Source organism: Sander vitreus, chromosome 17, assembly GCF_031162955.1.
Source record: "Sander vitreus isolate 19-12246 chromosome 17, sanVit1, whole genome shotgun sequence".
Classification (NCBI taxonomy): domain Eukaryota; kingdom Metazoa; phylum Chordata; class Actinopteri; order Perciformes; family Percidae; genus Sander; species Sander vitreus.
Genome location: NC_135871.1, coordinates 5,938,712 through 6,010,800, shown reverse-complemented (window position 1 = coordinate 6,010,800; position 72,089 = coordinate 5,938,712). Strand labels below are relative to the sequence as shown.

Sequence of the window (72,089 nt, the reverse complement as noted above, 5' to 3'; positions counted from 1 at the left end):
TTTTTTTCAACAGAGCAGTTTACGACAAGAGAAAAAATAGATACATATTCTTGTGTCACCAGTATTATATTCACCAGTATTATATTACAGTAAACCGGCCAAAAATAAGATGCACATGGTTCAAAACAGACAGTAGGTGGAAGAAATAAGTCAAATACATTGCCCTAAAAGTTGTTTATCTCATACTAAATTATAGAATAGGAATAGTGGGAATAGAGGAGTAGAATAATATAGTCTATATATATATATATATATATATATATATATATATATATATATATATATATATATATATATATATTTGCATTTTTGGTGCAGTATGATCAGGTTGAAAACCAGGGGTGAAGGCAATATAAATCTAGTTATTTTCCATCTCAAACTCAATTTCCCTCCTGCCTTTCATCTTCCTGTATGCTTCCACTGCATTTCCAAATATTGTATAACTCTAAAAGGCAGCTGTATGGGGAGAACCGAGAGACAGAGGGAGAGAAAACGAAAGAGTAAAAGAAGAGGACAGAAATAGTTGAGGGTGTGTAGGCCGGGCTCTGACCACTGGCATGCATGAGGAAGCAGCCTCCATTCCACAGGCCAGCGGATGGTTGAGAGACACTACAGAGCGCACAGCTCAGCAGCCCACATGCAAGCCCGCTGGCCTTCCCCGCCCTCTGCTATTCTGGGCTTCTCTGCCACTGTGGTGGCTTTCACTCAGCAACCACACAAATAAAGCCTAAGAGAGAAAAACATGAGAAACTGAAGCTTCAGGCGAGGAGAGGAGGAGATGCATTGTTTACTGTTTGTCTTGTTTTTGTATTATCTATTGCCATCAAATGGTGTCTGAGCTGATTTATGGGATTGCGGTATCGCCAAAAGAAAGACATCCCACAGCAGTTTACATTAAGTTTGCCATAGCATCACCAGCACCCATGTTTAAAGGATCCATCCATCTTCATCCGCTTATCCGGGGTCGGGTCGCGGGGGTAGCAGCTCCAGCAGGGGACCCCAAACTTCCCTTTCCCGGGCCACATTAACCAGCTCCGACTGGGGGATCCCGAGGCGTTCCCAGGCCAGGTTAGAGATATAATCCCTCCACCTAGTCCTGGGTCTCCCCCGAGGCCTCCTCCCAGCTGGACGTGCCTGGAACACCTCCCTAGGGAGGTGCCCAGGGGGCATCCTTACCAGATGCCCGAACCACCTCAACTGGCTCCTTTCGACGCAAAGGAGCAGCGGCTCTACTCCGAGCTCCTCACGGATAACTGAGCTTCTCACCCTATCTCTAAGGGAGATGCCAGCTACCCTCCTGAGGAAACCCATTTCAGCCGCTTGTACCCTGAATCTTGTTCTTTCGGTCATGACCCAGCCTTCATGACCATAGGTGAGGGTAGGAACAAAAAACTGACCGGTAGATTGAGAGCTTTGCCTTCTGGCTCAGCTCTCTTTTACGTCTAACGGTGCGATAAATTGAATGTAATACCGCACCTGCTGTGCCGATTCTCCGACCAATCTTCCCGCTCCATTGTCCCCTCACTCGCGAACAAGACCCCAAGGTACTTGAACTCCTTCACTTGGGGTAAGGACTCATTCCCTACCTGGAGAAGGCACTCCATCGGTTTCCTGCTGAGAACCATGGCCTCCGATTTAGAGGTGCTGATCCTCATCCCAGCCGCTTCACACTCGGCTGCGAACCGATCCAGTGAGTGCTGAAGGTCACAGGCCGATGATGCCATCAGGACCACATCATCTGCAAAAAGCAGCGATGAGATCCCCAGCCCACCGAACTGCAACCCCTCTCCACCCCGACTACGCCTCGATATCCTGTCCATAAATACTACAAACAGGATTGGTGACAAGCGCAGCCCTGGCGGAGGCCAACTCTCACCTGAAACGAGTCCGACTTACTGCCGAGAACCCGGACACAGCTCTCGCTTTGGTCGTACAGAGGTGGATGGCCCTGAGAAGGGACCCCCTCACCCCGTACTCCGCAGCACCTCCCACAGTATCTCCCGGGGCACCCGGTCATACGCCTTCTCCAGATCCACAAAACACATGTAGACTGGTTGGGCATACTCCCAGGCTCCCTCCAGGATCCTTGCAGAGTAAAGATCTGGTCCGTTGTTCCACGACCAGGGACGGAATCCGCATTGTTCCTCTTCAACCTGAGATTCGACTATCGACCGAACCCTCCTTTCCAGCACCTTGGAGTAGACTTTACCGGGAGGCTGAGAAGTGTGATACCCCTGTAATTGGCACACACCCTCTGGTCCCCCCTTTTTTAAAGGGGAACCACCACCCCGGTCTGCCACTCCTTAGGCACCGTCCCAGACTTCCACGCAATGTTGAAGGCGTGTCAACCAAGACAACCCCTCCACACCCAGAGCTTTAAGCATTTCTGGGACGGATCTCATCAATTCCTGGGGCTTTGCCACTGTGGAGTTGTTTAACTACCTCAGCAACCTCCACCAGGGAAATTGATGCCAATCCCCCCCTCATCCTCCAGCTCTGCCTCTACCATAGAGGGCGTGTTAGTCGGATTTAGGAGTTCCTCAAAGTGCTCCTTCCACCGCCCTATTACCTCCTCAGTTGAGGTCAACAGCGTCCCATCCTTACTGTACACAGCTTGGATGGTTCCCCGCTTCCCCCCTCCTGAGGTGGCGAACGGTTTTCAGAAGTACCTTGGTGCCGACCGAAAGTCCTTCTCCATGTCTTCTCCGAACTTCTCCCACACACGCTGCTTTGCCTCTTTCACGGCAGAGGCTGCAGCCCTTCGGGCCCTTCGGTACCTTGCAACTGCCTCCGGAGTCGTCTGGGATAACATATCCCGGAAAGACTCCTTCTTCAATCGGACGGCTTCCCTGACCACCGGTGTCCACCACGGTGTTCGTGGGTTACCGCCCCTTGAGGCACCCTAAGACCCTAAGACCACAGCTCCTCACCGCAGCTTCAGCAATGGAAACTTTGAACATTGTCCACTCGGGTTCAATGCCCCCAGCCTCCACAGGGATGCACGAAAAGCTCCGCCGGAGGTGTGAGTTGAAAGTCTGTCGGACAGGGGCCTCCTCCAGACGTTCCCAATTTACCCGCACTACCCGTTTGGGCTTACCAGGTCTGTCCAGAGTCTTCCCCCACCCCCTGACCCAACTCACCACCAGATGGTGATCGGTTGACAGCTCCGCCCCTCTCTTCACCCGAGTGTCCAAAACATATGGCCTCAGATCAGATGAAACGATTATAAAATCGATCATTGACCTTTGGCCTAGGGTGCTCTGGTACCAAGTACACTTATGAGCATCCCTATGTTCGAACATGGTGTTCGTTATAGACAATCCATGACTAGCACAGAAGTCCAACAACAAACAACCACTCTGGTTTAGATCAGGGAGGCCGTTCCTCCCAATCACGCCTCTCCATGTATCTCCATCATTACCCACGTGCGCGTTGAAGTCCCCCAGCAGAACTATGGAGTCCCCGACTGGAGCCCCATGCAGGACTCCACTCAAGGCCTCCAAGAAGGCCGAATACTCTGAACTCTTGTTTGGTGCATATGCACAAACAACAGTCAGAGTTTTCCCCCCCACAACCCGCAGGCGTAGGGAGGCGACCCTCTCGTCCACCGGGTTAAACTCCAACGTAGCGGCGCTCAGCCGGGGGCTTGTGAGTATCCCCACACCCGCCCGGCGCCTCACACCCTGGGCAACTCCGGAGAAGAAAAGAGTCCAACCCCTATCCAGGAGTATGGTTCCAGAACCAAGACTGTGCGTAGAGGTAAGCCCCACCAGACCCACAAGTTCCGGCTCCTTCCCCCACAGAGAGGTGACATTCCACGTCCCCAGAGCCAGCCTCTGCTGCCCGGGTCTGGTCCGTCGAGGCCCCTGACCTTCACTGCCACCCATGTGGCAGCGCACCCGACCCCAGCGGTTCCTCCCACAGGTGGTGGGCCCATGGGATGGAGGGATGTCCGCCACGTAGCTTTTTCGGGCTGTGCCCGACCGGGCTCCGTGGCAAACCCGGCCACCAGACGCTCGCTGACGAGCCCTCCATCTGGGCCTGGCTCCAGACGGGGGCCCCGGGCTTCCTCGATTTTTCATAGGATTTTTGAACCATTCTTTGTCTGGCCCCTCACCTGAGACCACTTTGCCTTGGGAGACCCTACCAGGAGCACAAAGCTCCAGACAACACAGCCCTCAGGTTCATAGGGACACACAAACCTCTCCACCACGATAAGGTGATGGTTCCCGGAGAAGATGTTTAAAGGATGAATCTGGTTAATTATAGTTTGGGTCTTATTTTTGCAGCTTTCGCTATCAGTTACGATAACGTATACTCACCAAAATAAGTGCTGAGATATGAGAAGAGTGAACAAAGTCCACTGGGGCATCCAACATGAGCAGTCAGACGATCAGACAGGTTGTACTCAAATTAATAGTTTAGCCAGATTTTGAGCTGCAAAGATTAATCGATTAGTTGTCAACTATTGAATTAATCAGCAACTATTTTGATAATTGATTAATCGCTTTGGGTCTTTTTTATAAAAAAAAATACTCCTTGGTTCCAGCTTAAAAAATATGAATATTTTGTAGTTTCTTCTCTACGCTGTGACAGTAAACTGAATATCTTTGAGTTGTGGCCAAAACAAGACATTTGAGGACATCATCTTGGGCTTTGGGAAACACTGATCAACATTTTTCACCATTTTCTGACATTTTATAGACCAAACAACTAATCAATTAGTCAAGAAAATAATCGCCAGATTAATCTATAATGAAAATAATCATTAGTTGCAGCCCTAGTCAAATTATCTAACCCACTTCAGCTAGAGATAAAATCAAAACTGATCATACTTGGAATTTTGATACTAACCCGTCATTGCGGAAGGAAATCTGTGTGCACACCCAAGTATGGTTGATCAAAGTTGGTTTAAAACTTGCATGATCATCTCACTACTCGGGTTTTTTGAACTCCTGGATTTCTTTTGAGTAATGTCACCACACTGTTATTATAACTGAAAGTAATGATGGCCAAACCTACCCAAATAGGACCCAAATTGTAATAATCCAGAATGATCCTTACATTATGTAAGATTTGTTTTAATATTCCCCCACTATGAAAATGTTAAACATAGGAGGTTGTGGTAATTTTTACGTACATCTGTAGGATCAGGTTGGAAAAATAATGTGGGCTACTGATTTTAGCCTACAAAATAATATATAATATATACATGACTTTTACATAGTCAAACACTCGTAGCTGTTCTAAATCTCTCTGCCTGCCTCCACTTTCTCTTTTTAACTAGTTTTTGGTACCTCTTTGGTCATTTGATAGTGTAATGACACATTTTATACATTTGCCGTGATAAGCAACACAAACATTTCCTAGCCTATAATTCCAGTGGAAATAATCAACTGGAGAATGGTAGACAAGACAGCCAAATAAAAGAAACCAGACACGATTTTGTACGTCAAATATCTGGTAATCTATGGGTGGGGCTTGTAATTCTTTGTGGCCCTCTCATCCCATTTGTATCCTTTGGTATTAATACACGATGACTGGACATCAGGGTATACTGCAGTATATGGTTGAAGTTTAAATGCAGTCATTTCTGAGATGTTTCACAATGAATGGACGTTTGTATATTGGTGTTTTTTTCCACCAGAATGTAACCCTTATTAAACCCCCCCCCACCCATGTGTTCTTCTAGCAACTTTTACTATCTCATGTTTTAGAAATAACACAAAGATTTTATCACTTTCCCTGTAAGGCCTCACTGGCCTCAGACAATACAAGCCTGTGCTGGATGCTGTTCATCGTGTCATGGATAATAAACCATCTTCTCAACCTCCCACTGAACTGTCTGTAACTTGGTGACACAGCCCCTCTGCAGCTTGCCTCGTGATAATAACGTCACCTTTGTCTGCTCTGATGGGGCTAATCAGCTCTGCTTACAGCCAATTCTGCAATAAATCCCCTTCTGAACATCACCTGCATTTCCCATCAGTGTGGAAAAGATATCTAACAGCTGACTGATGACAGACAGCATTAATAGCAATGAATTCTGTGACATCTCACGGCACTTGTGAAAAGGGATGGCCATACACACTCGTATTGGTACTTCTCCCTTTACTTGTGAATTCATTGTTATTTTCCGTACACTCACCGTTCCCCCTTTGCGAAAGCATTAAACATTGATCAAAAGAAAATGAAGAAAGAACCAGCACATTCAGTTGCTCTTTGAAGCCGATGGATGTTCCATAACGGCGTCTCCTGGGACTACTACAGACACTGAGTTACTTACTCTCTCACTGTTTTTTATTTCATCATGGTTATTAGGTGTAACAGCAACTTAGAGCACCTAGACCAAGTCTTTTAGCAGCCAAACGTTGCTCTATGGATGGCAATGTGTGTCTGTTGGTCCACCAGACTGAAATATCTTAACAAATATTGGATGGATTGCCATGAAACCTTATACAGATATTCATAGTTCACAGAAAATGAATCCTAATGGCTTTGGTAATCCTCTGACGTAACTTATTTCGCTATTTTGTCAACTATTTCAAAATTCAACACTTCCAGAACTAATGACATTCCCGTCAGCCTCAGCTGTAGCCTACTTTGTGTTTAGTGCTAATTAACAAATGTTAGCACGCTACCACGCTTAACTAAGACGGTGAACAGGGTAAACATTATACCTGCTACACATCTATGGAGTTATATTCCTATCTTTATTAAAGAGCACATTCTTTCAATTTGAGAGTATTTCTCACTGATATTACGTTCAGATTTTGTAATAATTTCCCTCAAAACCTTGCTCTCACACTCAAATAGTCACTGCTTGCGCTTGGATTTGCTCTGCTTGTGCTCAAACTTTCTGCTTGGACTCAGATATGTTGTTCTGTGGACAGATTTCATGCTCTCAGCTTTGGCCCTTCTCCTCGCACTCAGCCTGATTCTGCGCACTTACAAATCGCCTCCTCTCGGATCTCTCCTGCGCGCTCGGATTTTTTAGTGTTACAATCCTATCAAAATTCCCCAACCAATAGAATGCCAGGTGTAGTGTTGACCAATGAAATGATCCCTACCCCGTTGAGGGTGTGTTTGTTTTACGTTAGAACGTCTGTTGCGGACAACTGTAACCAAGTTTATTTACCCCTGTCGTCCATCGCTTTATTATTAGTATATGTCAATAATGTGCACAGAATGGTCGACGCTCTTTCACCTGCACCCATCAGGAAATGGGAGAAAGCTTTGAAGTGAGACATATCAAGTTAGGTCCACAACTATGAGGGTGAGTAACATAAATTAAGCACGTAGCATATGTTGCTAGCATATAGCCTAGCTTGATGTCCGTAAACAAATAGATTTTCTTTATAGTTTAGCTAGATTGAACGACATATGACTGACAGTATGTGTGTATTTACAACTGGTATTTAATGACCCCACTTTGTATTTTGTCCTCGTTTGGTTAACCGTGTTCCTGGGGATTTGGCTAATTTCATGTTAGAGCCAATTGTAAAATCTAAACTGTAATATAACTGAAAAACAAAAGAAACCTCCTATAATAAAACACTATTTAAAATAGCAGTTATTTATTTTTACCCTAATGAAATCCATACAAAGCAAACTGAACAGAAAGAACAAGTATTGTGTTTCAGTTTCTCTTCTTCCAGGTGGGGCTGAAGTACCCCCGGTGAGCTGCATCACAGCTGCACCGTGTGCATGGACCAGTGTTGTACAACCAGACCACTGTGTTGTTCCAGTCAGTACATTACTCCGAACGCAAAATCCCATTGGTTCCCCTTGTACTCACCTGTGTGCAGAGGGCAGGCAGCAGTGGCACTAACCAAGAACGTTGGCAAGTCTGATAATAATGTAATTGTAATTAAAATACTACAACTACACACACATCATGGGACATACACTTCAGAATCAGGCTGAGTGCAAGGAGAAGGGCCAAAGCTGAGAGCAGAAAATCTGTCCACAGAACAACATATCTGAGTCCAAGCAGAAAGTTTGAGCACAAGCAGAGCAAATCCAAGCGGGAGCAGTGACTATTTGAGTGTGAGAGCAAGGTTTTGAGGGAAATTATTACAAAATCTGAACGTAATATCAGTGAGAGATACTCTCAAATTGAAAGAATGCGCTCTCGAATAAAGATAGGAATATAACTCCATACACATCAGCATGTTAACATTGTCACTGTGAGCATTTTAACATGAGGACTTAGCATTTAGCTCAATACACCGCTGTGCTTAAAGGTGCTCTAAGTTGTTGTTGTATGTTGGGTGACGTCACTTCTTGTTGACGTTCGAACTATTGTCAAAGAAAACGGAGGCTAGCTTGCCCCTCCCTCCTCCTCATCCAGTCTCCTCCCCCTCCCTTCCGCGCACTAACCCCCCAACCCCCACCCCCAAATCCTTCTTGTCGGTTATTGGCTGGAACACTGTTATGTTTCGTGGTGCAGGTTGGCGCAGTTTGTTTTTGTTGCCGTTTGTGGAGCCTGTGCTGTCTACAGAGACTGCATTTTTTTTCAGTGTGTTCAGGGGACAGGCAGCTAGTGGACAATGAGGGGATGTTTGCTGTATGTGACAAAAAATGTTGTAGCCTAAAAAAACGCGTGAAATTGCTTAGAGCACCTTTAATTACAGCCTCATGGAGCTGCTAGCATGGCTGTCGACTCTTGTTTTATTGACACCTGAGACCGTTTTACTTAAAATGCTGAAGATCTATATAGGCCGAATCACTGTGACGTCATGCTAACACTAAAAACCCTTACGGGTAGACATATGGCAGTTGATTTGAATTGCGGAGAAATGTGAAATCGGCAAATTTGTTAATGTCTGTTGTCATTTTCAGCTGTAACTGTAACATTTAAAGATATATAGTTAAACAGGGAGGTCCAAACTTTCTGACGTTTCTGCTGTGCTTATTTTCTGTACTGTGTTGCTATACTAGCATCTTTGATAAACCAAATCTATTGTTATGAACAGCAACATCTCACCGCCGGTTGGTACTTTAGTCTCTGGCCCAACAGGTAAACTAGCTCTCCAACCTAATTTTAGTGAAAGTGTTGACATATAAAAGCAGCAAACATGCATTTTTACATGAATAGGATTAGATTATATCCAGTTGTACCCTGTCAAAATCAATGAAGAGATTTTTTACATAAGCACTGAACGTGGAATCTTGTTTTGACATTTGGTAATATCTAATTATCATGTTCTGGTCTACCTGAGGAGAGCAGACATAATGTAACTAGCCAGATAGACATGACTCAGGCTTTCCTCACCTTCACATAAACAGATGCAGGCTGGGTAATGTGTCGGGAGCTGTGGACATTAAGCACAGACTGTGTTTAAGAGCAGATTATCCTGATTTTGGGCTTATTCCACCCTGGACCACAATGAGCTGTTGTGTCTCAGTCCATGCAGACTAGGGATGAAAGTCGCGCAATACAGAATACACTGAGGATGACGATGAGCAACTCTCTCTCTCAATCTCTGCTTGTTATGCATCCTGCATCCTGTAAGAAGCCCTACTTGTGCTCCTCACCTACACTTCATCCCTTTAGGAGGATCTCAATACTAATTCTTTAGGCGCCACCTGCTGGCCACTATCAGTATGCAACTAAAAACTGCTCATTTCCTTTTATACTCCATCAGACTTATACCACATTAATGCTGAACATTTCTAATGGTCATTAGAGTTACATTTACCCAGTTTAATTAGGATTACCTTCATAAGAAAATGTCAAATACTGACAGTTTATTGTTCAAACTAAATGTTGTGGATAAAGTTAGCGGCCAGATTATTTCTCTGTTTTATAATTTAGTGATTCAGAGTGGCATGCTGTACTGCAGCACAGCCTGGCTAAGCAGCCTATCTGCTAAACACAAAACTAAATTATACAATCAACTCAAAGTTTGCGCTAAGCTCATTGGTCAACCTGTTGCACACTCCTTTCAAACAATCCACAAGAAGAGCATGCTCAGGCATGCTAACAGCATCTCTACGGACTCCATGCATGTTTTACTGTAAATTATGCATACTAACTTTTTGCCTTCCAGGTGATTTAGAGTCCCGTCGTTAAGATACAACAGGCTCAAGAACTCTTTTATACATCAGTCTATCCGATTGTTAAACCAAAATCAGTGTGCTGCCAATTAAGATCTGGATCCGAGGATATCATGAAACATGTTTCTTTGTCATGGCCGTTGATGTGTCTTTATCTTTGTACTATATGTGTAATTGCTGTCTAACTCTGAGTGTGTTTTTCTTTTTTATTTCTATTTCTTTTCAAGTAGAGCTGCTCTGGATTGCTAAAGGAATTTCAGTGTAAACTGACAATAAAGTTGTAACGTATCATATAGTAATACATCCCCTAGAAGAGATAAGTGGAATAAGCTTGTGTGTTTACTTAGTAAAGGGAAAGGACAGGGAGGGCTGATCATAGTTCAAGGCCAGGAATGTGTTGGTGTTATTTTTCAGTGTGTTCTAAGGGAACCATGTGTTCACACCAACTATTCCAACTTTAGAAAAAAGAAAGCAAAAAAAACCCCCACATTCATTATATTGTGAGAGACAGGCATCTCTCAAAAAAAATCGGGCACATTTGTTGTTTAGGTGATGTGGATCTGCTTTCGGAAGAAGGCACAATGTCTGATGCCATGGCTGATTGTGTCCCTGAGTCACTGCAGAGGAGGACAGAAAGGAAGAAAGGAAGGAATCATTAGACCACAAAGTGAAAAGTCACAGAGAGGTCTCTGATGCAATCTGCCTGACTTACATTTTCCCAGCATTCATCAGTTGTTAGGGAGTAATAACATTTTGTCATAACCTTAATCACTCTGTAGGTTACAGTTCACATAAAAACCTACTGTACCAAAATGCCCATCAAATCATTAGGCCTGTCCTCGACTAAATAAATTCTTAGTCGACTAACACTTGGTGCTATGTATCACCTATTTTAAAAGGCCTGCCACACACCACTTTTCTAGCTTTTTTTATTCTGTTTGCTCAAATTGTGTGCTTGTTTTTTTTACCCTTTTATCACCACATTTTATATGTACAGCGTACAGCATGTCCATTTCATTATGTAAAAACTGCACAAATATGCATCATTTATCAAGGTATTGTGTAAAATGTTTATAATTGTTTTATAATTTACTTTAATATTAAGTGTAAAAAGTCAGTGTCAGGAAATGTACAGCAAAATGAATCCCATCAATTTAAACTTGACAGAAAAGAACATAAGGACGTGCACACATATCTGTACAGTGTGGATCGTGAAATGTTGCGTAATGCTGTCAAATCATCATCAATAGAGGCCTTAAAACAAACATAATGAGTTGGACACATGGGTGTGGCAGAAGTGCCCAAGTGACTGCTACTGTAAGTGATGTAACAAGCTAGGGACTTTATTTAGGTAATTTATGGTACTGATCCAGCAAATATTTTACTGTAATATTGCTTTGGCAAAGAAAAACACTGCAATATTGTTCTAACTCAGTGCCACACCACTGGCTAACCTGAGCTTTACACAAACTTGATTGACCCTGGCAATGGAACAACAAACACAAACACAAACACGGTACAGCGCAGGACCTTGTCCCTAGTGGCTCTGAACATCTCATCATCTATGCTATAAATACTTTTTTATGTCTGAGCTGCAAACACAGCATGTTTTAATATGACTAAGTGTTGAAATGATCCAGATATTCTTATTTCAGGATATTCAGTGTCTTTCTTTTTGTCTGCCACACCAGTGTGCAGTGACTGTCAGACAGGGGAAACAGGATTTTAATAGGGTAGGTGAAGTGTGTGTGTTTGTATATGTGTGTGTGTGTGTGTGTGTGTGTGTGTGTGTGTGTGTGTGTGTGTGTGTGTGTGTGTGTGGGTGGGTGGGTGGGTGGGTGTGTGTTTTACAGTGAGAGAGAGCACATTGTCTACTTGCAAATGGGATGTATTCTCCCCATCCAGTTCTTGTTTAGCCTCTTCAGCTGCGAAGACAGTATTTTGAAGTTGAAAACCAACAGTAAACAGTGGAAACTTCAAGATAACTTGAATTAGCAAATTAATCAACAACTTGTCAACTCTGTTGATACCTGAGCTGCTGCAGAGGTGCATTGAGAGAGCAAATGTGAATGTGGAGGTTCTCTATGCTATGAGGCTATTACGACCATTCATAAAGCCACCTTGGAGCTGACATAATCAGGACCATTCAAACCTGGTTTAAAAATAATATAGTATGTACTTGAACTACATTTGGGGGTTAAAGAACACAACAGGACTGTGAAAAATAAAGATGTGATTTCATGTCTTTTATGTATATTTAAACGTTGGAGCTTTCTCTAACAGATTTGTTGTTGAGATGATAATGATTCCTAAAAAAAACACCCCGAAACATGATGTTTTACAGGTTTTACATTACAGAAGATTAATTATTACTTTTAAAGAGGAAATTTGCACCATAACTTGATGCAGAAAAGACACCACTTATTGCATAAAAAATCACCAGAATGCAGGAAATTTTATGAGGGAAGACCCTTAGACCCCACGGTTATACGGTCAGACCCCGTACCCCCCCAATGTTGAAACAAAACCTACGCCCTGGGGTATAACACACATCAATAATAATTTATACTTTATTAATCCCGCAAGGGACATTACAATGTTTTCATTCTGTTGTTAAAACAATACACACAGGTCTGAAATACACACGTGTAGAAATTGCAGTAAATTATAAGAGACAATTTCTCACTTTGAGCACACGAATGCGTGTGTCGTTTATGTTTGCAGGAAAACAACAGGAAAAAGGCGCTGACCAGCAACAAACCCCGTAGGATCCAACGTCATCACGCATGCAGAACATTTAAAGGGACCGCGATCCCTGAGCAGTCATAATTACATGTATATGTATTACATTTATCACTGCATGAAGAACCATACTAAGAACAAAGGGCTGCTTTTATATCAAGTACCTATACTGATGGAGAGATGTCAGAGTGAGGGGGCTGCAGCTGTCGACGGACAGACAAATTTCGTAACGCCACTTATATTACAGCTACCCTAAGGTCTTACAAAGCTAACACTTGTGTCCAATTTCAATTTAATGCATTTGTGTGAATGTGAGGGGTTTCGTTAGCTGCTAGCGTCCCTTCAATCCTATGGGTAAAGATCGCGGCTAACTAGCTACACTTTCGGCATAACTATAGTATATTTACACTTTGAATTTTGTCACACCATGTATATCACAGCTACCCAAAAGGCCATTTTACAGTTGTGCCTCAACTCCACGACATAGCTAGAGCGTCGCTCCTATGGCGTCGTGACCCTTTCGGAGTTCTGCGTCGGGGTTGAACGTGTTTCTTTGCAACGCGGTGCATTTCACCGCCAGGACGCTAGAGGGTGCGTGGTTTCCCGAGGGTCAATCGCGAAACTCTTTGATAGTTTGTTTTGTTTCCGCTTTTTTCATTTCCGGGAAATGGCGAGCAAAAGATGAACAATGGCGTTATAGAGGGACGGGAAAACCGGAAAAGCTACATGCCGGAAATTATGTATTAACTGACCAATCACAGTACTTACGGTCTGCGTCGCCTTGACATGTAGTTAAATTTTTCGAGAGGTGCGCATCAGGCTATGGCGTAGGGTCCGGCGTAGGTTTGTGTCTTCACGTGCGTAGCAACGGCGTAGATTTTACGCAGAAGTATAAAAAGGTCTAGGAGGAGGCTAGCTAGGTCTCATTGATAGAGCTCAATCCAGCTCACTGCAGGCTCTATCAATAAGACTCGCGGATAAGAGGCGTTTATTTCTCGGATCGTTTGTTTAAATAACTCAACACACATATCCATTATAAGATTAACTGGAACCTGTGGTAAGAGATTGCGGGCGTAACAAGCTCGCTGACCGCGCTCTCACTCACACACACCGGCCATTTAGCAGGAAGAGGGGAGGGAGAACAGTGAGCTGCAGGCCCTGGAGCTCTGTCAGGGCAGCAGCGTTTGGTAGTCCACTAACCCAGAAACGGTGACTTTGCGCGGGTATGGAGCACCGCGGGCTGCCGGCCGTGACGGAGCTCCATCTAGCTCACAGCAGGCCGGGGTCTGTAAAGGAGGACAGGCCAGACGGCGAGGCAAAACCCAGGCAGCACCGGCCGCTGAACTCCGACACACAGTTGGACAAAATTTGCAATTAGCCATCAATTTTCGTAAAACGAAATGAGCATTACTCTACCTCTACATAGTTGATTTCTCGCATAAAAAAGTCTCAGAAGTGAATTTAGTGATAAAATAGCAGCAATGTATACAATTTCTGAGATCTGTGCGACCTATTCAGAAGACTGTCTCAGATCAGTGGTGTAGCCTATGTAAATGTTGGGGCGTGACAAAGATAGAGACTAGAGCCAAATAAGGAGGAGCCACCGGTTCGTTGAGATTTGCCCGTTTTCAGAAGCAGTTTCAAATTGTGAGATTTGCAGAGGAAAGAGGTGTCAATGGGATTTTGAGGTTCTGTGTATGTCCTATTTACCCACCACACTGTCGTTATTCAACTATGACAAGGTAAAATCGGTTTTGCATTCTATCACCCCTTTAACCCTCCTCAAAATAGTCTCGCGTTGCCAGACCTTCCTTCACAGCGCTGCGAGTCCAAACAGCATTCTGGGATGCTCCCGTTTATTGGCATTTCTTTAAACCAATCACAATCGTCTTGGGCGGTGCTAAGTGTCGCACACAGCCGCGGTGCTGCTGGAAAATAGCCTCGGGAAGGAACTTGTTTTGGTGGAACGTGTACGTTCAAAAGCTGTTTACGTCATGCAACAGAAAACTCAGATTGGACAGATAGTCTAGCTAGCTCTCGCTGACATCCAGCCTAAAAAGAGGGACATCTGGTGGAATTTACGGTAGCACCTGAACAGTCCTGGAAGTGGAACGCTGTCGATATAGACTAGCCTCAAATAGTACTAACATCCTTATCCTTGGGGTCAATTTGACAACTTAAACATCCAGAAAATCATAGTGATTAAAAGGATCACCCAGTTTTATGTGTCAGGTACTTTATGTCTCTTTGTTGACTACCTAAACACCCCTTCAGATAAAACATAACCCCCCTCCACCCCACTAATAGATCCAGAATACCCTTCACACGACTAGGAAAAAATATGCAAATTGCCATGAAATCACTGAGTGACCTACAATTTTGAAGAAAGCTCTTTTTTGGTGCTTAAAAAGCAGAGCCGAAATGCAACAGTCTTACCGGTTGATACCTTTAATAATATCTGTTGCTGTCAAGGGCTTTTCACAGTTTTGTGTCGATTTTTGTTATTGTTTTCGTCTCCTTGGTGACACACCTAAATGCAGTAGGCAGCTGAGTGTCTTTGTAGCCCTAAGGACACAGTGTGCTTACAGCTGAGATAGACATCAGTAGAGCTAGTGTAGGCCCATGAGTTGGACTTCCCCAACTCCTCACGAACGCTATAGCTGAGTGCTATTGTGCCTTCTGTTACACAACACTAGCAACATCTTTACGGCTGAATGAGTCTTTAAAGTAGCTGTAAACATGGCACGGAACTGTTACAGAAGTTGGTTTTCCTCCCACTGAGGTAGGTAGTGGTGGAATGTTACGAAGTAGATTTACTCAAGTACTGTACTTAAGTACAAATGTTGAGGTACTTTCTCCTTCTACTCCGCTACATTTCAGAGAGAAATATTGTACTTTTTACTCCACTACATTCATCTGACAGCTTTAGTTACTAGTTACTTTACACATTAAGATTTTTTTCACACATGTAGTTTATAAAATACGTTTTATTATAAATTAAACTACCCAACACTACATAACGGACTACAAGTCCAACTGAAATGATTCGCTGATTAAACACTTAGTTGATTGACAGAACTGTTTGGATCGTTTCCAGTTTCTAAAATGTGAGGAGTTTCCTACAGTGAGTACTTTTACTTGTAATACTTTAAATGCAGTTAATGATGATGCTTACATACTTTTACTTAGGTAACATTTTCATTGCAGGACTTTTACTTGTAAAAGAGTATTTTAACAGTGTGGTATCAGTACTTTTACTGAAGTAAAGGATCTGAATACTTCCTCCACCACTGTGGACATCTATAATCTGGTCTCCTGTTATTCATGCAAAATGTCATTTGGAGTAATACACCCTATTTGTTTAGTAAAAAACTAACATATAGCCTACTGGACAGTTTTTGTCATAGGTATAAGCATAGAAATAAAATGGCCTTTATATCAATTTTTTTTTCAATGCAGGACTTTTACTTATAACAGAGTTATTTTACAGTGTGGTATTAGCACTTTTACTGAAGTAAAGGATCTGAACTACTACTTCCACCACTGGCAGATGGCTCGTGTACACGAGTAGAATACTGACAGGGAACAATTAGGCTTCACACTCTGTGGTCTGTCAGGAGAGTCCTGATAGAGATTCCTTATTTCCACCTGATTATTTCTCCCGTATGTTGTTTGACAGCTGTAATGGGCTTCTTTCTGTGCTCAAAGGCAAATCTGAGGCTGCTTTGATTTCTCCCCCCTGTTGTACTGTATGAGACCTTGAGCAGATGTGTGGTGGGTGGATAAAACCACAGTGTTGACAGTATCTGCTTATCTTCTGGCCTAGACCCGATGGGAGCAAGGTTATGGCTGAATGCTCCTGCCTTATCGACATATCTACGTCTGCTAGGCCAACCTAGAACGGCTGAGCAAGGTTTTTTTCTTTTTCTCAGCGCCGTGCATCTGGGTTTCAGGTGGGCTTTTTGTTCCCTGCAAGCAGAATGCAGGCTGTGGGCTAAGGAACAATACTGTGTTCAGAGAGCAGGGAAGAAACTGCACGTAGCAATCCCTACATCACATTATGCAAGGGAACTCCCTGTTCCCTCTGTTTCCAAGCGAGCATGGCTTTCTACCTCTCTATGGGCTGAAAGAAATATCCATTTAGAGAGTTCACATACCTCTGCCAAGTCAAATAAACACGGTGATCCCTTTTATAACTTAATGGACTAACTCCTAAGGTTATCAACGGTCATTGTTAGTTTTCGGATGGAAGCTTTCCCAAACCATTAATCATGAACTTGTCGCTGTGCAGATAGACAAGAGAAAATGAGAAAAAGAAAAAAACATGACACAAGAATGTTAAAAAAAAAAAGGGTAACGCTTTACTTGAAGGTATCTACATAAGAGTGACATGACACTGTCATGAACACATGACACTGTCATGACACAGTCATTAACCCAAACCTAACCCTAACCATACCTTGTCATGACAAAAACCAAATTACACTTACTAAAAGAAGCGTTATGTCATAAACCTTTATGACTTGTTCATAATGTTTATGACACGTTCATGACAGTGTCATGTCACTCTTATGTAGATACCTTCAAGTAAAGTGTAACCAAAAAAAGTACAAAATACCCGTTACCAAAAAAAAAAAAATCACAAAAAATAGACAAAGAATTGAGGTGTCGCATCTTAAGCTGCAGACACACTGATCAGACGGCCGACCCTTGGCAGAAAAGGCAGTTGGACTGATCAGTCTCCCCGAGTCGGTCAAAAAAGTGCCTCGGAACACACCAAAGCGACGAGACGTAATATGTCTCCATAGCAGCAGGCGGCGCTAATCTGTATTGTCGCCCAAAAATGAAAACCGGCAGCTGATTGGACGAACGCGTCACGTGGGTCTGGTTTCTCCGGAAATTCAAAGACAGACTGTCATGGCGGCTTGTTCAGAATACGATCTCATATTGTACTAAAATAGTTCACCGAAACGTGTTTCTGAAAACATTTTAAGTGAGAAATAGGCCGTGCAGTTGCTGAATCTGTCTTCATTTCAGATCGACAAAGAGAGACTCTAGTCACGCTCATTCCACTCCCTGTTTCCGGGTTAGCACTCCACCAATCAGATGGGTCATTTGAGTCCGACCGCCGGCAGTGCCCGCCCCGCCGATTATCCATTATATCGGCCAAAATGAAGGCCGACGGCCCCTCGGACGGACGACGGCACGGAACACACCGAACAGACTCGAGTCACTGACCTCGCCAGACTGTCCAACAACCGATTATCGGCTTGGTGTGTCAGCGCCTTTCAGTGTTTTTATGAGTTTATGTGTGATACGGTTTATACATGAATTCTTAAAGGTTTACAAATCATTTGGTAATCATTAACAAATACTTAATATAATTTATAACACTAAACCTTTAAAACAACATACATTTTAGCATTACTAATAATTAGTAAACAATCAATTTAATTAACTATCAATATACCAGGGCTGGGACGATATGCTTTTGTCCTGATTCGATTCTTTCACGATACATGGGTTCCGATTCGCTCTTTATTGAGTATTGCGATATTTCTTTTCCTTTGTTTACACTTCTAGAGACAATATATCATGAGACATTTTTAAAAACTAATTGTTTTCTAAGAAGAATGCACGTCACATGTCAGTCAGCCAGTCTGCCATCTATTTCATCTGTAAAGAAGTACATAACATGGATTTTCTTCATTTTCTGCTTTCGTTCTGTTTTGCTGGAAACGGAAATTATGTAGTCGCCGTCGGCTGTACCGTATTAACAGAAAATATTTAGGTGAATCATTGGTAAAAAAAATTTGTGAAAAATATTGATTCTGGGGAAAAGAATCCATTTTTAAAATCGGCGCCCAAAAAATCCTGATAAATACCATTTTTGAATTTTTCCCACCCTTACAATTCACCATTTATTAGTAATTGGTTAATTTAAACCCAGTTAAGACAGCTCCATGTTCAGGGACTACAGTCCACACACAGCTGATGTGATAACACGTGTGCTTAGTAACTTTTTAAATGCTGGAGCACATTCTGTCCACGCTCACAGCAGGGACACACTGAGAGAGGAGGGAATCATAGAGGTAGGTCTTTGTTTTTTTACTTCTTATTACAGAATCACGTTCAATCATTTAAAGCAGCATAACATTGGATTACAGTTCAAAACATTTAAGATCGTGCTATATTGATATTCATTATAGACAGAAGTAATAGGTGCAAAACGTACAAAAGTGACTGGAACCATTCTACTTGAAATGAAACGTGTAAAGTACCTTATAACGATTGATGAGTCCTTTTTAAATGCAGTTATCATCACCTGTTCAAGTGCAATGTTTTTTTCTTTTTTTATGTTTATTTGTATTGGGATAGCATAGCATAGACCTACAGTATGTCACACACCGCAGCATGTATAGCCTAAGTTAATTTGCAATTCATGTCCCTAGATGGACCCTTTTTTAAATACCATAATTCAACACTTACTGTATGTAACACACTCCTACACTGTTGCAGCTCTTGTATCTTAAACTTTGCTCACTGATTATTTATTCAAGATCATGTTGTGATAATAAGGTTGATGAAAGAGAACTCTTCTCAAGAAATCCATTTTCTGAAGCAAAAAATCCAAATAGGGTAAAGTCTCTCGCTAGCCACATCTCCATTATTAAAACGTAAAAATAGCAATATAAAGCCAATAAATGTTGGATAATAAGACGATTGACCAATGCAATACAAACCTTGCTGTGTGTGCAATAATCAAAGGCTTTGTTACTGCTTATTATATTGCACGTTAGGATGGACAAAATCAGAATGAGGGCAAATGATTTTGTTGGTGCACTTACGTACATTTCATAACAAAGTGTGCTACTTTAACAATCTGAGGAACAATTATCAGTTCAGTATAGAGCCAATGATTTTTTGATTCTGAGATCTGATGGACTGTAATCAAGAAACACAAGAGATATTATAGTTTTATCAAGGTAATAAGACTCAGAATACATGTATATGTGAGGGGAAACACCCTGTGGAACATTTTCCAAACAATATTTGTACTGTGAATGCAGAATCAGTGAACATAACTAAAAAGGTCAACCATACAGGACGCACAAGCTCAAATATTGGCTTTCATGTTTCAAGATGGATATGATCAAGGGCGTAGCCGACACGGGGTACACGGGGGACATGTCTCCCGCACTTTCCATGTCGTGCCCTCCGTCCCCCACACTTACAACACATCTGAGTTGATTTGAACGATAGACTAAGCAATATATAATAAAAATATATACAAATAATATAGGGAGGAAAACTCATTAAATGCAATAATTAAGATCAGTGTATATGATGAAAAAGTGGCAACAATGTGCCAGAGGCCAACAAATTTGGGCTATTACGGCCAAAAAATTTCAGGAGGGCATGCCACCACATCTCCCTACACTACCCCCAAATGTCAGTGTTTCAATCACAAATGAAATGTAGGCGACTTAGAATCCGTGATTTGGTGAGACAAGATATTTTCAATAAAAAGCCTCCTCCTGAACAATCAGTCCCCCTCACTTCTGAAATCATGACTACGCCCTTGGAAATGATTATAATGAGGATTCTCTAGCCTACAGCAGAAGGCCAATTGGGTCAACAACAAAAAAAGGATACACTGCAATGTCAGGAAAGCCATTACAGTCAGTAAGTAGGCTACATGAGGAAGAAGCTATGTACCTCCCAATCCCCCCATGGTAGACAAAAGAGAACAAGTTGGCATTAATAAGAATATACTGTATGTTTCTTGTGTAATATCATCTATAAAATGTTTTAAAACATAGTATTACAGAGTTGGGTCTTCAAAATATAATGATAGGTTCCAAATTTCAAGATCATGTTGAATGTTCATTCATTTCTTTTCTAGACATTTTCAGGGTCCTGAAGCCTTAATCCAGAGAGGTAATGGATAGGTCTGAAATCTATCAAAGATCTGCAGTAACACGCTCAGGCAGACCACACCTAATGGAAATGCAATTTCCTTTTCATTTGACATGCATCAGTTTCGATTGAGGGAGGGGGCACCCAGTGGAAACCCAGTGAAAACACCACACAGATAACGCCTGTGAGCAGCAGTGATGACATACGTTTCCAGTGTTGGAGGTCATAACACGATCAAGCACGATTCATTGATTTTTGCTGGTGATTTTTTTTTTTTCGCCAAACTTATACATAAAACGTAAGTAGGCCTACTTCTTATTGTGAGGTTGGCAGCGATGGAACCCGGAACGTTTCCTTGTTGCGCTTGAACCTACACGGAAGGTTTTGACTGTTACACCAGCTAGCTGTCCCTCCTCCTTCTTACCTGTGCAGTACAGTAAGGGCTTTAATATTGCCAATTTTGTTGTTATTTAGGAATAACATGTTCAGGTATCGAGTTGTTGTGATACTGTATCGCTAAAAGTGAACATTTGAACGCTTTCTAGCCGTTTAACCTTGGTTAGTAACTTTGTTTTGAGTGTTGGTGAACAGTTAACGATAATTAACGTTAACATAATTAGCGAGCTAACTAGCTAACGTTAACGTTACGGCTTAACAATGACAATATGAGGTTAGTAAGTAGGAAGACGCATGCTTGAGACCCCGTCATACATTGAATTTCTCAACGAGTTCCGGCTTTATATAGCTGCTTACTCTCTGACTTTTGGCTTACTCGCTGTGAGATTAGTATGTTGATCCAATTATCTAAGCTAGTTCTTCTTTAACGTAAGTTTGGTTGTTGTCTTTTCGTTAGTCGCTCTTTTATCAGTCGTGTATTACATTAGCCTTCCCTCACCATAGCATTACAGGGACTCTGCACCCGAAGCAGGTCAGAGGTGTTGAGTTCAAGGGTATGGCCACTATACACACATTTAGTCAAAACGTTAAAAACATTCATTCACCTGCTGTTTTTCCTGCTGTATATGTTTTAGTTTTGACGCAGGATGCTCAAATGACAAGAGAGACATATTTTAGCACTTGTGTTGTCCTTGGGTCAAATTTGACCCGTTTAAAAAATAATAATATTACACCAGAACTATGGGTTTCTTTCAACCAAATTGCCCAAATCTAAATAAATAACATGGATGCACGTTGTATTGTATGGAACCCATACAACATTTATCGCAGGTAAAATGAATGATTACTTCCATTGCATTTTGGGTGTTTTATTCAATTTTATAGCATTTTAATTTTTTTTTTTTTAATGGTTTCAAAACAGTTTCCTGACTAAACCTTGACATATACCAGTCTGTCATTCACTCGACATCCTCTGATCTTAACTATTAGTCAAAATAATTCATAATTTCTGCTTTTTTAAACTAAAAAATGAGGTATAATTCCATATAAATTAGCTTTATTGACCATGTAACTTGTTGCTATTAATAGTTATGGCTACTTAGTAACCACAATTACAGCACTTTAGTATAATACTTAACAAAATGTTAAACTGAACACACACACTCGCACACTGGCTAACTTGTAAACCCAATGTTAATTTCACAGAACTACATTTTTACGTTCAAACAAAGTTGAAATGCATTTATTTTAACTAACAATATTAGTTGCTTAGTTGGTGGATAGGATAATAAACAACAGTTGTGTTAATAAATTAATTGTTTCAGTCATTTCTCAAGCAAAAAGGCCAAATATTGGCCTGTGAGGATTTTTTCATTGTTTTGTCGTTGTCAATTGATATATCTTCGGGTTTTGTATCTTTGTTAAGAAAGAACCAGCAATTTGAAGACATCATCTTAGGCTCTGGGAAATTGTAATTGGCATTGTTCTACTATTTTCTGACATGTTACGGCCCCTGGCCATTCACACCAAGAAAAGTGATCCGTTGATTTTCTGCAGGGTGGTGGTAGACTGGGTAAACCCAGCCTGATCTGCCAGCAATTTGATTTCGCCCTGCAGCTCAGGCTGGAAACCTGTACGTTTATCTATCCTGCTTCCGTTACACATTTGCGAGAACCAATCACAAACTGGCTTATCCACCTGGCGCACTATTGGCGGGTTTAACACGATGAGGATAGAGAAGCGACGGCAAGCAGCTTTTTGTTTACATTCAACATGACGGCCACTGAAGCGCAGCAACCCGTGATGCCGCTGTCGCTGCTGTTTTAAAAGATTTCACAGGCACGTTTTCTCTGAAAACGGAACAGAAACTTGCCCTGAAACAATTCCTACAAATGAAGGATGTGTTTGCCTTACTACCAACCAGCTTCTTTTACTACCGACCGACTGCAAAGTACGTCACCCGGATCGTTGGTCTGATTGGTTGAAGGACTATCCAATTGCGTAACTATGCCCGTTGATCACGCCTCTTGTGCAGTAGAAAATACAGAGCAGACTCCCCAGACTAATGTTCAGTCTTCAAAGATTGAGCTTGGTCTGGTGATAGTCAGACTAGCGGCGGGGGGGGGGAGGTGGGTGTCTCAATGAAACGGCCCATTTTATGTGACTTCCTGTTGTGTTCTTAAACCCCCCAACAAAGCACAAGTAGACTTTATATTTCACAATAACCGTTTTCCGTCAGATCGTTTATAGATTTCAACGTTTCCGACCGCACTTGAAGGTAACGTTTTTTCACGGAGAAAGAGAGAAAGAAAAGAGACGAGCGAGACAATAGCCTTGTTGTTGCAGGAAACATTCAGCTATCACACGAACTCCCGGGCAGTTCAGTGCCTGTGTTTAGTTTTTTTTTTTTATTTAGTTTTTTTTTACCCTCAGTGTTTTAAAACTTTTTTTTGTGGCTGCAATAAAGTTAGTGATGTTTACTGTACGGGACTCTCAAACCAGAGCTGAAAACACACTGACAAGTCTAATTGCCGGTTACATGATTGGCCACTGCAGCGTGACGTCGGATTGCGTTACTCCAAAAGTTAAGTCGGTCCACTGCGTTTTTTTGAGTGACGCCCCTGCTGCAACCCCGCCACAGCCGGACCGTCTGTCGGCCGACACAGTCAGTCTGAACACAGCCTTATAGACTAAAAGATTATTTGATCAGTTGCCAAAATAATCGACCAACTAATCGATTATATATGCCCCACATATTTCACATTTCCGTTGTATAATTTCATAAATGTGTATGAAACCAGTAGCTGAAACCTTGTTCTTTCTAGGGCTGAAACGATTCCTCGAATAATTGGATTACAAAAAAATCCTCGATGCAAAATGATTTGCCTCGAAGCTTCGTTAAATCAATGTTACCAACGTTGTATTGCTGACGGAGAGTGTTTCCACACGGATCATTATTATTGTCGCACACCAGACGCTGCCAAGTCTGCGGGCGGCACATGCCAGAGCGTAAATAGTGCGGGGCTAAGAGAAGTGACAGGGCTGGAGAAAACGACAGAAAGTGTCCAAAGTTTGGAATCAGTTAAAACGAGAACTCTGCACAGTGCGTCCACTGAAAAACCGAACTAGCTTACCACAATAATAGCACGACGTCAGTGCTTCAACAGAAAACATTTCTCATCCATTCCACGAAGAGGACCCGACAAAAGTAAATCACGGAGTTGTATGGACGATGAAACTACACCAAACACACCAACTACCGAAAACAAAGACAAGAAAATACGTAGCGGTGATCCCAATTTGATCTAAAGAGCCGACGTGTTGACTATCCCGTCGGAGAAACAGCTGATTGTTGCGCGCCATTTTCTCTCACTCTCTCTCTTCACGGAGAAACAGCTGATCAACGATCTACTAGCATAAGTGTAACAGCGCTCAATCTATTTTAATTTATATATTATATATAAATTAAAACAGATTGAGTATAATTATTTACATATACATATATTTACATATAGGCCTATGTACAGATCAGTCTCAGGATGAAACTTGTAGTTCTGAACGTTAAGTTGCACAGCTTCAGGTAATGTTATATGTTTAATTAATGTATGCCTTAGTGTGAGGTTGATGTCATTTCAGAAAATGTTTTCTTTATGTAATATGGCACTTAAATGCACTTCATATGTTTAGTTTTTTGAGAGATGATGTTGTAAGCAATGTAGGCAACAAAAATTTAGCTTTTTCCGAAAATGTAACCAAACTATTGTTTATTATTGCTCTTCAATAAAGCAAAAGTATTTCTTATCCGATTAATCAATGGAATAATCAGTAGAATACTTGATTACTAAAATAATCGATAGCTGCAGCCCTATTTCTTTCTGTCCGTTCTGTGCAGGCCTGCAGGATGGCCCAGGCAGACAGCAAGGTGCTGGTTCTGGGAACGTTGGCTGGAGTGGCTGGCATTGGCTTGGCTGTGGTGTGTTACCAGGGTTTTAGGTCGAGGCAAAGAGGCTCGTGCCCGGGGTCCTACCTCAACCACACTAATGAACCGAGGACCGGCGTCATGTCGACGGACGGTCCGGGTCTGCCCAGGGGTCAGGCAGAGGTGCTGGAGCGTCTCGAGGCCCTGATCCAGTGCGTGTCCGAGCTAAAGGATGAGATGAAGTCGTTGAAGAATGCCCTGCCGACACTGCCGGACCAAGTCAGAGAGGAGCTGAGGGCCCGCGATGTGGCGCGTCGAGCCAGCCCTCTCCACAGGACCACGCCGACGCGGAGGAAAAGGACTGCCGGCGCCATCGCTGGGGCCACGGCCGGGGGGCGGAGCTCAGAGGAAGCAGAGAGTGAGGGAGGGTGAGTACTTCAAAAGCTGTGAGATTTAATATTCCAGTTCTGTCATCATCTGATGTGAGCATAGTGAGGTAAGACATATGTGAGGATACATTTTTGAGAAATGCATTATGATTGGTATTTTACTCAAAAGTGTATCCTCACTATGCTCACATCAGATTCTTTCAAGTGATCCAATTGTCCAAACTACTTCCTGATTCGATTACATTTCCAATTTGATATAAAGTAGGTTAGGGACATTTCAGTTACAATAGCAATTTTGCTTGGATATAAAAGAGTTTCTTAGACAACTTGTGCTGTAAATTTTACAAGCAAGAAGCAACCCTCAAATGTTTGTTATAATGCACCATGGTTAATGTTTACATTAAGAATCAACCCCCCCATTAACATAACAGGACTAACATGACAGATACATCCACGGTGAAAAGGCATCAGTCATATCATTCAAACAAAGATCGATTTTTAATTAGAGAATCGATTATTTTAACCCAGCCCTAGTCCAAACTCACTTTTGCTGCAACACATTCTGCGGCAATAATGTGTTTTCCACTGAGTTAGCCACAAAAATCATTTTGCGACTCCTTTTCCCTCACCACACACACACACACACACACACACACACACACACACACACACACACACTCTTCACACTTCACCTACCTAAATCCTGTTTTCCCTGTCTGACCATCACTGCACCCTGGTGTGGCAGGCAAAGAGAAAGACACTGAATATCCTGAAACAAGAATATCTGTATCATTCCAACACTTAGTCTTCTGTGTGGCACTGAGTTAGAACAATATTGCAGTGTTTTTCTTTGCCAAAGCAGTATTACAGTAAAATATTTGCTGGATCAGTACCATAAATTGCCTTGAATACAATCAGTGTCCCTAGCTTGTTACATCACTTACAGTAGCAGTCACTTGGGCACTTCTGCCACACCCATGTGTCCAACTCATTATGTTTGTCTGTTATGTTTTGCATTATAAACCAAATATTAATTCAACATGGCAGACCTTGACCTGTTGAAGTGCTAATATTATGCTTTTTGGCTATTGTGTTTTATATATATATATATATATATATATAATCTCCTTTTTGTGCACGTTATAGGTTTACAAAGTGAAAAAGTCCAAAGTCCACCCCAAAGGGACTTACCATCTCCAACAGAAAACACTGTTCACAAACTGCTCCAAACAGCGCTGTTGTAGTCCAAATAGGAACCGCAGCAATGTGTAGTACAACAAAAATATGTTGTTGTTTTTTTTTTAATTAAACCATGTAAACCTATTCTGGTACAACCTCTAAATACAATTATGAACCTGAAGATGAGCATAATATGATCACTTTAAATGCAGCCAGTACTTTGGTTGATCCCATGATCATTCACTTGCCAGAACACCCTGTGCTCAAAATATGGTACCTTCATAACACTTGCCATCTTATTGTACACTGATCACACACTGTTGCATAAATGAATGTATATTTTTGTCCCGATACATGCCACCCTCTACTGCTGTTAGGGAATCCGTAATGCATGTGCATCATGTAAGGGTCTTTCTGTGTCTGAGCTGGCCCCCTGCCCATACACATGCATGAATGCCACAAAAATGATATTATGTTAAGACCTTTGTTGGTTTTTAAATGTATATTAGACCTAACCGAGCGCTAAAGGGCAAGGCTTTTGCTCGCATATGCAAGTAAAAATTGTGTAGAGCACCTTTATTTCAAACACTACTTCAAACAATGTATTCTTAGTTTTACTGCTTTTTAAAATAATAATAAGTACAAATTTTTGGCAAAAAGTCTTTTTGGATCCCGGAGGGTTCACGTGACTTAATCAGAATCTTTAATCTACGAACTACCAATATCAGCGTCAGCCACCAAATGTCACCAGGCTCTTGTCGTTTCTCAATGTAAATAACTCCAGTAGGTAAACACAATACATAAGCAACAGATAAATAAGTCAACAGGTGGCACACTGTAATTTGATGTCAGGTTCATTTCCACTTTAACAGTCTCATCCGATGATCAGTACGTGAATCCAAAATCTCAGGGCCCTCCCTAGTTTACCAGTTAAACTCTGCTGCTCATTTTATGTGCAAAATAATATTCCTGAGTGACAGTATGTACATTTGCCTCAGGTGCTGCAGTGAACAGCAGAGTAATCAAGCACCACATGCCCAGTCATCCACCTCCACCCTCAGCCAGAATGCCTTGAACCCGTGCCAACCTGAGATAACATAAACAACAGATGTTTCTTTTTGAATGGTCTATCATTTTCAATCTCATCTCATGAAAAACAAATGTCAACAGTTAAATGATGAGAATTAATCCAAGGTTTTAAACACGTGATTGTGATTCAGGAACTGTATCAAGTTTGTTTATTGCAGCACAACGACTCGGATGGACGTTTTGTCTGTCACTCGATTACTTAACCTGGATTAACTTTGCTTACTTTGTGTAGGATGTAGAGTGTGTGAAGTGCCAAGAAGACATTATAACACTAAGTGCAGCTGCTTTTACATCCTAACCACACAGTTTTTAGGTGTGCAGTGAGCCTGAGATCAGAGCTGTGCCGCTCCTCCCCATCTCTGTTTCTTTCTTCGCAATGATTAATCAATTGCCTCGGAGCACATTTTTTACAACTATGACAACATAAAGTAGGCAAACTGAATGCATGCTAGACAATGAATCGTCGTTGTGTTTTACCGTCTGTGTCACAAACCACGCAAAGGTTGGGTGGAGTATTTCTGTGTTTGTTTTTTACCAGGAAGAAGCTAACATCAGCTGTTATATAATGTTTAAGATTCTTGAGATTTAGATGCAACCAGGTTGCGAAATTAACTTTTTTGTCCACCAGCCAAATGACTAGTGAATGTACCAGCTGCTTATTAGATTACCATTGTGGTTTTGTTTGGCTGATGACTGAATCCAATCTATCAGCCACATGCATATTTTACCAGCATTTCGCTGGTGGATGGTGCTAATTATGTACCCTGCAACCAGATGCATGTGTCCATAAACGTATATCTTTTGAAAGAGATGAATTACAAACTGCTGTTTATTTGGCAAAATGTGTGACATAGAACCACCATGTAAAGTACAGATATCCTGAGAGTATTGCAGGCCATGTGCCTTTGTTGGCTTTGGAAGTAAGACTGCTCATAGACAGGTAATAACCCCATATTATATGAGCCTTCTTTTATCGTGGATAAACATTTCAGGCCAACCTACTTCTACTTATGTCTCCATCGCCCTCCTCAGTGGCTAAAGGAGCAGATGGAAGTGTAAGAGTGCCCTCTAGCAGATGCGGTTCACAGGGTTTGAGTGGCAGTCGTCGGCCGCATCAAATGCTCTTAATTACAGCGAGGGTTATTATGCTTTAAAAGAAATCGCATCACGCACACACCTCCCATAATTAAAGAGCCTTTCCTGCCGCATTGTTATTTGTATGGGCAGAGGGTTACTGGGAATGGTGCAGTGAAGAAATTCCATCCCCTAAGGAAATGTGTAGAGTTCCCCCCCAGAGGAGCCAGTTACACCCCTAATCATCCTGTTTGTTGAAATCTAAAGCCTTACGAATACATTTAAGATTAGCTAGATTAGTGCGTTTGTTGCTTGGTGCAAAATGTGAGTTTGTAAACATCTCAATTCAACATTTTGCTCCCTCAAAAACTAAAACTGTATACTGTCAGTTATAACAATCAGGAACTGATTTTAATAAATCAGAGAAAAACACCTCGAATGCTATAATTTACTAAACTTACTAAACTGTAAATCATGGCTTTAGTGGCGCTGCAGATTTCCAACAGGGGGCATTGTGCAAGTATGAAGAGGGCTTTCAACAAATCCTACAGCAAGCTCTGCTGCAGACCATGATAGATGCACATCATGAACAGGCAAGGCCTTGTGTTTATACCCTCCTGGAGCGGATTCGTTTTGCAATCTTAATGGTTTTCTAACATTCGTGTTGAAATAAATTTTTTGTAGTTGTATAATTGAAGTTGATTGATTTAAAGAAACCAAAAAGCATTTTTATAAATCAACTTTGTCCTGTATGTTATACAGAGATATTTCAAGTGTGACCAGTGTTGCTAAATTGTCTGATAAGACCGTGTAGCTCCAACCTTAGTCTGTGTAATGATGCATAAAACTTCTGCAGAAATGAATAGAACAATTAGTGTGACATAACTTCAAAATTATAGAGCAGGGTAGAATCGATCAAAACAGTAGGCCCAGCCACTGCAAGGTTGACAGTTCGAGCTGTTTATTCCATTCACTCATGTGTCACAACAGCTTCCTCCAAGCTACCTCTCTGCAGGTAAGGATCAATCACATCAATCACCCCGTCTGCGTGCCAAGCTGTCAGAGGCCTCATTTCAAAGTGTCTTGTAGGAACTTGTAATTCCTTGAGCAGTTCCCACTGAGTTTATTCACATCATGTTGCTGTAGCTCAAAGACATTGCCAATTCTTCTTTTTTCCTCTACCAATGAAACAGCATTTCTGACATTGGATAGTTGTTGATTTAAGCAGGAGTTGTGTTTAGTGACGGGCAAGCCTGATCAACACACACAGAAGTGTTTAGAAAGAGAAAAGGGAGCTCATTGTCTGCGTTGTGATTAGAAGCGTTAGTCTAACTTCCCTGTGATGTCATGGTACATGTTGCTCCGCGGCTGTGTGTATCCATTTATTGAATTGCATACAATGTATACTGTGCACACAGAACAGGCACATTGTCTGATGTGTCCCCATTCACCCTGGCTGGTCTCTGACCCATATCTGTCGAATTTGACTCGGACCACCCACATCTCCCATTCATGTTTGCTTTAATGGCCAACGCTGACTTTTATATGATCCTACAACCTTGAGTGCAAAAGGCTCCTTCATGTACTTCCATCCATCTTCATCTGCTTATCCGGCTTCGGGTCGCGGGGGGAAGCAGCTCCAGCAGGGGCAACCCAAACTTCCCTTTCCCGAGCCACATTAACCAGCCTTGACTGGGGGATCCCAAGGAGTTCACAGGCCAGGGTGGAGATATAGTCTCTCTACCTAGTCCTGGGTCTTCGCCAAGGCCTCCTTTCACCTGAATGTGCCTGGAACACCTCCTCAGGGAGGCACCCAGGAGGCAACCAGATGCCCGAACCACCTCAGCTGGCTCATTTCGACACAAAGGAGCAGCGGCTCTACTCTTGAGCTCCTCACAGATGACTGAGCTTCTCACCCTATCTCTAAGGGAGACGTCAGCCACCCTCCTGAAAAGAAACATTTTGGCCGCTTGTACCCGGGATCTTGTTCTTTTGGTCATCGCCCGAAAGAACAAGATCATGGTAACCATAGGTGAGGGTAGGAACTACTCTCTTTTTCGACGGTGCAATAAAGAGAATGTAATACCGCCCCCGCTGCTCCGATTCTCTGGCAAATCTCCCACTGCATTGTCCCCTCAATCGTGAACAAGCCCCCAAGCTACATGAACTCCTTCACTTGGGGTAAGGACTTATTCCCTTATTCCCGGAGTAGGCACTCCATCGGTTTCCTGCTGAGAACCATGGCCTCAGATTTAGAGGTGCAGATCCTTATCCCAGCCGCTTTCACACTCGACTGCGAACCGATCCTTTATGAACATTTTAGGGGGGAATCAAATGTTGATCTTGCTCCCTAAATAGCTTTCTCCTATTTTCTGTGATACATTAAAGTGGCTATAATCATTGATCTCATAGCATTGTTTTCACCTGCAGAAGGCAGCGGCATGAATGATATGAAAGATTGAATTTTGGATTGGATTGTGTCCTTGGATGCGTGGCTTGACACATCTATTATTGCCATTATTAAAGTAGGCTAAATATTTATTTAGCTCACTTTCATAACCATTACTCTTTTTCTTTCATATTTCTTTTCCAACATGTCCTCTAAACCATACAACAATATAGCTGGTTTAATTTCAGTTTGGTTACGTTTAGACACCAAAACTACTAAGTTAAATTTAGAGAAATATTGTGGTTTGGGCTAAAATCATCTATTATGTTACTTACCTCCTGGTTGTGCACGTGACATAGAACTTAGCGTAGTTCTGTTCCATATTTCCTGAGTTTCATTCTCTGGAAGTCATCTCACCTCCTGTTCAGATGTATTTCTTGCCTGTTTGCCTTTTGGCAAAACTACCAGCCATATGTCATTTTTATACAGCTATTTACGAACCCTTTGTTTCCTCCTCTTGCTATTTTAGATGCAATGTGTTACAACATCCTAAGAATAGAGCTATTTATGGTCGCTCAGTAGAACTAGTGTGATGGCATGAACATGAAAGAGGAATTACTGCATTCATTATTGACGTACAGTGTCGTCATCATCATGTGTTTGTGACAAATGAATTCCCTCGCAGTTTATTCCGCGTTTGTTACTTACCACAACAGAGGAGGGCATAGTGAGAAACCCAGTGATGTTGTCAGCTAGTTGGCCCAGAAGCTGATCAGTTGGGAAATTAGGAGTTAACATCAAAAGAGTTTGTCCCTGCCCAGCCTTTGGGGGGGATAGAGAATAAAAACCTGGACTCTCTCCAGTCAGTCAGCCATTGTTGTAGAGCAGGCTTTCATTGGTCCTGTCGCCACAGCTGCACAGGCTGAATAAGCTGGGCTGCATGTTCCAAGGCCCGGTGATGTTAGGATGGTAACTTGGGTTTGTTTTGAACGGTGTATAGAGAATACCATGGCTAAGCTCTATTGAGAGATCCCTTCGTTGCCTCTTGGGTTCTGTACACTGAATGGCTGATCTCCTCTAGTGAACACACAGCCTGTTGTCTTTCACTTTACCAATTTCTTCGAGGTGTTACAAGGTTGGACACAGCATGGGTAGCATGGCTGGGCAATATATCATATTATGTCGATATCGATATATGAGGCTAGATATAGTCTTAAATTTTGGATATTGTAACATCGTAATGGCATAAGTGTTGTCTTTTCCTGGGTTTAAAGGCTAAAATAATCATAATAATGTGTCCCTTCCATCACGTCTGCACTGTTTCAGCTGACAGTCATTGTCCTGTCTCTCTCTGTTTTATGCGCTTCAGCTGTTTGTCATTGTCTGCATTTCTATTCCATGTGCATCACAAACCAAAGGTTGTTAAACTGTAAATGTTTTTTTTTCTGTTTTTGCGTTTGTGTTTTTTGTTTTTTTGCACGTAAGAACACATCCATTGCACATTTTTCTGCCCTTACAAAGTGAATGTGCCTACAGAAAATAATATAATTTCTTCTCATGTGTGAGTCATAGAAGGGCCTGCTGGTATATTGTACTTAATCAGTGTTGAAATGCTAACGACAATATTTAGACTTGTTCTTTCAGAGCTATGCACTGCTAGTAGCATTGCAAGAACAATAATGGTCCCAATATATATATATATACATTATGTAAACACACACAGTAATTCAAATAGATCCTTAGCTTCTTTTTCTTTCAACTCAAGTGATTCATGAGCGGTGGAATGGCGTGACAGGAACACGCTGATCACTCAGTACTCTGCTGCCTGTCTCTCCAGCTCCACTGAGTAAATAACTGCAGGGAGGGAGGGAAGACGGACTGCTGAATGAATAAAAGGACAAAAGGATGAATGAACTAGGGAATGAATGAATGACACAAGTCCAATAATGTCACTCTCTTGCTGCAGTTAAAAATCAGGCCTGTTGTAAGATTGTGCTCTATAATATGGTGCGGGCAGACAAAAAAAAAAACAGCCAGGGTAAACACACATTCAGATTTCTTTAAGCTGGGGTGTGTTGCCAATTAATGGTTTGAGCCTTGCCTGCACTTTTTAGGATTTACTCAGGGGTTAGTGGAAAGGAGCCAGTTGAGGTGGTTCGGGCATCTGGTAAGGATGCCCCCTGGGCGCCTCCCTAGGGAGGTGTTCCAGGCACGTCCAGCTGGGAGGAGGCCTCGGGGGAGACCCAGGACTAGGTGGAGGGATTATATCTCTAACCTGGCCTGGGAACGCCTCGGGATCCCCCAGTCGGAGCTGGTTAATGTGGCCCGGGAAAGGGAAGTTTGGGGTCCCCTGCTGGAGCTGCTACCCCCGCGACCCGACCCCGGATAAGCGGATGAAGATGGATGGATGGTTAGTGCAAAGAGGGGGATTGTAGAACGACTTTGGCAAACCATCTCAAAATGACGGTATAAATACAGAAAGACATTAAATAAAGATACTGTAAAGTCTGGCTTCTCTTACAGTAATATTGATATTCCCCATGTACTACTAAGATACTGGATGTAAACGAAGTACAATCATGGGTCACAGAGTTCTCACTTTATATCGCTAAATGTCTCAAAATATTGAAACTACGGGCTAATTCCTCCATCAAACTCAGATTAATTGGTTTTTAAAAAGGCAATCTTGAACAATCTTGTTTTTTCATGTTTTATAAAAGGGAGAATACGCAACTTTATAAAGAGGATAAAACGTTGTTTCTTTTACAAATGAAAAGTTAAACAAAGCAGTATAAAGCAATAAAACGCACCTCAGTTTAATAGTCCGGGGTTTTGGCGCCAGAGCCTTTCTCAGGCTGGTATGACTAGTAGCTTATGGTGGCTACTGTTAGCTAATGTTTGCATACTTCAGACATATATTGGTATGCCACCGACATTACTGAGTCAGCTCCCTAATAGTAAGACTCGTATCTACTTTTGCTGCTTTCATACGACGTTGCCATCATCTTGTAATGACCACTTGCGACCACAGTGGCTGCTGTTCAGCAAAAGTTACATAGATTCACTTTAAAACTGCAATAACTAATGTTTTGGCCACTTGTGGGCAGAGAAGACAAGTCATTTGATCCATTGTGTACATGCAAATATTTAATATATCAGCTTTAAACTGATTTATTGTCATATAAACAATGCAACCCTGAATTATCACATCACATTTAAATCACTGAACTTGTTAGCAAACAGTTGCTAATTGATATAAAAAAGTGTTGACTGTAATAGCTGCTTTAAAGCACATTTATTTTCATTTAGATTAGAATACATTTGGTGGTCACAGACAAGATAACATTGTATCCTGTTAAATAGGACAGAATTGCTTCATCTCAGCGCACCATTGCGGCTTCATTTTGTGTTGTTGGCTTTGTCAGACACGGTTTGTTGACAGTTCCTTTTCTCGACTCAAGCAGATCTCTTCAGCTCAAATTCCCACATAATATTCCTGTAATCACAGCACTCTGGGTTGAAGGTGTGTGTTCTGGGGTGGAGTGAGGAAGCAGCCTCCGGCGCGAGGCACCTTTTTGGGTCCACAGTGTTTCTGTCTGTGGCCCGCTCTGACACATCCCTCCAGAACCATGGCTCGCAGCCCAAAATATTCCCTTAACCACCAATGACGCACATGCAGCTGCTGCCAACACTTAATAGAGGCTTTTCATATTTTCACCCTTGTCTTGGTCTTTCATTTTTACCTGTACCATTCATTTATATTTCTTTTCTTTTTTTTTCTCTTTACTGCTGCTTTTTAAGTGTTAAGTGCTTAGGGTGTTTGCACATAACTTACAGTAGTTGAAAGGACACCATAAAACATCTAATGCGAGTGTTGCGTGCTTCACCCTGACAAACTCTGCCTGTTTTCGTGTAAAAGCCTCTAGGGATCCACGTTAAGACGTCGAGTTTTTTTTAACAGCTAGTGGTTATAAACAATTAAGTGACCGGCTTATGTAAACAAAGCCGGTGCCATTTGTGTGTAAACAGGCCGTGAAGATTGATCCTTTTTAATCAGCACCTGGCAAAAAAAAAAACGGCTCGTAAAAATGCTCGTTAAGACGGGAATTTAAATTGATCTGAAAAAACTTCTCAGCTGAGGTGTTTTCGTTCCACCTCACAAGTTAAATATGGTTTAAGATTGAGTTACTGGCACACACGCCATCGTCTTGTGATCCCGGGAAACTGGCAACATGTAGACTGTTTAATGACACCTACTTTGACACATCTTGCTGCTGGCAGGATGGAGACAGTCTGGTCTGGTGTTTGGAGCCACTTAGGTATTCAGTTCACCTTTCTCATCCACATCGGTAAAGTTTAATTGCACACGCTGACAGCAAACTGAAGATACCTTTTTTATTCTACCAACACTTTGTGCCCTGTTTGTTTGTGCTTTTCAGGTATATGACTGCACTGACAGACTCGGAGGAAGAAGAGCTAAGTGATGCAGAACAGAGGGATGAAGAGAAACCGGCAGACAAGCTAAGTGTCCTCCTGGCGAGAATCGACAGTTTACATCAGGGCTCTGAGTCTGACAAAAGGGGAAGTCTCGACCTCCTGTTAGAGCACAGAGAGGAGGTGTGTTAAATTTGTCGTTGACTCTTGAATACATTCAAAAAAGATGATGATAGATGAGTAATCCTGTAGCTCAATACAGAACAGTGTGTTTTAACACGTTGATGTACTTCTGCAGTTTGGACAGAACTCAACGTTTCTGTGGCGGCTCATCCGAGCTTACTGTGATGTTCATGACGTCAGCTCCACTCTGGAGGAGAAGAAGACCCATGCAGCAACTGGTAATCTACTAAGCTTTGTGTTGTACCTCATTCGCCACACATTCCCACTCTGGATGTGAGGTGCTGTAACGTCATAACCACAGCTGCTATACTGGCCAAAACCCAAATGCCAGTGTCTCATCTGGAAATCCTAAATCCATGCAAGTCTGTTTTCCTGCCAAGACTTTAGTGACTTAGTTTGAGTTGTCCACTCCCACTAAATGATCAGAAATAGGGATGTTAATGATTAACTGTTTAACAGTTGACCGACAATTAGAATTTTGACCGATTAATGCATTCCATTGACTTCCATTCATTTTGACGTCACTTTGACAGCGAATAACTGTACATCTGAAGCGTTTAAAGACTCTATTTGTCCATTGTTTATTTCTAAAGAAACACGACAATGTATAAAAGGCTCCATTACCTTGTATCTCACGTTATGGCTCCGTGGCAGACGTTTTTATAAAAATAGGCTAACGATTGTGTCATAACCACGCAACTTACTGTCGCATAGTAGAGGAATTACCGTGTAGTTACCGTGCGTTTCGCCTCACCGAGAAGCAGTTTCGCCTCACATTAGCTGTTTTTAAGTTTAATTACTAATGTTAACTAGCATTTTAGTTAGCAATAATTAGCCTGTGTCTATGTTATGTCATTACATATACCTACGCTCTCCGTCTCTGCAATATTCGGAATGATTGACTTATCATTTTTTGTGCTGGTGATTTTTCCTTTGGGGCTGGCTAAAACCTCTTTGGGGGGGCACCAAAAGTTCCTCTAAGCAGGAAAAACCCTGCAGTACAGTACTCGTCCTGCCACAGCATCCACATCATGGTTATTAATCCAATGTTTGTCCTTGTTATTACATTGAAATGTCTGGCTGTTGTGTTGGAAAGAGCATTGTACATCAATCAATTGGGCTGTCCCAGATGAGCTTCATTTGAGAAACATTGTGAAATATATTATTTGGTTGTCAATCAAAAACAATGCTCCTCGATTGCACTTAGAGACAAGTCCACTGACGGCAGATTCAGCAGCAGCATCAAAAGGCTGTAAGTGTAAGAAAGGGCCAAAATCTCACAGTGTGACTTCAAACCAACCGATCGGAATACAATGAGAAGTGACACACAATTCTCTGCAAGCTAACATGATGTTACTGCTAAGAACATACTGTGTTCATCTCAAACTCACTTTGCAAAATTGGCATTTCATGTTGCCCACTTTGCCGTAGCAGCAACCAGGTCCACAATCGCTTCCTATTCTTCCAGCCCCCGTTTGCGTTTCACCGCTGAGGATGTCCCCCCCCGTGATCGTCCGCTCCGGCCGCTGCCTGCTCCGGCCGGTCTGATTGCCTGCTACGGCAGCTACCCGCTCCGGCCCCCGTTGCTGCCCGCTGCTGCCCGCTGGTCAAACTAACCTGTACGGCGGGCTGCAGCAACCTCTTATTTTCGAACATTCATCTCTTCACCGCCCCCCGAGGGCAGGTGGTCTACGAAATGTCCCGGTAGATTTTATTTATTTTTTTGTCCCACTTCGCCGCAGAGTCCATCTGTAATAATACATGCAAAAACAAACATCCCCGCCCCCACACTCACATCTTCTTCTTCTTCTTCTTCTTCTTTTTCTTCTTCTTCTACTGCAGGAATGATTCACATCGGCCCTATTTTGACATCGGAACAATACCGATGTGTAAAAACAATGACCATATCGGCCGATACTATATCAGCGGCCGATATATCATGCAGACCATAATGCTTTTCATTTTTTAAATCTCAAACAGAGGCTGTTTTGTGATTGTACTGAAGTTCAGACTGGATTGACCTGTTTTCTAATCAATGTGCCTCTAATCAAAGCCAGGTGCTTCCTGCAAAGGCACCTGTGTCAAAGCATTTGACATTGTTAAAGATGGGGATATTTAAAGCAACAGGGCATCATACTTGACATTCATTGAGATATTAATAGAGCAGCTGGAGTGTTGAAGGATTAAAACTGAACTCTCTCCTTGGATTGCATTTCATGTCACTTGTGTTTTTATCGCTTTAATCCGGTGCCCGGTAATGTTTTCTTGATTTATGTTTATCCTGTTGTGTTTTCTCACACCCATTGACTCTACTAATCCACGCTCTCTTATTTATTGTCGTGTGAGAACGTCATGGGGTGAATTGCGCGTGTTGAATTTGTGTTCCAAGGGAGCGTCACTATCTATTGTCTGTCTTTTCTTTCCTCTTAGGGAAGAAAGTCGGTGAGGAGGCAGTGAGCCTGAACCCCACATGTGCTGAAAGTCATCAGTGGTAGGTTTGAGTTGTTTCCTTCCTTCCGCATTCAAAAGCTACTGATCAGCTTGGACCGATCAGTCTCCCCGAGTTGGTCTAAAAAGTGCCTCGGAACACACCGAAGCGACGAGACATAATGCGTCTACATAACAGCAGGCTAATCTGTATTGTCGCCCAAAAATGAAAACCGGCAGCTGATTGGACGAACGTGTCACATGGGTCTGGTTTCTCTGCAAATTCAAAGACAGACTGTCATGGCGGTTTGTTCAGAATACGATCTCATATTGTACTAAAATAGTTCACCGAAACGTGTTTCTGAAAACATTTTAAATGAGAAATAGGCCGTGCAGTTGCTGAATCTGTCTTAATTTCAGATCGACAAAGGTCACTTTAAAAGATTTTCTACTCTGGTCATGCTCATCCTGCTCCTCGTTTCCGGGTTAGCACTCTACCAATCAGATTGGTCATTTGAGTCCGACTGCCGGCAGTGCCCGCCTTCCGATTCAACGTGTCAAATCGGCCAAAATGAAGGCTGACGGCCCCTCAGACGGACGACGGCACAGAACAGACTCGAGTCACTGATCTCGCCAGACTGTCCGACGGCCGATTATCGGCTTGGTGTGTCTCGGGCTTTAAGGTACTTCCCCCCCTGATGAGAGGTGTTGGGAAGGGGGGGGGTCTGTGCTTTTGAGTGACGTCTCGGCCTGGAGCAGGCATCGCATTTTTTTTGGGCAATTTTAGCAAATGTAACTTGAATAATTCCACAGGAACATCGCAGAAAACCCACAGGGGTAAAAGACAGTGAATTAAATTCTGTCGGTTTACTGTTTGGACCAAACCCACACAGAATGGAATATGCAAAGAAAAAGTGCATCTTTTGTCAAATGAAGGAATGCAGTAGTGTTTTTTAAGCAGAGCATTGCTGCATGCTTGTGAGATAATAGTAGCTTACCCCCAAATATCTCCTTCCTGCAGATCAGGCCCTCATCCACCTGATAGCATCACATGCAGTTTGAGGAATGTAAACACGCCCTAGGGTTAACTTTGCTCAGATAGACTGGCAGTTACACTGGAATACTCTGTTGCTGTTCCTTTAGGTTGATGGTTGCTTCACAGGACGAGCTGTACATATTTAGTGCTTGGCGTTATGCTGGTGATACATTTGGCGCCAAGGCATTGTGGGTTTGTGTCCAGCTCATAACATTTGTCTGCATTTCATGCCCTACACGTATTCTCGTGGCTGTGATGTATTGTCTGACTTGTCCCACAGAAACTTCATTTTTGTTGCATCTGTCTGATGCTAGTGGACATTTCAAAATGGCTGATAATTCTCTCTCTGAGTGGCCCTTAGTATGACATGAAGTTAAGGGGAATTTTGCCGCCGTAGGTGATTCTCAGACAAAGGAAACCGGGAGAACCTCTTCTCTGCTTGTATACCTCCCCGGTTGCTCTGTGACTCAGGGAAAAATCCCCTTTGCTTTTAATTAGTTGTGCAGAGTGGGCCTGATGGCATGAATCCCGTTTGTATTTGTGCAGGCCCCAGTGGTGCATTCCTCATCTGCTCATGTAAAAACTTGACTGCTGATCATACACGGAATTCATGGCTGGAATAGAGAGAAGATTGCACCAGATGCAGCTCTCAGATCAGTCTGCAACGGCAAAGTCTTTTTGGAATGCAGCTACAACAAAATGATACAAAGCCCTTTTTATTTGGCTTTGCCCAACTCCTTTCAACATTGAGCTCTGCGCAAATATAATGTCCATACAGTAAACAGTGTCCTGTGTTTGCTTATTTTTAAAATACTAATAGTTCCCCCAATGTGCACATTTGTTACCATGAATTCCCTGAATCAGTGTACTGTGTAATTGAGATCTTGCGGTTACTTTCTGTACACGCGTGTGTCGTTTTCTCATGAAAAACAGACCCAAACTGCCTGCTCAAGCCAGCAGCACTGTTTGCTCTGTTCGTTAGGGAATAATTAGCATTAGCTCATGCACATACCGCTGCACTCACGGCATCAAGTGAAATAGAAGGCTGTGTTTGTTTGGTTAATTAAGAGCAACAGTTTTAAAAAAGCTTAATTCTTAATCCTATATCCACTAATGGAATTTGAGAGGTCCTTAAACTGAGCAGAAACGCCATCTAAATTGAATGGACAGGGCAAAGTTGCACTTTGAGAAGGGAGGAGGCAGGGACTGGGGACGGTGCCAGGCTGTGTTGCAAGTAAGTTTATGTCTGAGGTAACTGTTTACTTAGTGTGCCGATGCCGTGAGAAAACTTGTCACCTGTTTTCCTGAATGCCGCCCAGCTTGTTGTAATTTGGCAGATGTTGTTGAGGCGCGCTGTCAGTCAGTTCCTGCTCTGCCACTGAAACTACTTTATATAGACTTCTTGGCATAGCCCAAGTGAATGGATGGCTTTTTTTTTTTTTACCTTTCCATTGCCTACCCTCGTTTAACTCTATTGAAGTGTTGTTTGAATGAGTTCACATAAATGCAAAATAATCTTTTCAATGTGAAAGATCTAAAAATTATTTTTTACCTTTTTTTTTTTTTTTTTTTTGTGGAAAAATACTCTGGTGCAATTGGTGCAACACAATATATGTCATAATTGAAATGTTAGATTTGATCACCGACACATAAACAGTATAGTAATAGAACTACAGTAGGCTGTGTACTGTAAGTTTCAGAATCAGCTTTATTGGCCAAGTGTGTACACATACAAGGAATTTGACGTTTCCGTTGCTCCCAATGTACATACACAGAAATAGACATACAGCAAAAAACTACAACAGCAACAGCTGTCGATCTTCTCGACCCACCAGCTTGATGAGAAAATGAAAGACGGGGCCACAGTGTCCTCATTTGTCCCTGCACGAAGGGAACTGTTGTTGGATGCACTGTAACTAACACAACTGTTGTTGTAATATGTTCATTGTACACAGTTAACCATAATTGTTTACAACCTCTGCTCATTATGTGTTATGATAACTAAAACAAGGCCTGCTGGCTCATTTGTAGTCGGCCAAAATCCTAGCAACGCAGGTATAATTGGATGGCTGCTCACCAAAACCTTTATTCTGAAACTTGGAAGTGTTTTAAGTTTGATGACAGACAAACTCTGTCATGTTAAATCAGTTTTACACATCTCCAATTAGCGTCTGTTTATGACCTACCTGAATATTAAAGTTTAGAACAAATTATACAGTAACAAATCCCACCAAATGAGTTTTACAATATTTTATTTGTATTTGTTAAAGGCAAAATATGTATCAAACCATTAAGGTGCTGCAGAGACGTCCCGACCTACAAATCCTATACATATTCATTTTTTTTTGGTACAGATCCTCGCAAAAGTCACACTAATCATTTTAAAGTTTTTAATTTAAATATTTTTTAATGAAAATGAGAATAATGATACAAAAATGATCATTCCCTCCAATATCGTACATTATATCGCAATATCAGTCAAAAATAATCGCAATTAGAGATTTTCCTCATATCGTGCAGCCCTACTAACAAAGCTAATTCCTCCCTTCAATGGCTCCCCCTAAAGCGTGATTTATGGTTCTGCAGAAGCTTCACGCAGAGCTTTCGCTGTAGCCTACGTAAGTGGCATGAAGTTTATACTTGTGCGTCAAACTCTTAAAGAAAATAGCAGGGCCGGCATGTGTGTGTGCGTGGGGAGTGTGTGGTAGAGCGAGTGAGAGAGTGACGGCGATTAGCTTCGGAGCGAGTAGCGACTCTAGAGGCGTAGTGAGAGAAACAAAGTGTCTCCCCTGTTCTTTCTGACCACGGTGGGAAATCTGGAGCAGGAAAGTTTACCCTCTACTTGATTTCATTTTGTTTATGGAGAAGGAGAACCAAGAAATGAGTTGGGGGAAATGCAACGTTACCAAGCCACGTGCTTCGGCGCGACATGTAGTTACATTTTTCGGGAGGTGCACGTCCAGATCCGGCGTAGGGTACGTGTCTCCACATACCTATGTTTGTAGCCACGTTGCCGATTTAACGCAGAAGCATAAATCGGCCTTTATGCAGCAGAGAAAGGACTACATTTTCAGGGACACAATCAGTGTATACTCCGTACTCATCAGTATCCCATAATTCATTTTGCAACAGCCAAAATTAGCTTTGGACTAGACAGTCCTTTTTGGGGAGGAGGAGCAGGTTCAGCCTGGCCTGCAGGTCCTCTGAAGGAACCCTCCTTCATGGGCTGTGCTCCTGTAAAGACCCAGCCTGTGAACTGGGACTCAGCTCATTTCATCATTACACACAGCTATTCCATATTGGGAACCGTAACAGCCAATAATCCATCACACATTGTAACTTGTAGTTTACATCACACCAGGGCTATTATAGTAAACTAAAATGAAAATAAGTAGTGAAAAATAATTTTAGTAAACTGAAAGTAAATAAAAAGAAAAATCATTCAAGGTAAACTAAAACTAAACTAAAACTATATTGTAAAAATGAACGCAAATTGTTTTAGGTTTTTTTTTTTTTTTTATATATAGAAATTGAACGTACTTGACATTGACATTCCAGGAGATGGCACTGTTTCACATCGGACACTAAAGTAGAGCCGAGATTAAACATTAAACATCATGGCTATTTACTACAGTTCTCCAACCATGTATTTTGTGTGTATGTAGCTACATAATTCTGGTTCATAATTACACTTGGCCCTGACAAAAACAAACTGAGACTACTGTAGAACTAAAACCAAATATATAAAAACGAAATCTTTCTAAAAAAAACTGAAACTAAACTCAAACTAGCAAACGCGCTAAAAACTAACCTAAACTAAAATGAAATTCGAAAGTCAAAACTAAAATAAAATAAAAAAAAGAATTGAACATTCTAAACTATAGTAACCCTGCATCACACACGGTGTACATTACACGTCGCATGCTAGTTAGAACTAAACACAAATTACAGCTCAGGCTGAGGCTGAGGGGAATGCAATTCATTTTGCAGGTAGTTGGTTATAAACCGCAGTATTGACAAAGTGATCATCTTCACACCACATTGCAGCATGCTGCAGAATGATTCTGTAAATATGTCTGCCTCTCATTTCATGTTGTCCAAATTAGCATACAACAAGAGTAGGAAAGATCGAAAACAATAACGAGGCTAATATTATTAAGGGGTCTACTGTATCTGAAACATCTGGGATGACGGCCTCATTTTATTTTTGCCCGAAAGCAGCATTTAATAGATATATCTGTATCAACACATACAGGTTTAAGTAACAAATGACCAGATTTAAGGGCTCCTAATTAAAGGTGCTGCAATATGAAAACAGCAAAAACTGATATATCATCAGAATTTTGAATATTGGTTTTGGCATCTGCCTCAAAATTCCAGTGTTGTGTCCATATTCACAAAAGTTTATATTAAAATACAGGTTAAATGGCAGTGAAGCTCATTCTGTGAGTTTGTATTTATTTGTATAGCACCTATTCAATGCCCATAGCGAAAGATCTCAGACTAGAACCAGGGATTACACCAAATAACCCAAAGCTTTTACATATAAATCACTGTTGATGTGCAGCGACAAGTTGCAATACATTTGCAAACCTCAAAACCTTTCTGAGCCTTTACATTAGCCGTTTGAGGATCTGAAGTGATGAATGGATGTGATGTCCGTATAACAGTCATCACTTCGCAAGAGATTAGGCATACTTTCCCACTTTGTCATGCACGAAATCTCTGTACTTTTTCCCAGGAGAGGCAGATGAGGCCTCTTTTGAAGTTGGATGTGTATTGAGGCACTCAAAGAGCACCATTGAGATGCATACTGTCAGCATCTCCACTGCTCTCCACACTGTGACTATTCTTTTTATTTATTTATTTTTTTGCAGTGCATCTCAGAGGACACACCTCCAACTCTCTCGTCTCAGGTTTCGTTCTTCAAAAACACTCCAGTAATGTGTAGCCGTCATGTCTGCCATAGAGCTTTCTAGTAAACCCGTTTATAAAACAGAGCTGATGTGTGGAACACAAGTGCGATCTTGTGAAATATGTTTTTTTTTTTTTTTGTCTATGGGTGTATGAATGTGTGTGGGTATGCATACAGTATGCTTGCGTTGGATTACATAAAGGGCTGGGTATCGTTCAAAAATGTTCAATACCAATACTGCGACTTCGATACCAGTTCCTAAACAATACTTTTTTCTTACTTACCTAAGTGCTACTTTTTATAAAACAAAAAGAAAATGCAAAATCAGATCTTTTTATGTATTTTTTTAGCTCCTACGTGAGCCCAGTCTCTGTGTAACGTAGAGTGTTTTCCTGCGTGTCTCTGCGACTTGTAACTTTAGACAGCCAATCACAAACCTTATTAGATCTTGGTAGAAGCATGCTGCATGCCTTTTGGCTCACTGGCGCTGATGAGATTTACTCCTTATCTTTTGAAATTCAGTATTGAATGACGAGGCATTTTTCGATACTCGATACTTCAGTGGTAATTTGGTCGGTGCCTAAATGTATTGAATTCGGTACCCAGCCCTAGTTACATAGGGGTCATTCGTGACAGCGAGTGTGAAGTCCTATTTGTATAGTCTCTTTAGGCTGACGGCAACAAGTTGTGATTGCATTCTTGTATCGCCGGCTTTGTTTATAGGTGCGTTTTCAACGATCCCACCGTGTGAATGCAGCCCGTGTAAATCCCTGGCTGTAGGGCCTCTCTGATTGTACAAAGGCCTGTGGATTAAGCAGGGAGCCTGTGACAGTGCCAGTCAGAGGAGGGGGGGAGAGGATGGCGTCCTCTAGAAAGACAACTTTAATTTCAAACACGTGCCTCTGTTTGTCGCAGCCATCGTGCGTGTCACCGTGGCAGCATTGTGCTCTGTTCCCAGTAGCCGTGGAAACCCTGTGTGTGTGCATAAACTCCAGACCTCACTGTTTCTCTGGTTCATCGCTATTGGAACACTTGACACGTGGCTGCAAATCCCACCAACCCCCCATGGAAAGAAAACCCCATCAGCTCATTTTGTCACGGAAATGTATATCAGCGCACTTCACACATTGTCTCGCACAGGTTGTCCTTGAATTCCTGCTCCTGTTTCTGTGCAAGTTTTAGCCTGGCGCCCTGCCTGGCCCTCTCTGTCTTGAATGAGCTCTCTATGTTTGGATTTGAAGGCTGAAATCAATCTGCTGTTTCCACCAAGCTGACACTTAGGCCTTTTGTTTTTGGCCAGTAGTGTGGGGGAATTTCACTGAGCCGTGCTAAAAAGGCGCACTAACTTTGCACAATTAAGTGTTCTGTCCTCCTCTCATCTTCCCCCTGTCATGTCTTGCTGCCGCCCACCTTTCCTGCTCTTCTTGATATTTCCCTTTTCTGGCCTTAGACAGTCGGGGAGAGATAGTATTTCAACTCAGTGAGGAAAGGGTAAACAGCAGCAGGTTGGCCCTGAGGCGAGGCACACCTCTCTACCCCTTCACACATCCCATCTCCTTATATACTTCTCTCCGCCTCTGCATTGAAGGCCTGGTGCTGTTTTAACACAACAACAATAGATATGTTGCGTAAGACCAAAACCCACACTCCACCTACAGCATGGCACATAAAATCGGTCGGATTTAGAGGTCATTTTCACACCTATAACACGTCCTGGTCTCAGAAATAAAAGAGCGCCACATTTATAATATCTAGGGGTTTTCCCATTTTGCTTTAGTGTTTCTAATATTTTAGAAGGCAATCAATCTGAGCAGCTGACCGACAGTGAGTGAAGGAGAGAGAGAGAGAGAGATGATGATGATGATGATGATGGTTGTTACACACACAATGAGCAACATACGGTCATAATAGGTTATGTATTTGACAGTTATCGTCCCTGAAATCATATAAAAGTCCATAGATGTTGTGCAAGGTTGAATTTGCAGGCTAGTAAATGTACGTTGCTTTGGTTCACTTCGTATGTTTGGTTCGGATCGCGTTCTCACCTGAAGTGCACCGAACTCTAGTTCACTTGGAAGCGAACCGAGATCGGCGTTTTCAAGCGGACCAGAGTTCAGTTGTTTGGTCCTCACCAGAGTTCGAATGAGCTTTCACACCGCCCCAAACCAATTGGACTATCTGATGCAACGCTCCAGGGTTTGCTTTAAACAGACCAAACAGCTCAGGTGTGAAAGCAACCTGAGATTCTTATTTTTGGAAGAAAGAAAGAAGCACAGGCTGAGGATGAGCTGTGACATTATCACAAATGCAAACTCCCCCTAGTGAACTGTGCAGGGGGAAAGTCCAGGTGGCGAGATGAGCCAACGCTATTACCTGCAGCCGCAATCATGAGCAGCTCTCCCACTGGCACTCTCGGGTCCACATACTTCCCAGTAAACACTGCCAGAATTCCTACATGCTGAACAATGTTAGAGCTAGCCAATCAGAGACAAGTCAAAATGTCTTGCGGTAGCCTGGATGTTGAGCAATCTCTCCAACAGCCCTAACCTGAGCATTTATGATTACTATTCCACTCTGGTATGCTGCTCTGGCCGCTCTCATCTCACCACCAGCAAGATGCAAGATGTATCGCATTTAATCACATCAGCGTATTACAGCATGCTTGTTGAGAGAGAGAGAGAGATTAGTGAATTCTGAGCATAACTCCTGAAGAAAGATTGCATTTAGCTGGGCTCATTAGTGTATAATTGACTGGTTGGATGGCACATTGCATTGTGGGTGATGTCAAGAAGTTAATAGAAGCTAGGACTACTTCTTTTTTATTAGTATAAATATGTTATAATTAGAGCAGGATGTTGCATAAGTAACGATCATTTTTTTACTAGCAATTTGCTGAATAATCGTTACTGTCCAAAAATATTGAACAATGGCTGTCACAAGTCCCTACATTTTTACGTTTTCCTTCATTCCTAAGTCTGCACATTGCTTGTTTTGTTCAAAAAACCTAAATATATTCAATTTACAGTGATATGTAAAAGAAAAAAAAGCAGCAACTCCTCACATTTAAGAAGCTGCTACCAGCTAATCCTTTGGCATTTTTGCTTTATACATTTGTAAGTGATTAATACCTTATGAAATTGTTGTCAATTAATTTTCTGTTGAGTGACAAATAATTAATTTTACTAATTGTTTCAGCTATTCTATTGCATTACTGCAAGTGTTAACAAGGCTATGAGTTTACAGCCGTGCTAGCAGCTCTGTGAGGCGGTGTGGCAGGTAATGTTTACCATGTTCAACATGCATGTCAGCATGCTAACCTTGTTAATTAGCACTAAACAAACACTAAAAGTACTAAACATTGCAAGTATTTGGCAATTAAAACCAAAGTACTGGACAAAGTAAAAGTTTGACCTAATGATGATGCTACCTGGAAAGTGAAAGTTTTTACAATGCACCCCGAGGGGAACATGAATATCTTTACCAAACTTCATGGCAATCCATCCGAAAGTTGTTGTTGGCTAAAAAGTGTTTAATCAAGCAAATGGTCCCCTTAGCTAAGCTGTTAACTGTATTTTTGTTAAAAGCTCATCCAATTCACCAGCTCAGAATGAGAATTGTTCACACTTGTCACAAACACATTTTTTAGCCAACGTTCCTTTGATTTTCTCACTTTTGTTTAAATTGTATCGAGTCAGATCGTAGCACCACTAGATACTGTGCGAGGCTCTTGCTACTTGTATGACAGGAGCTAAACATTTGATTGATGAACATGTGGTGGCCAAGTGCAATCCAGCTGTGTCCTGGCTCCGTTTCCTCGCTGCAGATATTTGCTCACCAGTGATGGATTTGCTCAAAGCCTTTTACATCCAGCAGTTTTCATTGGAAGCTAGGCGGCACAACTGCAGACAGATAGCATCTCTGCTCCTGTGATGTTGTGGAGCTCTGCACTCATCCATTGCCAACCAGTGACAGCGTGGCCGCACCCCACGCAACCTTAAGAAAATAAACACATCTTTTTTTGGATACAGTTACACTCAATTTTATCCGCCTGTGTTTTCTTTGCAGATAAGGTTTTGCTTGTGGTGTGGTTAGTACTTGTCCTATCACTGTTAATTTTCCGCGCTATACAGTGGGGCAAAAAAGTATTTAGTCAGCCACCAATTGTGCAAGTTCTCCCACTTAAAAAGATGAGAGAGGCCTGTAATTTTCATCATAGGTACACTTCAACTATGAGAGACAAAATGAGAAAAAAAAAAATAAGTATTTGGTCACCTACAAACAAGCAAGATTTCTGGCTCTCACAGACCTGTAACTTCTTCTTTAAGAGGCTCCTCTGTCCTCCACTTGTTACCTGTATTAATGGCACCTGTTTGAACTTGTTATCAGTATAAAAGACACCTGTCCACAGCCTCAAACAGTCACACTCCAAACTCCACTATGGCCAAGACCAAAGAGCTGTCAAAGGACACCAGAAACAAAATTGTAGACCTGCACCAGGCTGGGAAGACTGAATCTGCAATAGGTAAGCAGCTTGGTGTGAAGAAATCAACTGTGGGAGCAATTATAAGAAAATGGAAGACATACAAGACCACTAATAATCTCCCTCGATCCGGGGCTCCACGCAAGATCTCACCCCGTGGGGTCAAAATGATCACAAGAACGGTGAGCAAAAATCCCAGAACCACACGGGGGGACCTAGTGAATGACCTGCAGAGAGCTGGGACCAAAGTAACAACGGCTACCATCAGTAACACACTACGCCACCAGGGATTCAAATCCTGCAGTGCCAGACGTGTCCCCCTGCTTAAGCCAGTACATGTCCAGGCCCATCTGGAGTTTGCTAGAGAGCATTTGGATGATCCAGAAGAGGATTGGGAGAATGTCATATGGTCAGATGAAACCAAAATAGAACTTTTTGAGAAACTCGTCGTGTTTGGAGGGGAAAGAATGCTGAGTTGCATCCAAAGAACACCATACCTACTGTGAAGCATGGGGGTGGAAACATCATGCTTTGGGACTGTTTTTCTGCAAAGGGACCAGGACGACTGATCCGTGTAAAGGAAAGAATGAATGGGGCCATGTATCGTGAGATTTTGAGTGAAAACCTCCTTCCATCAGCAAGGGCATTGAAGATGCAACAGTGTGTGAAAACCTTGTGAAGACTTACAGAAAACATTTGACCTCTGTCATTGCCAACAAAGGGTATATAACAAAGTATTGAGATGAACTTTTGTTATTGACCAAATACTTATTTTCCACCATAATTTGCAAATAAATTCATTAAAAATCCTACAATGTGATTTTCTGGATTTGTTCTTCTCATTTTGTCTCTCATAGTTGAAGTGTACCTATGATGAAAATTACAGGCCTCTCTCATCTTTTTAAGTGGGAGAACTTACACAATTGGTGGCTGACTAAATACTTTTTTGCCCCACTGTAAGTGGGAGTAATGATGAGAACCACATGATGTTTACGTGATGTTTGTTTTCTTTGTACATTTTGATCAGTTAGTGGGTGGAACATTGTCAACTGAAGTCAAATCGCCCAGTTTTTCTTATTTGCCAGTTAGAAAGATCAGTGTACCTACATTATCTTAAATTAGTAATTACCTGCTAATCATGTAGTACAATTTGCACTCTGCCACAGCCCACTACATCTCACCCTTTTTTTTGTATTTGTTTTTTCTTGGTGTTGTAATCTGTGTTATCACGCTGTGCCCGATCACAATCCAGAGAGCGAGAAAAAAAGAGCGAGAGCAACTTCAGGGAACAGCCGCCCACCACCAATTCATGCCCCATTAAAAAAAAAAATCCATTCACACATACCAGACACCTCGGTGCGCACGCGCACAGTTGCAGATTCCATCTACCATCAGCACCACCATGTCAGACGACACTGTCAGATGACCTTTATGCATGCTGATCCTTCATATAAAAAGGTATTTATGTCGCTCGGTGGTGTTTGACAGAGTACCAGCAGGATTAAAGCAGCCTTGCGGTGAAAAGACTTTGATCAGCTCTCTCCTCCTCCTCTCCGAACCCTCAGCGTCATGCTGACTTACAGATCCCGAAGCTGAAACTGCACTTTGCTTCCCCTCCACCTGCCCACTGGGCCGAGTCGGCATACTCATTAGTGGGTGAAGGAATAAAGTGGAGCAGCTTATCTCCGCTGAGGGTGCCTAATGAGGAGTCTCGCTAAAGAAGGTTGAGTGTTGGTGGTTTTTCAGTCCTTTCGGTTGCTCATTGTCAGTGACCCAGAGAAAAGGTGGTGTAACTGAAAGGTGCTGCCCAATTTCTCTCCAAGCCTCCCACCTACGCAAAACTTCTCTATATGGATAGAACCGTTTAACCGCTAGCCGACAATACGAATTTTGACAGATTAATACTATCTGTTAAAAACAATATATATATATTTTTTTTTATGTGATTATAAATGTTAGTCTATACCATGTATTTTTATAACTGCTAGTTAACTTGCTTTGCGTTTAAAGCTCTCTGCTGCACGGCGCCCACAGCAGAGAGCAACATGACACATGCCACTATATCGATGAGGACTGGCGGGTTAAATCGGCCATCCTACACACAGAGTGTGCCGGGCAGACACACAGCTGACAACCTCGCAGGTGGATGCTGTGGAGACGGGCTCAGACACACGCTCCACGGACAGCTGCAGACTTTTGTCGGTCGCACGGACAGTTAACAAGGGTCCTATCGGTTAGAAACAAAAATCGAAATTAGCATCCCTGCTTCCCTACTTGACTTCTGTACTGTAGTCAGTCAGGACTGGGCAACATAAAACGGTGCCTTTTTCTATTATTGTAACTCTTTGAGTTAATCTTATACTCTTCCGTAATAAAGTTCTTTGATCTAACGGTGCAGTAATTCCACTGATACTCAAGTCTGTCTTCATTGTAACAATGAGGCAAAGTGTAGCAGAGTCAAAGATTCAAATTGCTGAACCAACTGAGTGACTGGATTAAGAGATGGTGTTGAGGTGCTCTTGTGTCAATCCCCGACTTTTTCAAGGCTGTGGTATGTTTAAAATACGACCAGACTCGAAGGCGCGTGGGGATAACTGCACACACTTTCAGACCATCACTGCATGAAGTGGGCATGCTCACAGGTTTTCGGTTTTGGAAGGTTACAAAAATCGTCAGGCGTAGCCTCCCCAATTCAAACGTGGGAAAGAAGTGGGGGTTAAGGGGTTTCAGACACTGTTCAACCATCCAACAAGCACTTTGGTTGAAGCATACTGACGCCTTTTAATCTTAGTTTCTCACACTTGTAAATGTATTAATGTGTGTTCAAGCCAAGCTTATGCTTCTCAGAGCAGAGCTCATTATTTTCTGTTTGTATAAAAAAACAAACATCTAAGAGTTTTATTTGTGTTTATTTTGAATATATTAAAAAAAAAAATGGATAGGAGAGATTTTAAAACCGCTATTTTTTATTTACTCATTTGCTCTATCTCCTGTTTTCTTAAAGAATTTTGTCAGCTGTGCTCTTAAAAAGAGGATCTTGTCTACTCTAATTGCAGCAGAAAATATAACGCAACGTTTTAGGTGGAGGCGGGGGACATCAAATCTGTGAAAATCAGTTCAAACACCGCTGTACACAGGAAAACCCTGTCAATCATCTATGACAAAACACATCCCCTCCACCCTGAGTTTGAGTCGCTCCCCTCAGGGCGACGCAAAGAAAAAAGATCTACAAGGGTTCTTTTATCCCAATTGCAATTAGTACAATTGAGTGTGGTTTCTGTTGTGTGTCAGCTGCGTGGCGGCTGCGTGGATTTTTCGATGTCTTTACACACCAGAAACGTGTCTGACGCAGCGCTGCTGCTGCTAGCCTTGTCTGTACACATGGATGTTTCCAATTGATTTACTGCACTCAAGCAGTAGCATACTTCATGTTAAACATAAATATATACTGATTTGATTACAGCAAAGACAACGTCGGCAGTATTAACGCAAAATAGGCTATAGAATATTTCGTTCTAGAAAAATGAATTTATCTTCTTGCCAATATTCCTGTTCAGGCCTCTTCCTCCTCATGTCTTGTGTATCTCACACATCAATTAGATTTATGTGTTCCCTGTTCAAACATGCCACCCGTGACCTGGAGGAGAGCCTCCAGTGAGGCTGTCGAGCTTTAACAAATAGATCCTGCCCTTATTTTTATTGCATTTATATCTGCATTTATGTCAAAAGCTAGAGACTTTCAAACATCAACATGTCATTTATTAATATGTATTTGTGTCAGAATGACACATAAACATCTTTTCCTTTTCTATTTTGCCTGGAAACGCTTCCAACACGCTTGTGTGTCGCGTGAAAAATAGGCGTCGGTTCTATTTCTAGCATGCACACGTTTTCTGAGGCGTGCGTATCACGCAGGCAGTGTGTAAGCTCTAACCTGTTAACATGGGAGCCGGAAAAAAAAAGGACACGCCACGCAGCCGGTGTGTAGCCCGGCCTTAATGTGGTCAACAAACTACACTAAACTTAAATATGAGAGTGTATGCTGTACACCATGGGTATGAATGCAATGACTGTTAATGTGCCGTTTTCATCTTGTGGACAGGTTTTGTGTTTATATTTTCCTTGGTGAGACCAAAGACAATTTTCCTGCCTCTGCTGGACAACAAAGTTTATTCTATTCTATTTTGTCTCTGTGAAAATCTGTAAAAACTTGAAACAATGAGCCAAGCAGTGTAACCTGTAGACACCTAATACACAACTGATCAACATAATACTGTCTCTCCACAGGTATGCCATCATGTGCGGCATTATGGCAGAATATGACACAGTGCAGAACAAGATAAAGAACGGATACATCTTTAAGGTGAGTTGTTGTCTAAAACGGCCCGTATGTTGTGTCTGGGACGGTTCTGAAACGAGTTGTGACTACTTAATGAAACACTTGCACTATTATGTGTATAAATTGTTTATATACATGTCGAACATTTGCTTCTCCCATGTACTCAGAGCAGAGGGGAATGACTACTCGTTATCACTTAAGCCAGTGAGCCACTCCTACAGCCGTTCGGTTGCATAAGATCAGGGAGTGTGGAACAACGGCACGTAGCATTTTATCTTCTGTCAGCAGCTTCCCCCAAAACACTGTGTACCTGCAAAACCCTTGACAGGTGAAAGAGAAAGGCATAGAGCGCTGGAGCCGGAGAGAGGGACGATATGAAGGAAAAAAACAACAACAACCTGAATCCGAAAGAGGGAGAATGGGAAAAGAACGAGGGAGGGTGTGTGTGACAGCCAGGAGTGTGTGGTCGCTCGGCGAGATTGCGTGTGTGAGAGGTGTTTTTGAAATACTTGTGGGTTGGTGAAGCAGGACAGATCAGGTCAGAACAGAAGGCAGTGGAAATAGCAGCCGTGTCATGAATCAACAGTGTAAATATTCTCCCTGTCTGTCTGTGTGTCTGCCTCCCCTCCCAGGATCATCTGGATAAAGCCATTGAACTGAAGCCACAAGACCCCATGTCCTACTACCTGATGGGCCGCTGGTGCTATGCTGTATGTGACCCTCCCGACACACTGCGCACAGCACATATATCTCTCCCATCTCTCCCCACATATACACACAGTGATTTATGGAGGCTGACATGTCTGCGTGGCCTCCCTCCTCCTTTTTGCTAACCCACCCACGGCTTCCCCTCATTCATTCCCACTGTTTAGGTTTCCCTGAGGTTTGTTTTTCTTTGACGACCATGTCTTGTCTGCCAATCATTCTATCACTACCAATTTTTTTGAAAATGAATTGTGATGACTAATTATTGTCATTACATATAAATGTTTCCAGCGGTTTATTGCTGCAAAGATTAATCGATTAAGTTGTCAACTATTGAATCAGTTGCCAACTATTTTGATAATCGATTAATCAGTTTGAGTCGTTTTTTTGTTTTTGTTTTTTTTTAATGAAAAAAGGAAAAAAATCTTTGATTTCAGCTTCTTAAATGTGAAAATGTTCTAGTTTCTTCTCTCTGCTGTGACAGCAAACTGAATATCTTTTGAGTTATGGCCAAAACAAGACATTTGAAGACGTCATCTTGGGCTTTGGGAAACACTGATCGACATTTTACTTTTTACCATTTTCTGACGTTTTATAGTCCAAACAATTAATCGAGAAAATAATCAACAGATAAAACGACAATGAGAATAATCGTTAGTTGCAGCCCAGTACACTGTCGGTACCAGAGAAGGAGTGAGGGACTGTGCACATGTAGTGGCGCACTAACACCTGATATCTTCATGGATTGAGTTTTAAGGGCTGTCTGTGGTGCGCTCATGTTCAACAAAGATCTAGTGTTTTTATTCAGCCAGCGGTTCTGTTTGAAAGCTCCTGGGATGATGCCAAAGCAACGCTACACCTGCAATTAGACTTTAGTCTGATGAATGGTGAAAAGGAAGGAACATTACATGTTTGAACCAGGCTTCTCCTGGCCATTATCATCTTCTGCCGGGGGAAAAAAAAAAAAAAAAAGTGTCAGTAGAACAGTATTGGTGGACTGGGTACCTGTGGCCGTGGAAATACTGGGACAGTCGCAGTCTGGCCTGGAATACTTAAGAAAAAAATGATATGTAACTAAACTGATACATGCTAAAATGTATCCAATACAATACCCAAATAATTCATTAACTTTGTTTCTGTAAAGTGTTTTTATGCAATTGTTTTTTTTTTACTGTTGGTTGCTTGACTGTAATTGCGTTTAACAGACAAAAAGGAAAAACCTCCACATTACATCAATATCTCAATAGACAGCAGCAATATGCCTAAGCAAGATCTGATGAGAAATTTGAATTAGGTTAAACATAGCTGTTAACAAATGTTGACTGTGGAATGTCCATCATGTCACTGAAAAGTTATTTTGGAAACCTGAGGGAACGTTGACCCTTTTTTGGAAGTTTTAAGGAACTGTTTTAGGAAAAGTTTGAAGCTGATGGCTATTCACAACAGCTCATTAGTAGGGCTGGTTATCGTTACAAAAAAATTGTTACTGGTACCGATACCAATGCCGCGACTTCGATACCGGTTCCTAAACGATCCTTTTTTCAATACCAATTTTATAAAACAAAAACAAATTACAACATTGCAGCACAAATCTTTTTTTTTTTTTTTATCCAGCTCTATGTGAGCCCAGTCTCTGTGCGTAACGTAAAGTTTTCCCTGCATGCCTCTACAATGTGTAACACTAAACAGCCAATCACAAGCATTATTAGATCTTGGTAGAAACATGCTTATTGTCTCACTGACGCTGATGAGATTTACTCCTGAAATTTGGGTATTGAATGACGAGGCATTTCTAGATACTCAATACTTTAGAGGCAATTCCGTCGGTGCCTAAAAAGCACTGAATTCGCTACCCAGCCCTACTCATTAGTGATGTCTTAAAGGTCCTATGACATGCTGCTTTTTGGATGCTTTTATATAGGCCTTAGTGATCCCCTAATACTGTATCTGAAGTCTCTTTTATATAGACCTTAGTGGTCCCCTGATACTGTATCTAAAATCTCTTTTATATAGGCCTTAGTGGTCCCTTAATACTGTATCTGAAGTCTCTTTTATATAGACCTTAGTGGTCCCCTAATACTGTATCTGAAGTCTCTTTTATATAGACCTTAGTGGTCCCCTAATACTGTATCTGAAGTCTCTTTTATATAGACCTTAGTGGTCCCTAATACTGTATCTGAAGTCTCTTTCCCAAAATTCAGCCTTGGTGCAGAATTACAGCCACTACGAGCCAGTCCTACAATGAGCTTTACTTAGGATGTGCCATTTCTGTGTCTGTAGCTTTAAATGCAATTGAGGAGGAGAGAGGGGGGGGGGGGGACAAGGTGGAGGGCGGGGATGTGGCCTTGACAAGCTGTGCTTGTTTTCAAGCCATGATGTGTCTCTTTCTCATGGGTGGGCCAAATTCTCTGGGCGGGTAAAGCAGAGAAAGGGGAGGTAACCTTCCTCCTTATGACGTCATCAAGGGAAGATTCCAGATCGGCCCATCTGAGCTTTCATTTTCTCAAAGGCAGAGCAGGATAGAGCTTGGTTTACATCTATCGCCATTTCTAGCCACTGGGGGACCATAGGCAGGCTGGGGGAACTCACATTAATGTTTAAAAACCTCATAAAGTGAAATGTTCATGCCGTGGGACCTTTTAAAGAGTTATTGAACTTCCCCTGGAAATCTTCCAGTGGCTTTACTTGTCACCTCGCTCAAGGATGACCGTGACAACCCCTGTTGGGTGTGGTTACAGGTGAACTAAAGCACCCTTCTAACCACACCCAACCACAACAAGCATCTTACTTTTTCCCATTGTTCTTTCTCCAAAGTATTTTCTGTATTTTCAACTTATACATTTATGATTAGCGTAAAGTCAGACAATCTGCTTCCTGTTTAAACTGGCACGCGCTAGGCCAGTGCGTGTGAATGGTCATATCATATGCATTGTCAGACGTATTAATATGGACAGATATTAACAGACATTAGTTGTGATATGGAGCTAAAACACTTGTGTGGACGGAGATCGCTTTTGTTTCAAAACAACGTAGCCTCAAACTATTGCGAAGAATTGTCTTTTGACTTGAGGTGTTGGATTATTTTACAGGTGGCTCAGTTGTCATGGATTGAGAGGAAAGTTGCTGCAACATTATTTGGAGAGCCTCCAAGTGCCACAGTTGAAGATGCACTGAAAAACTTTCTTAAGGTACAGTGACTCATCCTGCAATCATTCTCCTCCTCTTCGACTTAGTGTGTGTAGCGTGCACACAGCAAGTGTTCACAACTGTTTCGCTCCACATAATAAAACGCGGTGTGAAAAGCCTGCTATCACAGAGAGGGGTGAGATGCAATGACTTATACAAATGGTGTTAGCGGATTACACACGGATTCAAAGGTAATCACAGTGTTGCGGTCTCTTTTTTTTTTTTTTTTTTTTTTTTTTTTTTTAAAACCTCGACACACCTGGACAAACATTGCATAAAGTGGGCGCGACTTTTGGTTTCAGAAAGTTCCAAAAAATGTCGGACGTAGCTGCCCAGTTCCGATGTTGGGAAGATGTGAGGGAGGGGAGTTCAGATGCTGTTAGATGACCCAAAAAGCACAGTGCTTGAAGCATACTTGAGCTTTTAGGAATTCTTCCACTCAGTCTGTGGGCCGGGTACCACCAAGAAAATACCAGAAAATAATTACACAAAAATAGGGACTGATTACAATTTGTTATTGATGATTGTTTTTATTTCCATACGGTTTCATTAATTGCATCTTCTCCCCTGAGCTGCCCTGATTAATGACACATGTCACATACGGTGTCCTGTTTGTTTAGCGTTCATTTGCAACTTGCCTCCAGGTCGCTCCTATACCCAGTTTTCAAAAAACAAACGCTCTGTATTTAATATGGCTTAATCTGTGTTCCCACATTTCAAAGGCTTATATAGTAGAGAAATGAATTTATCTTCTTGCCAATATTCCTGTTCAGGCCTCTTCCTCCTCATGTCTTGTGTATCTCACACATCAATTAGATTTATGTGTTCCCTGTTCAAACATGCCACCCGTGACCTGGAGGAGAGCCTCCAGTGAGGCTGTCGAGCTTTAACAAATAGATCCTGCCCGGTTACGGAGGTCCCCGGCCTCTAACCTGTGGTTATCTGTACCTGACTTACAGTCACAGAGCTGTTTGGGTTGTAGGAGCTGCAGGGGAACGAGAGGCAATGCAATGAGTCAAGCCAAATATAGTTCTAGGCCTTTATAATGGTACAGGAAGAACTGTTGACATGCTTGGGTGAAGATCATTTACGTCCAGACCATTGAAATCTTCATTTAATCTAGTCCAGTTAAATCTAGTTGCTCTCATTGTGGCATTGCTGTCCCTGAATATAAATGAAAAATAAATCAAATAAATTTCCTGGGAAAAAAATGTTGAATCGTGGATTGATTTGTGACACTCCTAGTAATATATATAAAATTGTGATATAAGCTTGAGTGATATAAGCCCTTTTCACACAGCCTGTTCAAGGCGGGAATGCATTATTCTGCTGTACTGTATAAAAGTTACGGACACAGAATGGGGAAACCAAGTAGGCCGACAGCGGAGGTAGTAACAGAGCCAATGTCTGTGTAAAAGAGAACAGCCGGCATGGCGGGACTACACACACACACACACACACACACACACACACACACACTAGACGCTGACGCTAGTGTGTTACACGTCTTGCTTCTTTTCTTTTTGCATTGCTGGCAGGCTATCTAAAATCACACCCTGGGGCGGCATTATGCTGCGGTTGTTTGGTTTAGTGTAGTCTCGCTTTGCCAGACCTACCGCCACACGCTGTAGGACAGAGAAAGGTCTGGCTAGTCCACACAGCATTCCTGGATGGGAGAAAATCGTGCTCTGGTTTATTGGCATTTCTTTAAACAATCACAATCGTCATGGGCGGTGACAGAGCCACGGTGCCGCTACAAAATAGCCTCCGGAAGGAACTTGTTTTGGTGGAACGTGTGTACGTTCAGATGTTGTTTTAGTCGTGCGAGAGAAAACTCAGATTGGACAGATAGTCTAGCTAGCTGTCTGGATTTACCCTGCAGAGATCTGAGGAGCAGGTAACCATAGTCCTCAGAAATCCACCGCAGTTTAAAATTCCAAGGAAACGGACATACATGCATCCGGCGGAATTTCCTGCGACACCGGAGCAATCCCGGAAGTGGAACGTCAAGGATAAAGACTAGGTTTAGTGTAAATAAGCAAAGCCGGAGTAATGGCTGGTCTTCTTCACGGCAGTATTGCGGAATCTCTGTGCAAAAGAGGCTGTATTGGTATATGCATTATAAAAAGCAATTGTCTTTAAAAGCTAAAAGACATTTTTTTTTTTTTTTTTTTTATCAGGTTGAGGAGATCCAGCCAGGATATTCCAAACCTAACTATGTGTTTCTAGCTAAGGTCAGTACCAGAAACTTTCATTGCCATTGCTTGTTTTGAGACAACACTGTGCTCTGTTCTGTGGGATCCTACTGAGACTAAACAAGGCACTGAGGGGGTTTTGTTTCTTCTCTCTGACAGTGCTACAGAGACCTGGGGCAGAGGGACGAGGCTAGGAAGATGTGCCAAGCTGCTTCTTCAATGAATACTTTGTCCAAAGAGGTAGACCTCATCCCTATACTATTGCAGTACTGTGTTTACATCCATCTCAAAGGGTTATTCAATCCGCAAGATCCAATTTTATTTAATTGTTTTGAAGATTTTTATTTATTTATTTTTTTCTCAGGATGAAGAGGCACAAAAGGAGCTGGACTTACTCTGCCCAGCGCTTGGAGTGTGACTGTGTGACCGTGTGTGGGTATGTGTGTGGGTGTGTGTGGGTGGGCTTGTTTAACTATATTCGTGGGGTCCAAAAACCAGGAGTCCAGTATACTTGTGGGGTCCCGACAGCTACACCCACAAGTTTAAAGGGCTGTTTGAGGATTAAGACTTGGTTTTAGGATTAGGGTTAGAATTAGGTTATGGTGAGGGTAAGGGTTAAGGTTAGGCATTTAGTTGTGATGGTTAAGGTTAGGGTAAGGGGTTAGGGGTTAGGGCTAGGGAATGCATTATGTCAATGACGGGTCCCCACAAAGATAGTGCCACAAACCTGTGTGTGTAGTGTGTACAGTGTGTATTGAGAGGCCATCATGTTAATTCACTCTGTGAGTGGAGGGATGAGTGCTGTGGCATTATATCATCAATGGGAGCAATGGGCTGCCACAGTCCGAACCGTACTGTAGTTTTAAATCCGATTCATATTCTAATTATAATAAATGTTCTTATTTCACAAATTATTTGTATTAGTTTCCTTTTAATTTTGGGAAAACAATTTGTTAACACCTGGTTGTTCCAAATCGGTGAGGCAATTAGTTTCCCCTCTCTTTAAACGATCCAGTCTATGAGGTGGATTTTTGTTTAATTGTTACTGAAATTGGATTAATCATAAGTTCAATTCAGCGTGATTGTTGGTGTATATTTACGTATTCCCAGTCGGTCTGTGTTCGGCAGTGAGTAGCAGACATTCTCTCAGAGGTCCGATGGCTCTGATAGGGAAAGTTACTCCAGTGTGTCTCAAGGATACTAAGTTTCCTCGACAACAAAGACCTGTCGCTTTTTAGGAAAGTGACCCCACAGTACTACCTGTTCCATCCTGTTTTAGTTTTTTTTATTTATTTTTTGTTGTGTCTCCTACCACACATTCAAGTTGCAATAACAAAAGCCCATCAGACAATGGCGCTCCCAAACAAAGATGTCTGAATGCTGTGACCCGTGGGCGACCTCTCGGCCCCTTCACTCAGACGGCCACCAGTGCTCGGCGGCTGCATCTACTCCACATGCAGCCTTTGGACTGTTATTTGATCATGCAGTTAACACACGCTGGTGATTATGTTCTTTATGTTGTTGATTTTGGCATCCGTCCATTAGACATTCATTATTCAGTTTGCTCCTGCTGCTCAACTCCTGTGACAGTAACGTGTAACTGCAGGTAATTGAATGATCCAACATGCAATCTCAGAAAGCCCTGGGTGCTGACGTTTTTAATGTTTTTCCTGGACCCCTGGATCTGTCAACAACCCTCACTGAATCGTTTTACTCTGAAGTCTCCATCGGACTTTTCATAGAGAATATATCAGAGTTTAAGTTGACACTGGATATTTGATATTCATAATTTGAGAGTTTAGACCAGATGTCCTCGGAAGGGTTTGGCAAAGAGCCCGTCAATGACACTGAAAGTCAAAGTTTCATTACAGAACTGTATTCTTGAGTCATATAAATGGGTTATATTAGGGATCCATACAGGTGTTTTTGAACAAAACTCCCTTTTTAACTCCGAGTTCCTGTTGGAACCTTTCAGGAAGGTTTCTCTTCTTAGGGGGGCTTTTTGAACATTTACATGGAGCTCTGACTGCCTTACATTGTATTGGTCTTATGTTGTTTTTATTGAGACGTGTTGTCTTATGAACCTTTCCACTGCCAGAGAAAGAGCAGCATCCCAATCACCACCACCCGAGCTCGGTATGAAAAGGAAAAAAATGGTTTCTAGAAGGTTCCTATTACATATATACAGCACCTTATTATCCCGCTGAAGGTTTAACTAAAGTTTTGCTCAGGTCTCAATTAATGTAAAAAAAAAAAAAAACTAAAAACACCCCTGTTAAGTCCACGGCAGCCGCAATTTGTCACCCACAAAGTGACAAAAGGTGATAGGCTCAAAAAATAAATAACATTTAGATCAAGGTGTTTAAATTAAACATAAATAAATTGAGTCATTGACAGAGAACGCGGACCAATGGCTCTGTAGTCAAACTATAGTGAACATAGCAGAGGATGCAGACCCATTGCTTTGGTGTGATGTGGTGGCACATACTGTACGGTTGCATTCCAAGTTGTAATATTTAAATGTCATTTTATTACCGTCTCCTACACTAATTATTTTACACTTGGTAATGTGATAAGTGTGATGCAATTTGAAATGTTCGTATTGTATGAAGGAAGCCATGAGGCTTTAGTTTTGTTTACTCTTGAGATTTGTTCTGGCAGAGCCTATGGATATAGAGTGATTAATTCCAATATATTTAATGTTATTGAGGCTGTAAATGTAAATTGTAAACATTACTTTTTGAATTGTTTTTATTTGTCACTTTACAGATTGTTCTACCAGCACTACGAATGTATTTTCTTTTCTTTAAATGCCAAAGCTAGTACAATATTCTTCAAATCTCATACATTACATAGATATCGTACTGTACAGTGTCAGAAATAGTGTGCACTGAATGATTAATGGTATTGGAGTATATAATTAAATCTGTGATCCGAGGTGTCAGTTTGTTGTCCTGCTTTTTTGTGTGCTCGTTAGTTTTATTGCCGTTTATGAGGAATACACTCTCGCAGTAGGTTTTGTAATCTCTTCTAACGTATAATTAAAAGGTGCAGAGATTTTTATTTTATTTTTTTTTGGTCATAAACTGCCTTGATCTTGATACAAAAACAAGTACAAATGTAACAAGCAGGCTCCTGCATGACTATCAATGATTGTGGAGTTTTCAGGAATCCCTTCTCTTTTCCCCAGGCTGCACATTTTGTGCCAGGGCAATTGGGAATTTGTTACTGGATCAGATTCAGGCCACCAGTCTAGTCATGTTTCATGTTTCAGTCGTGTTTTTTTTTTCCATGGTAGAACCTCTCCAAATGAGCACAGGTGTTTGTTTATACAGTCTTTGCTTGACTGATTTTAATAGCCTCCTGTGCACTTCATTTAAAAGCATCAGCTGAAACAGCTGCATAATGAACTGACATCTGTTTCTTTCTTAAAAATGAAGGCATCAGATAGTATGTATCTGTGTGTGCTTGCATCTAATCTCAATGTCTGTACGTTCTGGCCTAATAGACTGGACCCCATGTTGCATTAGAATTCAGAGGCTGCAGATTTTTTTTCTTCTCATTATTTCAAAAGAGCAAGTGAAAATCATGTCCATTTTACTTCCCCTGGAGTTTTCCTGGACTTTCTCTGTGTCTTTGTCTTAGGCACTCCTGGACTTGCAGCACACACTTAATGCACTTCCAACCAGGGCTGGATTGAAGGATTAGTTTGACATTTTGGGAAATGTTCTTATTTGCTTTCTGGCCGAGCGTTCGGCGAGAATACAGTATCTATACCGCTCTCGTATCTGTCCTTTAAACCTAAAGCTACAGCTAGCCTGGCTCTGTCCAAATGTAAAAAAATTCCTGAAAAGCCCAGTCTGCTCTGATTGGTCAGCTGGCCCACTCTGTTGTGATTGGTCAACCATATTCAAACAAACCACTGGGCAGGCTGTGCTTGCTCAGGCAGAACCTATAGGCAGCAAATATGAAAAACTGGACTGGCATTCTCAATTAGTGATGTCACAAATTGAGAAATTAAAACAGGAATGTGGCCCATGTGTTTTTAGGCAGTTGTCTGTGGGAGAGAAAAGCTCCATTTGGAGTGAAATGTGTTTTTTTTTTTATACTTAATACATCTATTCCATACACACAAAAACCTGCATTAACACACTAAAAGATGGGGGAAATCCAAAAAGCATTATAGGTGCTCAAGGTCACATGCCTTCTGACCCACCAGTCTCTCCTGCTTGCTCCCCTAATATTTGATAGTATTAGTAATTAGTTTGTGGATCAATACAATTAATCTAGGTGTATATGTGCCATGTAAACACAATATAAACTGAAATAATAAAGGCCTTAAAACTAGATTGAGGCCTGAAGCTTATTATGTAATAATGCAGATGTCACCTTTACTCCCCTTTATTTCAGTTTGTATAGTGCTTTAGTGGTGCATACATATAGGATTCCCACAAAAAGAAACCTGTTATTAATTAAATTACCACATAACTAATTGCAACGCAGTGAACCTGGAGCCTTTGGGGCCCGGAGGCTCTGGGGCCGTATAGGACAGTTGCCTGCTTATGCATTGATGACTCCGATGTAATGTACAGATCTCTGGTCATGTTTTGATCTTCATTTTTTCATCGTCTGCTCTGATCTTGACCTGTCGACAGGGTTGTCGAGAGCAGTGGTTTTCAAAGTGAGGTCTGGGGTCCTTGAGGGGGTTCCAGGGGTTCCCCAGCAAAAAGAGGAATCATTTATTTTCACTATAAATCCATCCAGGTAACACAATGACAAAACGTATGAATATTTTGGTCATGGGTTTCATACACTTTCTGTAATAAAACGTCTAAAAAGAACATCTAAAAGCAAAAGTCCTGTCAGATGGGGGATCCTGGGACGCAATCTTATCAAATGGGGGTCTAATTTGTGTCAGTTGAAGGGTCCCTGACGTGACCAGGTATGGGAACCACTTGTCTAGACTCCAGCTGCTGCTTCGGATTCAGCTAAGATGGTGTTGACTCCGGCCCTGCGCTGACATTTCAGCACTATCGTTCCTTCATTCCTGAGCTCCTATCAGTCGCTCTCAACAGCCAGGGACCTCTCTGAGCACCGCGTCTGTACAATCTCGCAAACATTCATTCAGCTCTCCATTCACAATCTAAGCTCAGCTATGTCGAAGTTACGAAATTCCCAGTCAACAGCAGAAGGATCTTGTTGTGCTGCATGTTTTTCCCCCGACCTGTGCAGGATACAAGCTTAAATAAAGACATTAACGTTAATCTTGTTGAGACAGTCTTGACAGGTGTAAGTTGTAATGACATAGGATGTGTCTTTGCACTACTTGGTGTGATATTTCATCTTTCTCAGCGGGCTTATTCCACCACAGCCCTTCTTAATGAAGGGCACCTGCTTTACCGTGCAAAACGTGACATTTCTCCTGTCATGGTTTTAATCAGCACATATCTCAGATAGCTACTCTTTGTGCCATATTTTAGGAATATTTGCTTCCTTCTTTTGTTTCCTGTAATGCAAGAAGGGAAACACAACAAAAGCAATAACCCATGAATCTGCTATTATAACTCAAGTCGTCATTTCACTAGTTTGGATCAACAGAAGTACATTTCTAAGACAAATGTCTGACCTACAAAGTCCCTCACATTCTGCTCTCTGTGTGTTGCTGTTCTAAAACTCACTTTGCTTCGGAAACAACAACAAATTTCGAGCTAGCAAGCTACACGCTGAACATGGCAAGTTTTGAAGAATAATTTGGATCGTGCAACAAGGCAGGCCTGCTTGGTTCTTTCGGGGAATGAATGTAAAGATTTACAAAGAATATGTTTACGGCATTCACTTTCTAACTGGTATGTTTTGGGACTGATTGCTGTGGACGAAGTACACACGGCAGATACATAGGGTATATATATATAAATACCGTATATATCTGTACGTGCTGGATACATCTGTATATACATCGATACATATAGATTTATCCAGTTAATTTAAACGGCTCATGTTACTGTATTGTGTGAACAGTCAACTTCATTGTATATTGTATGTGGTGTTTTCTTTTATGGGGTGCAAATGTTCCACCAAAACAAGTTCCTTCCCGCGTCGAGAGCTTAGCGCCGCCCAAGACGATTGTGATTGGTTTAAAGAAATGCAAACAACCCAGAGAGGATTTTTTCTGTAGGCAGACCTTACTCCACAGCGCTGTGGAGACAGGTCTGGCAATGCGAGAATGCACCGTTGCTCCATCCGGAGCTTAGCGCCACCCAAGACGATTGTGATTGGTTTAAAGAAATGCCAATAAACCAGAGCATGTTTTTCTCCCATCTCGGAATGCTGTGTGGACTCGCCAGACCCTCCTCCGCTGCGCTGTGGAGGAAGGTCAATCCCACTGATTCAGGCATCTTACCCATGATGACATTGTCTCTGGAGCTCAATTGTGTTTGACGACCTGTCAGCTCAGTGTGACTGCTTATTTCAGCAGAAAGGTGCAAAAAGCAAACTTTGTGTTTTCCTTCCGATTCATAAAGATTATGCTTGGCACGTTGCCACACATGACCTCACTGGCGCTACTTAGTCTTCAGATTCAATGTTGTACTTGTAGCATGAAGAGAGCCATACTGTATCAGTTATCATCTAGTGTAGTTTTATCTGAATTTGTCACGCACTCCGAAAAGTAGTCTGGCCGGTTGGCTGCAAGTCTCTCACTGATCAAGTACAGGATGTTCTGGCAAAGTGAGATAAGACGCTGTGCAGGGAAAGGGATCTCCTAAACACTTCCCTTTGGTTCCCACCTGACCTGGCAACGTGCCTTTCAGAGCGTCACAGTAATGAGAATGTTCTGTTATTCAGCATCAAGTGCGGAGCAAGGTTATAATAGTTTTGAAATTTCAATTACTTTTAATTTTAATTATTTTTGACTTTTGGATTTCGTTTTAGTTAGTTTTCAGAGTGTGTTTTCTAGTTTCAGTTTAGTTTCAGTTTCTTTATATATTTAACTTTAGTGTGTTTTTGTCCAGGCCAGATATAATGTGTGTAATATGTAGCTATATAAACATACAAAATACATGGTTGGAGAATATGTAATACTGACAGCAAGTTTTTACAATAGTTACTGCAGTACAAATTCAAAATACTGGAGAGAGTCGTCTCCCCCGCCCCCTCCTCCCCAGACTTGAAGTTCACGGAGGTTGCCAGGCTGATACCGGAGCATCCAACAATGTTGCTAGACGCTTGTCTCACATAGCCAGACATTACTCCACAGCACAGCGGAGTAGCTAACGTTAGATACTGGCTATATTGACAGTCATAAAAGCCTGTGCTCACGTGGAGCTCTGTACCCAACTGACAGACGACCTTCCTCGGCTTAGAATTATGATATAGGAACCACTAAAAATAACACTACCTTGTCGTCCTTTTCCTTTTTATTTCCAGCCAACTGAAATACACACTTTATTGGCTTAGAATTACGGCAACAATCGCTAAACACACTGCAAACTCACGGTCCTCTCTTCCCGATTTACAGTCCCCCTCTCTTGGCTTCAAATAACTCACCGTTGTCGGCTACGGTTGCTACGGTTGTAAACAGCCGTGGCTGCTTGCCTGGTCCTGGTAACGTTAGCAGTTAGCAGGGTTAGCATGGCGGCGTTAGGCAGGACCAGTCGGGATCACTTTACTGGCTGTGTCTCAATTGTTTTTGCGAGTAACCAACTCAGGTACTCTAGCTATATAATTCAATGTGAGTAGCTACACAAATGTTGAAATGTAGCCATGATAAATTAGCCTAAAGCTAATGCTTACCTGTTCAGAAGGAAATTAGCCAACTCAGCGTCCTTTTGGGCTCTAAGCTGTCATTTGTTTGCTGCTTTCATGGCTGTACTAACGTTACAGCTGTAGCGTGCTGGGTTTATGTTTTTACAGGTATATCTGGCAACCCAGCCTGGCTGTCAAACTGTACAGTTGATACCAACACACAGGCCAAAACACAAACAGAAATTCTGTCACAGAACGGAAATTTCAAAAGGAGAAAATACTGGCATTAGCATTGTTGTCAGAAAAGATAGTATTTCAACTTAGCATGTTTCCTTAATAGATGATGACGCATTGTGGTCATTTTTGGATTTATTACAGTAAATATATTACATATTGGACCTTTAATGTTTAATCTTCATGTTACTTTAGTGTCCAATGTGAAGCAATTGCGGCACAGCAATGTATCATGTCAAGTCTGTTCAATTTCTGAGGTTTAATGTCACGAGAGTGGACGGAAAGTCTTTTTTCACAAGTGAAATAGTATAGCTAAGAAACTAAAACTGGAATGATTTGCGTTCATTTTTTAGGCTTTACTAAAAACTTTATAAAAATTAAGTGTTTTTCACTGTTAGTCTCGTTTGCTATTACAGGTCATTTAAGATCATTGTATGAAAAATGACAGAAACATTAAAAAGTTACATATAGTCACTTTCACTTTTTGTTTATTATAATCACCCTGGTGCGGAGGCACATTGGTGTCAAATCTTTTGAACACTACCTTTTTGAACTTGTAATTGTGTCAATTCATATCATCTCTAACCTGTCGACAGACAACTGCATCAGTGAAAAACAAAAGAACAGTTTAGTAGTAAAGTACAAATAGTGAAGTGTCTATTTATTACCATTCAGAGCAACGTGCAGGCGAGCAGGTTGAGATAACATCACAGCTGCAGTTACAGTATGTGTAGCCAAAAGCTTAAAGTACTGCATTGCTACAGTGAGCAGTAATGAATGTCTGTCGGTGCACACAGCTACAGTACATAAGAAGCATATGAGGTAAAGATACTGCAAAATTTTGGATTTCAGTTATTTCTTGATGCTGTTAGGAAGTTTTATTTCATTTTAAACTGTTTAACACACAGACTTTTATTTCCTTCTGCTGCAGTGTACACCACAGTACTGCATGTAATACATGATATACAGTATTTGCTACCCTTCCACAATATGCTATGTAGTTTCAACAGTGGTTTCACTCCTCTGCTATTTCCACTTCAACTTTGACAAAATCTATATGTGGAAAGTAATATTTGATTTTGGTGTACTGGGGAAAAGGAAACATTGGCTTATGCAATGCTTTTCTGCTCTTACCAACTGAACTATGGCATCAGTGGTGCAATTTAACAAAGATTATGTGTTTACTTCTAGAGCAGTCAAACTCAAGGCCCGCGGGCCGAATCCAGCCCCTTTGCAGATTTAGATCCGGCTGGTATATCGTGTTAGGTTCACAATAGATTTTGGCCTGTCTAGTTGTGCGCCAAACCAAAAATATGGGGAAAATGTTTTTCGAACTGCAATTAGGTGACATTCAATGCAGAATTTGGCAGACTTGCCGACTGTGAGAAGCAGAGAGTTTTCATATTCAGGCTGGGAAACAGTTTGCTGTAAAAAAATGTAATCATTGTTTTGCATGATTTGCTAAATGCTATGATGGCTAAAGAACTTTTTTGAGGACTTTTGTAGGGCTTTATGTCGACAAAAATCGTAAAAAAAAAAAATGTCAGAAAGAGAGAAGAAAAAAGAGTTTTTAAAGTGACAAAATCATCTGAGAAATTCGGTAAAAATGACGAAAAAAGCTACAAAAATGTAGAAAAAAAGCGACATGCAGTAATAAATGCTTTATCGCCGCCCAAGACGATTGTGATTGGTTTAAAGAAATGGCAATAAACCAGAGCACGTTGTTCTCCCATCCTGGAATGCTGTGTGGACTAGCCAGACTCTCGTCCACAGCGCTGTGGTGGAGGATCTGGCAAAGAGAGACTACTGCTCCGTAGCAAAAAAGGCAACCGTTGAAGAGTAATGTCCAGCGTTCCGAACTCAACGTTTTGACAGTTTTGAGTGCAGCATCCGTGAGTAAGTGTAAGTATAAGTACAGAAGTGTGCTGTTTGAGACACAGCAGGGCGACGGGCTGTGCTGTGAGGGCCCCAACCCTTTGGATTATCTTACTTTAGGAACTCTTTCACTGTTTGGCTTTTTCTTAATTATTATATATTAAGATGAATAAAAGTTACATTTTGGTATTGTTTTATGATCACAATATTTGTATGATCATATTATTTATAGTACTGTAATTTAAGAATTGTTTTTCTTTCTTTTAATTTGCACTATAATCAGGGCGTCATCGCAAATTATTATTATTATTATTGTCTCACTGGGCGCCATCGATGGATATATTGTGATTTACTTACAAATAATGAATACCAGTCAGGTCTGTTACTTGCTTAAAGTCGGCTGTTATTTCAAAAAAGGAATCTGAATAACAAAATTCCGCTTCATCAGGAAGACAACAAATGCTCAAATCCAAGACGTTTCAGTCACTGCATTAGTCTCTCATGCTGAGGCAGCAGTTAGATGAGTCTACAAATGAAATACAATAATCACACACACACACACACACACACACACACACACACCCCCCCCCCCCCCCCCGGTGTACCAACCCTAATGTTGACAGCATGAATATTTCTGTAAATAAAACAACATGAATAGGAAACAAACTGGTTCATCTTGAGCTTGGGAATAAAATGACGGGGTTAAGAGCTTTTCCATCGAGCAGCATTCTACAACATTCACACTTTAAACAAAAAACCTTTGTGAGTAACAAAAAAAAGAGAAATAAATGACTAAATAACACAGATCTAAAATTAGTCTTTTTATACATGCATTGGACAGCAGTCCACAGACACCAGCAGGTCTGTTAGGTGGACCCTGACACTCCTTTGCCTTATCTGTTCAAACAGCATCCAGAGTAGATTTCACAATATATTAGATGACTTTCAAAAAGCCAAATAGTTCAAATGATGTTTAACATTTCATGGGTCCTTATTCCTGAGTGACCACACTTTGACATTGACACTATATATATATATATGAACTACACGTTAGTACTGAACTTTTATTTTAGTAGACATTGAGGCTAAAGGGCTGATGCACTCCATGAGCTTATTCGTCTGTTCACGCAGAATCACTGCGCCATTACTTTTGTCACATTGATAACAATTTCCAGTTTTGAGTGCTAACCTTCAAAAATCACATGTATGTTTCAAGAAGCTTTGCCATTGCATTAAATATGTTTTGGAACCCTTATTAGCAAGAAAGAATTGAGAATGGCAGCCACATTAAAGGGATTCCTGAAAAGCTGACATTTCATGAAGCATTCATACATACAATTAATTAGTAATTTGTATGTATTCCACATATTTATTACTGTATCCACCACATTGACTGCTGCTGTATAGGACCATTCTGGTCTACATAGGGAGGAAGTTAGGAGGGGGGGGACTTTCAAACTGGAGAGTGGCGTTCATATCCCAGGGGAAACCACAGGGGAAATGCGTGTTCCTGTCCCGGGAGTGTTTTAATCCAAAACAATAATCTTTTTTCTAAACTTAACTGCTGTCGCCGCATGACGCTCACTTTTTGTCGGCTAAACAGCTGCAACGGCCCGTGAAACGACCGACCCCTCACGTTGCCCTGTGGCCGGCTCGCAGTCAACTTTTGTCGGCTAAATTTTAACTGTAAAGACCGCTAAACTTAACTGTAGTGTGACCGGCCGTGGGGGTCACCGTAATTTCGTAGGTCATCATACAAATCGGTGTGCATAACATTCTGTACAATATCATATGAACCCATTCGTGAGAATGCGTTGGACATTTTAGAGATACAAAGTACAAGCAAAACTATTATTAGAAAGCATGAAGACACTCTGACGCCGATGTTAGCTTGCTGGTTTCTACTTTTCAATTAGTTCTCGCAGCAATAGCATTCACACCCAAATGAGTGTGTTACAGCAGCTATCAGGCTTGTTGCCTTCATTGAAGTCCTCCACCTTGATGAATCAAAAGAAGGTGCTAATTGCTGGTATGTCCAATTGTGTTTGACATCGTAAAAAAAACACATTGATCCAAGGTAACCTGTGAAAACAGATGCCACACCTGTTCCCTCCTGGCACTTTTATGCTTAAAAATGAGTCAGTACGCAGCAGACTCAAACTGAATCTGCAGATTTTTTTTTTTTTTTACAGTTTTCAGCAGTGATCCAGAATGAAAAACCTGCAGAATTTAGCAGTGTTTTTCTGCTTGGGGTGGAGATGTGTTACCATTCTGAGTTTTATTTGAATTTTTTAAAAGAAGATTAAGATTTCAGCTTATAAACATAGTTTTCAGCCCACAAATATATAGTTCAGAAGTCTTTTTGTATTTCAGCCTTATTTGTTTAGCTTATTACAGTTTTGTATTTCATTTTTCTGTTCATGAGTCTGATGAGGGCTCGCCTTTGACATCCTCTGCGCCGGCCGGCCCGGTCTCCGCATCCAGCAGCCTCATATCTTCGCGCAGAGTCACAGCTATGGAGAAGGGGTGCGGTTTCAGAGTCAGACCGTAGATGTAGTCCAGTGTGACGGGCCTGGCTGGGTCGGCGGTGATGTGGCACTGGTGGCCGATCAGCGCCGTGAAGAGGAAGAGCTGCACCTTGGACAGCTGCTCGCCGATGCACCGCCGCTTGCCCAGGGAGAAGATGAGCACGTTGGTGGTCAGGTCCTTGTTCAGCGCTCCATTCTGGTCCAGGAAACGCTGCGGGTCAAAGCTCTCCGGGTGGGACCAGACGGCAGGGTCGTGGTTGATGGACCACTGGTTGATGAAGACGACTGTGTTCTTTGGTACGCTGTAGCCCATGATGGAGGTATCGGTGGTGGTGGAGTGGGGGATGGTGAGCGGTATAAAGCTGGTGAAGCGCAACACCTCGTAGATGAAGGACATGATGTAAGGCAGCTGCAGCTGGTCCTCGATGGAGGGCAGCCGGCTGCGGCCCACCACCTTGTCCACCTCCTGCTGGAGACGCACCTGCACCTCAGGATACCTTCATTCACAGGGGAGACATCACACGTTTTAGATGACAACTAGGGCTGGGGGCCGAATGCAATACTTTTTAGGCACCGACCAAATTGCCTCCTTAGTATCGAGTATCCAAAAATGCCTCGTCATTCAATACCCAATTTCAATACCTAAGGAG

The 72,089-nt window shown here is 41.9% G+C and overlaps 2 protein-coding genes across 5 annotated transcripts in view; one reads left to right on the top strand and one right to left on the bottom strand.

Moving 5' to 3' along the window:
- Positions 1-20,932: 20,932 nt before the first annotated feature.
- On the top strand, positions 20,933-61,996 carry rmdn2 (regulator of microtubule dynamics 2). Of its 4 annotated transcripts, none has more exons than XM_078272905.1 (11): positions 20,933-21,022; positions 25,013-25,467; positions 35,599-35,776; positions 35,892-35,994; positions 38,207-38,267; positions 52,922-52,997; positions 53,606-53,683; positions 56,768-56,866; positions 59,045-59,098; positions 59,219-59,299; positions 59,424-61,996. In XM_078272905.1, exons 2-11 carry the CDS (start codon positions 25,022-25,024, stop codon positions 59,475-59,477), a joined length of 1,230 nt encoding a protein of 409 aa, XP_078129031.1. In that variant the 5' UTR covers positions 20,933-21,022; positions 25,013-25,021; the 3' UTR covers positions 59,478-61,996. The 4 variants fall into 4 exon arrangements, with proteins under 4 accessions (XP_078129031.1, XP_078129030.1, XP_078129033.1 ...); XM_078272904.1 differs by lacking the exon at positions 20,933-21,022 and adding an exon at positions 21,061-21,160; XM_078272907.1 differs by lacking the exon at positions 20,933-21,022 and adding an exon at positions 21,183-21,282.
- A 7,723-nt stretch (positions 61,997-69,719) lies between these two features.
- Positions 69,720-72,089, bottom strand: part of cyp1b1 (cytochrome P450, family 1, subfamily B, polypeptide 1) — a 5,985-nt gene continuing 3,615 nt past the window's right edge. Inside the window, exon 3 of the mRNA XM_078272595.1 lies at positions 69,720-71,936. Coding sequence (XP_078128721.1) covers positions 71,330-71,936 — 607 coding nt within the window. The 3' untranslated portion in view covers positions 69,720-71,329. The remainder of the gene's footprint in view (positions 71,937-72,089) is intronic.

Excerpts from the sequence above, each read along its gene's own strand:
- rmdn2 (XM_078272905.1), top strand. The coding sequence starts at position 25,022 with ATGGCCCAGGCAGACAGCAAGGTGCTGGTTCTGGGAACGTTGGCTGGA. Across the intron at positions 52,998-53,605 it reads AGAACGGATACATCTTTAAG|GATCATCTGGATAAAGCCAT; the intron begins GTGAGTTGTTGT and ends CTCCCCTCCCAG. Across the intron at positions 56,867-59,044 it reads CACTGAAAAACTTTCTTAAG|GTTGAGGAGATCCAGCCAGG; the intron begins GTACAGTGACTC and ends TTTTTTTATCAG.